The 60,948-nt window shown below is 38.9% G+C and overlaps 1 protein-coding gene, 1 long non-coding RNA gene and 1 pseudogene across 6 annotated transcripts in view; 1 reads left to right on the top strand and 2 right to left on the bottom strand.

Moving 5' to 3' along the window:
* Positions 1 to 2,204, bottom strand: part of LOC311097018 (macrophage mannose receptor 1-like) — a 3,952-nt pseudogene extending 1,748 nt beyond the window's left edge. The window contains exons 1-2 of the transcript in view: positions 1,943 to 2,204; positions 1,481 to 1,861 (exon numbers count right to left, since the gene is read on the bottom strand). The product of the transcript in view is annotated as a macrophage mannose receptor 1-like (transcript). The remainder of the gene's footprint in view (positions 1 to 1,480; positions 1,862 to 1,942) is intronic.
* A 15,652-nt stretch (positions 2,205 to 17,856) lies between these two features.
* LOC311097822 lies at positions 17,857 to 19,383 on the top strand. The gene is made up of 3 exons (XR_014609332.1): positions 17,857 to 18,218; positions 18,527 to 18,680; positions 19,237 to 19,383. It is a non-coding gene; the product is annotated as an uncharacterized lncRNA (long non-coding RNA).
* Positions 19,384 to 22,303: 2,920 nt separating this feature from the next.
* Positions 22,304 to 60,391, bottom strand: LOC311097817 (macrophage mannose receptor 1-like). 4 transcript variants are annotated; one of them, XM_084137694.1, is made up of 13 exons: positions 60,343 to 60,391; positions 60,219 to 60,245; positions 54,918 to 55,298; positions 53,577 to 53,933; positions 52,726 to 53,094; positions 52,261 to 52,629; positions 35,046 to 35,417; positions 34,608 to 34,952; positions 33,694 to 34,062; positions 32,977 to 33,386; positions 32,605 to 32,681; positions 31,721 to 32,362; positions 30,532 to 31,607 (listed from the first exon to the last, which is right to left on the bottom strand). In XM_084137694.1, exons 2-11 carry the CDS (start codon positions 60,241 to 60,243, stop codon positions 32,679 to 32,681), a joined length of 3,000 nt encoding a protein of 999 aa, XP_083993820.1. In that variant the 5' UTR covers positions 60,244 to 60,245; positions 60,343 to 60,391; the 3' UTR covers positions 30,532 to 31,607; positions 31,721 to 32,362; positions 32,605 to 32,678. The 4 variants fall into 4 exon arrangements, with proteins under 4 accessions (XP_083993817.1, XP_083993818.1, XP_083993820.1 ...); XM_084137693.1 differs by having other exon boundaries at positions 30,532 to 32,362; XM_084137691.1 differs by lacking the exons at positions 33,694 to 34,062; positions 34,608 to 34,952; positions 35,046 to 35,417; ... (4 more) ...; positions 60,219 to 60,245; positions 60,343 to 60,391 and having other exon boundaries at positions 22,304 to 32,362; positions 32,605 to 32,834; positions 32,991 to 33,172.
* Between the last annotated feature and the right edge of the window lie 557 nt (positions 60,392 to 60,948).

Here is a 60,948-nt window from a genome sequence, read left to right on the forward strand (position 1 = left end):
TTAGTTGGCCAGTTTGACTCTTGGCGTTTTAAGTCAGTTTGTGGTTTTTGTAACAGTGTTTGCTAAATCACATCATTTGTTGCAAAGGAAGCCAGAAACAAAGACAATCAGATGATCAAGTTTTAATCATTGTAAAGAAAAAATATTGACTAATCTCATAACTGATCAAAATGAGTTATTTGATGATTTTCACTGATAACATTTTGTTGGCACATACCAGACATTTGGAATTTTTAAATGCATTGTAGGATTTTTTTTTTTTTTTTTTATGCGTACAGAATCAGCATATTAATCTCAACAATGGTGACATGCTTCGTGCCCCAATGCATCCTGGGAGCCACCATGGTATACAACTCATGACTCCCAGCATGCATTGTGGCAAGAAGTATGTCACCATTGTTGAGATTCATATGCTGATTCTGTATGTCTGTGTATTAAAAAAATCCTACAGTATATTTAAAAAATTAAATTCAGAATGTCTGATCTGTGCAAAAAAATATTGTCAGTGAAAAGCCATAAACTGACTTAAAAAGCCAAGGGTCAAACTGTCCAACTAAAGCAAACACTGATCACCAGAATGGTGACCAAACACTTCACTAAAACATACACATTCTTGTGTTTCTCTTTCCTTTAGTGAATCTGCTTGTTATCATCAGGTGTCTTCAATGTTTGAAATAAAAAAAGAGTTCTCAATTCATCTTTGATGTCTGTCAGTTATCAGACTGTTTGTTCAGATATTTTTGTTTAAATTTTGCTTAATTCTTTGTGTGCTATTTGCATTTACTTGTTTTAAATGGTTGACTTTTAAGGAATTAATTTGATTAATTCTAACTCAATTCTTATTTTTTGAATTTAATAAATAATATTTATTGTAATTTGTTGCCACAATTTTATTGAGTAGATATAGTATATTCTTTTTTTTTACAGTTCTGAATTAAATATTACAGCTAAACTAATTATTTTCCTGCCGAGATGCATACCAAATAGAATAGATTTCAAAATAGATTATTTAAAATAAAATAAAAACATAAAGTTAAACTCAAGGTAATTTTGTATGAGCAACTTAAATATATATATATAATAATAATAATAATAATAAAAAACATACAAAGTCAAGTTTGTTGGTAACTGACAGGATGCTGTTTGGAATTAGAATAATAATAATAAAATCTCTGCTTGGATCCCCAACAGATGCTTTATCTCTATTTATTGTATTTGGTGATGTTTTGTAGTAAAATTTCTGTTTTAGGTCACCATTGAGGTGGTTTCCTTTATCTATTTTTTATTTTAAAATTAAAATGTTAAGGGTTTTCAGAGCTTTCAACATTAAGTTTCACAATATAATTTGAATCCACATATTTGTAGGCCTGGTACCTTTAGCCTAATTTAAACATGTTGATCTTTCATGTTGGAGACACTAGTGCTAAAGTCTTTCTCATTCCTACCAAATAAAGGCACCCATTAAAGCGAGTGAACTTACTGCTATAGCAGAAGAAAGGCCAGCTGGATACACAGACCTCATCTGTCCATCGGCCTGAATACTGGAATGATACTGCAGTGTAGTGCTGATATCCATATTCATATACATCATTATATGCATTATCTGGTTGTGCCTGTAACCCAGAAATTCGTGGCCTCCAGTTTTGATAACTGGTAATCTGATTGCTTGACCAAACCCTGTTTCTGTACAAGCCGATCCAGACTCCTCCACCTGCTGTCTCAAGGATCCTCTGGTTCTCAGTCTGATTTCTCACATTGGCGAGATCTGTGTAATGATCTCTGCAGTATCTACAAGCCTCTGACCAGTTTCTCCCATCAGTGATTCTGATGTATCTCTGTATAGCATTCTCTCTACCTAAGATATAAAATATGACAAATTAGCTCTCATTAAAAAAAAAAATCTAATTTAAATTAATATATAAAACAAACTAAATGCCCTTACCATCATAGCAAACAAAGGGCAGTGTGTTGTCACATGACAAATCATACCATTTCCCATCACTAACCATGTAAACACACAGCTGGTTCCCCCCACTGTTGTCTGGTTCATGATACCAGTTCCTGAAATCTCTCTGTCCTTCCTGATAGAAATCATTGTTTTCCAATGACCATCTCCAGCTGTTCACATCATCATACTGTCCAATCCAGGCTGAACCAGTGTAACTCCCATTAACTGTGTTAATCAGACTGTTCATTTCCTCCATGTTATCAATGGTGGCCAGATCAGTGTAATTCTGTCTGCAGTGTCTCTGAGCTTCAGTCCAGGTCTTAGACTCATTCACAAAGTGATACTCCCGGGATGATGCTAATGTTGTAAATACAGTAAACAAATATTTCTAAAATAAAGTTCAGTTTTTTATTTAGTATCCTAAATATTTGTGATAAATTCAATATGGTCCAAAATCTGAGAATGCTGGAAAAGATTCTTTCTCATTCAATACAGCTTTTATGGTTATAAATTATATGATCAGCATCAAAAATTGAGTGAAAAATGAATTGAAAAATTAACATGAATTCTAGTATTTGGTTTGTCTTTTTTTTTCTTGTGTCACAAATTTGCTTATTTGATCAGACTTTTGAACCCAACTAAACATATCTACTCTTTCTTGCAACTGATGTGACCACACTGAGGCAGGTTCCACGTGTGTTTGTTTTCATTGATCTTTTTTTTTTTTTCGTGTACGCTGGTATGCTTCACACGTGTTGGCTGTTGTGCTAATTATTCCCCTCTTTCTCTAGTTCCTCTTTCTCTGTCCAGCCTCTCATCACTGGGCATCACAGGAACTTCCCTCCACTGGTTTGAGTCCTATCTCACAGGTAGGTCCTTCAGGGTCGCATGGAGAGGCGAGGTATCCAGATCTCATCAACTGACCACAGGTGTTCCTCAGGGCTCTGTGCTGGGACCGCTCCTCTTCTCCATCTACACCACATCACTGGGACACATCATACAAGCACACGGCTTCTCCTACCACTGCTATGCTGATGACACACAGCTCTTCCTCTCATTTCAACCAGATGATCCCACAGTAGCTGCACGGATCTCAAGCTGTCTGGCGGACATCTCGACATGGATGAAGGAACATCACCTGCAGCTCAACCTGGCAAAAACTGAGCTTCTCGTCCTCCCTGCCAATCCGTCTCTACAGCACGACTTCACTATCCAGCTAGATTCATCATCAATCACCCCATCAAGGTCGGTCAGAAATCTGGGAGTAACGTTTGATGACCAGCTGACCTTCACAGATCACATTTCAAAGATAGCTCGATCATGCAGGTTTGCAATGCACAACATCAGGAAGATCAGGCCTTTCCTAACTGAGCATGCAACACAACTTCTCGTCCAGGCCCTGGTCATTTCTAGGCTTGACTACTGCAATGCTCTTCTGGCTGGACTTCCATCATGTACAACCAAACCTCTACAGATGATCCAGAACGCTGCAGCTCGTCTTGTCTTCAACGAGCCAAAGAGGGCCCACGTCACTCCTCTGTTCATCTCTCTGCACTGGCTACCTCTGACTGCTCGCATCAAGTTCAAGGCATTGACGCTCGCTTACAGATCTATCACAGGCTCAGCTCCCTCCTACTTTCACTCACTACTACGAGCCTACATCCCTACTAGAAGCCTACGATCGGTCAACGAGCGACGTCTCGTGGTTCCATCACAGAGAGCCACAAAATCACTGTCCAAAACATTCTCATTCACAGTTCCATGCTGGTGGAACGCTCTCCCCACCCTCATCCGGAATACAGAATCCCTGACAACCTTCAAAAGACAGCTGAAAACCCATCTCTTCCGTGAGCACTTAACCTCATAAAAAAAAAAAAATAAAAAAAAACTTTCCCTCTAAAACCTCACTTATTGGGCTTATGCTACTCTGAATAATGCCTGAACTTCGTATCTTGAGCACTTCTTGCGTTGCTTTTGTTTTTTGCCTCTTCATGATGACTCGCTTAATCTAGTCCTAACTTGTAAGTCGCTTTGGATAAAAGCGTCTGCTAAATGACTAAATGTAAATGTAAATGTAGTTCACTCTCTAGCCGTTTCTCAATATGCGTTCTTGTCTGTACTTGTGTTCTTGTGGACTTTTGAAACGTAATCAGTCGCTGCCCAAGTACTGTTCCAATTCAAAGTTCACATCTAGCCAAGTCCAGTTCAAATCCCCGGATGTGTTCTTGATCCGCCCCTTTTACCGAGGATGCATCGAGAGGTGACTTGTGCGAACTTGAGACAGCCAGGTATCCCAGAATGCATCTCACACCAACCAGCAAGCGTCAATAGCAGAGGAGAAACCCCGCGTAATTTAAAAATACTGCTGTAATTGTGTCACGAAATGTAGTTGTAAGAGTATTTCAGGCGAGAATGTAGTTGTTTAAAGATCAAATCTTTGGTTTATTTATAAAGATAGCGCCTATTTGAAAATTTGATCTGACGTTTTCGGAGTTGTGAGAACCAGGCAATCGGACGCTCGGCGCTCATGTACCCCGCCGAGAATAGCCTTTCCTCGGCTAGTGTTGCTAACGTTTGCCACTGGCTCAGATGTCTCTAGTCTAGTGGTTTAACATGAGATATAAATCGTCTTGTGTATATCTAACGGGCAGATTTATTTATTTATTTATTCATTTATTTTATTTGTCTCATTAATCTATAATTTGTTCCCTGGCAAAACGTTAAGCTGAGGGCAAAGTGAAGTTTCATAGCTTTATTTAGTCTATTTAACTTTAACGTTGTAGCCTAGAGTGCTGACTTTTGTTTGACTGAATCGTTTGCTTTATTATTGTATAGCTTCTTATACCTTTTAGGCTACTTATACTTTTATAATGGTTATTATTGATCATTAAAACTGACATTTAACAAAACAAGGTTATGTCATTTTATTTTATATATTTAAAACATATAAAATATTTTATTATAGCCTACATGTTGCCTACATTCTCTTCACATGTACATATATAATAAAATAAAATGACACAACCCTGTCTCTTTTTGCTAAATGTTATTTTTAATGATCAATATTATAATGTTTTTTTATTCATCAAGAGTCAGGGTTGTGTTTTATATTTTGTGTTGTTATAAATATGCAGTGAACAATCAATTGCGTTGCCTGAACCACATTTGTGTGGCCATTATGTTTAAGATTTTTTTAAATGAAAATGAAAAGAGGCAGAGTGGTGGTTTATAACATATTTTTTTTTATTTGTAGCCTAGATATACATAAAGAGATAACCAGAGTAGCCAGAGCGAGCTGAGTGACGCTATCAAGTACGCCGCTGTTCCATTTCAGAATTATCGGACTTGCGTCCTCCCGTCCTAGGGAGTTCGTTCTCCTGAGTCGAAATTGTCAAGTCTGAACTACCAAGGACTCAAGTCCTAACTTTGCGTACTTGGTATTGAGAAACGGCTTCTGTCTACTCTCAGGTTGCTGTGATTGGCGGGATCGGATGTCCATCATCAAGGCGGTGCTTGAGAGCCAATTTGATGTCGCCCTGCTGCAAGGACGGCGTTTTTCATTCATGGGTCTCTGCTAGCGAACTGAGTTGTGTAGGCTACTGTGTGTTCTGTTAATTTGTGATTCAGTAGGCTATTTGTTGTAGTTCAGTATCTGAGTGATTAGTCTTTTTGTTGTGTCTTGCTCACCATTGCTCGGAGTTAACGGCTGTAAAGCTGATTTTGGGAAAGCGAACAGGTTAGTATATCGCGATATACACTGTGCCCGTAGTAATGAAATGTTAGACACCCTAGGTAAGGAGTGTGCGCCACTCTTTGTAGTTTTGTTTTATTAGGTAGGTTTAGTTAGGCGCCGGATGCGCCGAAGATCTCAGTTTTATTTCTACATTTTGCTTTGGTTAGTTTAGGAGTAGAAATAAGGAGTGTTTGGTTATATTTCATTCTTTTCTTTGGCGCCACTTACTAAGTTCCTTTCCCTATTTTTTTTATTGTATGTTTATTTTTTCTTTCACTGCACTGTACATAGCGCATTTCTGTAACTGGATCTAGTGGCTTCGGCTTGTGGTAATAAATATCCAGTTGATTTTTCTCTTCAAGTTGGTCTGACATGTGTTTTTCTGCTCCATTCCATCCACCAGTAATATAATATCATAAATGTTACGGTACATCTCCTAGGCCTTTAAAGTTCGTAACAATAGATTTAATGGATTATTGATAGAAAAGATAATAAAGGGATACAGAATAATTCTGTCATGATTTACTGACCCTCATTATCATTCCATCACATTCATTCTCCTGTGGAAGACAAAAGAAGATGGTGCACTTACGTGTACTTACAGTGTTCTTACATAAGAAAGTAGTAACTACATGGGTTAAGATTAGGTTTAGGGGAAGGTTCAGGGTTAGTACCTAGTTATTACCCAGTTATAGTTATAGCAGTTATAAGTACATAGTGCGTACTTTTACAGGGGAACAGGACTGTAAAATAAAGTGCTATCTTTTTTTTTTTTTTTTTTCACACAACTGAAGTAATTGGGCACTAACACTTTTTAGTTACCAATATTCTTTAAATATCTTCATTTGTCTTCAGCGGAATAAAGAAATGTATACAGGTCTGGAATGATACGAGGGTGAGTAAATGATGCCAGATTATTCATTTTTAGGAGAACTATCCCTTTAAGATCTACTCACCACTGTAGCAAAAGAAAGGAAATACATAATTGCAGTTTTCGTCTGTCCATTTCCCTGAGTCACTAAATGAGACTACAGTGCAGGATCCTGCAGTATCTGGCTGTCCTGTCATCCAGTTACTGAATGAAGAGTTGCTCTGATCTGACCAAAGTCTGGTTCTGTACAGTCCAATCCAAACATAATAATAATAATAATTCCGTAATAAATACTGAATCTTCTGGTTTTCAGTCTCATTCCTGATACTGATGAGGTCTGTGTGATGTTCTCTGCAGTAACTCTGAGCTTCAGTCCAGTTTTTGTTCTGGTAAATGAAAACATAAGTAACACTGGCATTTTCTCTTCCTGGAAGATATTAATATCATATTAAGTTCAGAGAGAGGTTGGTTTGGTTGTTTTCAATTTTTGTTTACGGTCTTAGACATTCTATTGGAACAGCTTACCATCATAGCAGACAGTAGGATAAAATGCATTGGAGCAGCTTGTTGTATACCATATCCCCATGTACATATACATACACACACTTTGTCCTCCATAATTGTTTGGTCCTTGGTTATACCAGTTCCTGAAGTCTTTCCGTCCTTCCTTGAAGAAATCACTGCCTTCTAGAGTCCAGTGCCAACTGTTCAGATCATCATAGAGTCCAATCCAGGCCAAATCAATGGAATCGTCATTCACTGTGTCCAATAACTGGACCGACTGTTGTTCATTCTAAATGGAGGCCAGATCAGTGTATTTATCTCTACAGTATCTCTGAGCTTCTGGACAAGTCTTGGATTCATTCACAAAGACATACTGAGGGACACACTGCATGAGGGTAAAGAAACCTGTTGAAAACACAAAAGGGAATTTGAAATCACATGATACTATTTCAGTTATCTCCCTGTTTAGACAATGTCAGATTCATAATGGGTGACTGCAGAAAGTCAATTTCTACAATAGCATTGATAATTGACCTTTAATGAAGTAAACATTATACTGAAAGGTGTCCAAAATGTACCATACTTATCTATAAGATATACAGATATGCTGATAGTCACTGACTCTTATAATGTCCTGTACATTCAAAAGAACACATGAAAGGCCCAATACAGTGTATAAACAGATACAAAATTCAGAAGTAAATCTTTTTCTTTAACTTATCAAAGCATCCCGATATGAGGCCAAATCAGATCACACATTTGCCTTATATTATTTCATAATTATTATACATGACAGCATGATTGCCATAACATGAAATATAAATGTATTTCTATTTAATAATGTCTTTTAGTTCATATGTGTTATCTTTCATGCCACTTGTGTGCTAATGCACTGCTAAAGTTGATCAAATTAACTTTTAGATATACACATTTAAAGAAAATATTTAGTGTGCCTCACTCACCCGAATAAAGGTGTGTTGGATGAAAATACAATACAAACTGTAAAATTCTATAAACTGAAAACAATATAAGCTGAATGATATAAATCCCACATACTTCAAGTTTGCATTATCACAAAAATATTTGAATGAGCAAAGTTTCAGTCAATTCACATTCCCCAGCCTGAGGAATTACAAAAATTACATTACTGTCATAGTTGGGTGCAGGAACTAATCGCAAGCAGTTAATATGTTTATTTACAATGAACTCAAGAACTAAGAACATAAACAGAATGACCAATGTAAACGCGAGGAGAACTGACAATGAACAGAAGGAAACACAGAGCTTAAATACACTGAACAAACCAATGAACTAAATGAACATCATGTACAAACGATAATCAAACAATGAGTAACCTAGGAAACCGTGGAAAATGAACAAAAGAAACAGAAAACAGTGCAAAAAAACAACTCATAGTAAAACTTAATCACAGATAAAACAGGACATAACCCTGAAAATTACGTATAATTTCACTCACCTTTCAAAAAAAAAAAAAAAAACGATCCTCCTGTCCTTTTAAATGTCTTTGTCTGTATTTAATGAAGATGATTGATGCATGTACAAGGGTTGGGGAGTAACGGAATACATGTAACAGCGTTATGTAATCAGGATACAAAAATCCAGTAACTGTAATCCGTTACAGTTACGTCAAAAAACGTAGTAATCAGATTATAGTTACATTTTGAAAAAAGGGGGAATACTTTCAGGATTACAATGGTTTCATTTAAAAATAAATAAATAAGTATTGTGGCATAATAACACTATATTAAGTGCTGCTTGATTATACAGTAGTTCCTGGTTCTGTTGCCAGTAATGACGCTGGTGCATGTGCAAATAACAGCTTTCTACAATCTCCTCAGACGCAGATTGAATCACTGCTGCTATAGAAACGTTTAAATGTTGTGTTTTTATTTTTTAGGTAAAAATTAGTTAAAAAATAAAACAAAATAATCTGTAATACCATACATTAGCCACTAGATGTCTGTATAGCCCTTTACATAAATATATATTCAGACCTGTGTGTATATTTTGCAAATATTGTACACTGGACCAAATTCTTAATAAATAAAAGTTTTTTTTATTTTATTTTTTTTATAATATTTCTTCTTGCTTGACTTTATTTATATACGTGACCTTGAAGTAATCCAAAAGTAATCAGTTACATTACTTTAATATTATTGTACTTGGATTACGTTACTGAATACTTTTTTTATGAAGTAATTTGTAACTGTAACAGAATACATTTTTAAAGTAACCCTCCCAAGCCTGTAACTGCTCGAATGGTATTTTGATAAATTTCTTGGCAAAAAAATATCCAATATCTCTACTATATAGGTATGTGTACGATTATCAGTGAGAACAGTTCAAACTAATTACCCCTTCTATACCTCCTTCCACCAACTAGCAAATAACCAATCATGTTCAGGACTGTGACATAACTAAAGCTTATATGTTTTTTTTATTATTATTATTTTATGGATTTTGTATATGTCCAGATTCAACTTTGTGTTTCAATAGAAAATGTATCAAGGAAAGAAAATGGTGTTTATCAGGCCAAGTATATCTACACATTCTTATCCATCTTTTTTCCTGATCAACCAGCAAACTTTTAACTCGGAACCATACAGATAACTAACAGTGATTACTCATCAACAGCAGCATAAATGAAGCCAGTAAAATGTAATGCAATGATCACACTTTACTAATTGTTTACATGATTTTTCAAGCAGCAATGCATGCCAAGACCTTGCACAACATTGTTCAGCTTAAAATGGTTTGTTCAGACGACTCAATTTGGAAAGTTAGGTAAAAAAAGAAAGAAAAAAAAATCTGTATCCAAGTAAGGTCAACAAAACATTTTTGGTTAGAAAAATGTGTAGAATATTCTTGCTCACAAACTGACTGGCTCCTCCTACTAAAAAAAAATACTTATTCAAGCTACATTTTTAATAATTTATTAGAAGAACAAGATTTCCACTGAATATAACCTCGCCCCACAGCACAGTGGAGTCCAAATGTCTGGAAAGCAAAATCTAAATATTTAAACAAAGAAAATTATCACATGAAATGAGGAAAATGTAGGATTTTGCACTATTTTTAGATCACTAATCAAATAAGCACATTAGTGCCACAAGTAGGTAAAAAGGTCTGATTCTTTGTCCAAAAAGTGTTCCATACCTGAGAATAGTACCAGTGAAAGCATGGCTGTGGAGAAAAATTGTGCATGTTTAATTGAAAAAAATAATAATTTGTGCATTTGTTAAAAAAGCAATTAAGCACCAGTTTTGTCAAATATTTAGTTTACCGGTAGGATCTCAAGACTTCAAATCCTGTGTCTTGCTCACCAGTTTCTGTTTGGTTTTATTGCAGCTCTTTTTATACAGCAAAATGTGGGTGGGACTATTTTCTTTTATATCACAAAACCTGCTAGGTGGCCTGAATTAGCAATGTATGGTTTTGTTCAACAGAAATTTACAAAATATAGATATAGAACTTAACATCAATAAACAAAGATTAACTTATTAGAAATATACAGTGAGAGACATGCTGTAAACTGAAGAATATGAATGAATTTTTCTATTCAGCAGCTTTCCATTCAATTTCTACAATAGCTTTATACTTTATATATAAAAAAAAAAACATTTTTAATTCAACTTGATAAAATACACTCTAAAAAACTTTTACAGATTTTAAAGGTACTTTCACATAGTAAGTTCTATTTAGAACCTAAATAGAAGCTCAATGCAACACTCTCTCAACGGGTATGATGTCCTGCTTAAAATATCTATAAATGTTAACTTTTCAATTGTCACTGGTTTGCTCAATTACAGGTATATCTAAAGATGAGTTTAAATATCAGTCTGTGTGTCATGGATATTTAATAAAGAAATATGACAAGAAATATGATAATGGCTGGAATTTGGAGTATTCTAATAATGTTTGCACAGTTTAATGTTTCAGAATGTGTCCTGCGTTCTTGACTTAGTGGCAAAATGTATCTAACCTGCATGCTTTACTAAAACGGACCAGCAATTAAAGAGTTTTGGTCATGAAATCATTATGTGTTAAAAACATTAAAAAAAATAATAATAATTTAAAAGAGAAAGCAGCCATCTGTATCTGATGTACATAATGCAGAACCAGACAAACAATTTACTAGAGGGTTTAAACAAATCATGTGTGTTCACATTTTACTGGCTAAACTGAAAGTGAGGAGCATAGAACCAGAAAACCTTTGATTATCTCTGTTCATAATAAAAAACAGCTGCATGACTTTTCCCCTCTCAATCTGAATCTTAAAGACAAATCAAATGCTCATACAATACTTTTAATCTTAAAAAATATATCTAAATATGTTCATAACATTGTGAATTGAGTGAAAGTTTCCTCTCTCCATTTCAGTTATGGATGACTTACTTCTACATTGCCAAACAGCTATAGCCTACACTTTTATGAATCATTATGTGTAGCCTACACTCATATGTACAGTAAGGACAACCATTGTGAGGTGTTTATTGTCAGAGATGTCTGAAGTTAACTAACAAAATACATGTAAGGTGAAATATCTTAGCTGATGCTCTGAGATAATAAATGTGTCATGAATCTTACTAGTCACACAACATTATTTTTATTGTTTTATTTTATTATTTTCTTTTTTAAAGCATTTAAACGTGTTCACATACGTCATTTTTATTGAAATGTAGATAACAAAAAATCATGATGTTGAAGGAACGTTAAACCACTTCAAAACAAGTTTGGCTACCATCAGCTTGTGGTAGTTTCGATTGTCACAGATATCTGACAAATATGCATGGATCTGTTTCTTGTTTCCAATGTGTATGTGTGTGTCTCTCTATCACGTAATGCAGAACTTATTTCCTCAGCAATTAAGGCTAAGGGGTCCCTCCAGGCCCCTATAGCCTATGCTTTTATGAATCATTACACTCATATACAGTATGGACAACCATTTGAAATGTAGATAACATAATTTTCAAAAGTCATGACGTTAAAGAAATTTGAAGCTTGAATGTTTTTGAAAGTTGAGCTACTAATCGCATTTGACAGTTTCGATTCTCACAGATATCTGTCAAATCTGACTTGTCTCAAACAGAAGTAAAGGTAACAATGCAAATACTGCATTATGGAAGGTTTAAAAACACAAATGTACAGGTTGTATTTTTATTAAAGCTTTCTAATTATTTGATTCTTCCATCGTTCATTTGATTTGTGCAAATCATCCTTTTAGCAGCATGACTGCACCTCTTATTGGAACTTACGTATTTGTAGGAACATGAATATATTAACTTGGCCTGAATAAAATTAGACTACCGTCTACAAAAACATGTAAAGTATCACCACTCCTCCATCGCGGTGTCGGGCGGGACATGAACCCCCCTTGGGACCTAGGGAGCGGGACAGGTTTAGATGGGGAAGAAGTGGTGGAAAACACAGGGGAAGAGAGGGAGAGAGAGAGAGAAACTGCTGGTAGGGTTTTGCCGACCCCGGGGCACACCATCATCTGGGCCTACGACAGTTCGATGGCCTGGTTCAGTGACGTCGGGTGGTGGCACTGGACCCACTGCGCAGTCTTTCTCGGCAGCCGCGCCACGAACTCTTTGACGTCGCTTCCCCCGGCCATCAGCCATTTGCGGCAGGAGTCCCGGAGTTTTTGCGCTATTACGAAGGGTCCATTTAGGCTAAATGTTGTTTTCTGTAGAATAATGAACAGTGCCATTCTTAAAATGTACATTATCCTTATGTCTTATTATTATGTCTCTTAAATCTCTAGATGGCTACTGAGTTCACTCGAATCACCACCCTTCCACTGATTGAAACATTCATGTTAAAACTTGATGGCTACGCTAACACTGGCCAAAGTCTTCAGGGAAAAAGGAGGAGCTGCAGGGCGCAAGATCAGTGAATTGATGTCTGCCATTGACGAGGTTTGTGATGTGTTGATTGTGAATGATTTCCATAAATGATTTATGTTAAATTAATAGTTCATTTGGGCGAAAACCATATCAAGATTTTTTTTTTCAGGAAAATCATGATTTTATTGCAATTCTTTTTCATGTTGCTTTTACTATTTTGCAGGTGACTGAGCCATGCAGCCAAACTAATTTCCCTATTTTAAAAACAAAGCCTTACAAGGAAACAAAATACAAATTAAAAAAAGAATGGCAGACATTTAGGCCAAAGTGGCGAAGATTGCATTCAAAAAAGAAATTAAATGAACAAATATAAAAATAAAACGATGCATGGACTTTATTGTATAAATTATACATTGATTCTTATTAAAGTTCTCAGTCAAGAGCAGTGAGTGTTTTTCTCCTTGTGTTTTGTTTTTTTATTAACATTAAAGAGATAGTTCGCCCAAAATGAAAATTGTCATCATTTACTCTCAAGTTGTTTTAAACCCAAAATATTTTTTAAAACAAAAGTTATTTTTAAGAATGTGGGTATCCAAACAGTTGCTAGTCCCCAGTGACTTCCATAGTATAGTTTTTCCTACTCTGGAAGTCAAAGGGGACCAGCAACTGTTTGGATAGCCACATTCTTCAAAATAACTTATTTTTTGTTCAGCACAAGAAAGAAATTAATACAGTTTTGAAACAACTTTAGGGTGAGTAAATAATAACAGAATTTGCATATTTAGAACTATTCCTTGAAGGAAAACACGGCAGCATGTTTACTATAGGCTATACTGTCACTTAAAGACCGGCACGCATCTAATAACGCATATGACATGCACCCAATTCTCAAATGTTTGCTTTCACTTTAGACATAACCAACTGTGTTTATGTAAACCTATATAACCTGTATTTGACAGTGTTAGCGCAATAAGACTCGAAAGATGACTAGTCCAGTAACCAGACTCTGTTTGACAGGCTTTTAGTGCCTGTGAGCTTTGCGTGTACGCGCTCAGAAAACCACATGTTAGAACAGCGCATCAGCACACGAATGAAGTGTTTAACTGGCAAGGCAAATAATGAACTTTTGTGAACTGCAGTGAGTGTAACTCTACCTCTGCATTAACATGTGATGTGAATGTACGTCACGGTGTACAGAATGTTGGGTCAGAGGCGCCAGAACTGCAACTGATAGAATGCACTGATAGTTGCATGATGCAATGATATTTCTTTAAAAGCAGATCGTGGAGACAATTAAATCGTGATATTGCACACCCCTAATGCTATCCTTAGTTCAAACTGGTACTTGTATTAGTGCTGGTTGGACTCTATGGGTTAATAGGTGGTGCATGCACAACATAAGGCAGTTTGATTCTAAACTTTAAGTTGTATTTTTATTTAAACTAATATTAAAATAAAACATTAAATTACACACTTAAATTAGTTCAAGCAAAAATTAAGGACCCGTTCTGTGTGGTGTCAGAATAAAGTGTCTGTGTGGAAAGATAGTGTTTTTCCGCATGTGTCCAGTAAACCGAAGCGAGTGACCATATATGTGATCTAAAACACATATAAATAAAATATGCGCTCTTCTTTTTTTTACTCATTTTATTCATTTTAGATGTTCAGTCTTAGTATTTTCATTAAGTGTCACAAGCAAGTATTATTGTTCGTTATAACGACAACAGCTTGTGCGTCTCCGTTGAACTGTATAAAAAGTACTTGGAACACATAAGAGGCAGCAAGATCACAAGAAAAATTTGCCACATATACCATGTAAGATTCCCTTTAGGTGACTGTAATTTTTTTTAAAGGAACACACCGACTTTTTGGGACTTTAGCTTATTCACCGTATCCCCCAGAGTTAGATAAGTCCATACATACCATTTTCATCTCCGTGCGTGCTGTAACTCTGTCTGACGCACCCACCGCTAGCCTAGCTTAGCACAAAGACTGGAGGTAAATGGCTCCAGCTAGCATACTGCCTAGAGCCCTGCACGGGGCAAAACATCCAGCCCTAACCGAGACCTGGCCCGTGGTGTTCAAGCCCTAATCCGGCCCCAGCCCGAAAACGTCTGCAATTTTTCAGCCCGAACCCGACCCGAGACCAACATCAATATCACTTTGAGCTCTCTCTGATGCGCGCTGTCTCTGCTAGACGCACACAAAAGACGCACACACATACACACACGCTACTAGGTACAATTTTATTATAGGCCTCGCCTCAAACATTACTACCACCACCGACAATTATGCCCACAAATATTAATACAGACTGTCCATTACAGAGAAGCATAAGCATGCAGTAGAGAATATTATATAGCCAAATGTGATCCAGCAATAAAGATTTATGGCCTACCTTTTTTTGATGTCAGTAACTTTACTGAAGAACAACGTTTCAAAGAACTCTTCGCCAACTGGCTAACGTTAAATAATAATAAAAATATAATAAAGAAAAAAAAAATCTGTTGAACTGAGTAGGTTCATTCACTGTTTATTCGCGATCGTTGTGAAGAAAAAGAATAGCATCCACTGTTGAAGGCTTCAGGCTCGTAATCAAATCAAAACTCTTTCAAAATGCAGCTTTTCCTGAAGTATTGGGAACTTTTAGTAACTCATTACGCTCCAACTTCTCCCTGATGCTCTGCATGGTCAACTGTCACCTAATGCATTGCACGCCCGTTGCGTTACTCGCGTGATCGCATATTGCATATTTATAATATTATCAATATAACAATATTTCATACAGTAGCCTGCACTCTGCACGTATATTATGGCCACGATGAAAGGAGAAAAGCTAAATGAGCCCGAGTCCGACCAAAGCCCAATCTGTAAAAAATAAAAAATAAAATAAAAAATTGACCCAATTGCTCCCAATAAGTGACAAAATAACGCCAACATTTTCCTATTTACATGTTGTGATTTGTATAGTCACAGCGTGTACAAATAACATGGTCACATGAGACACAGACATCTTCTAACCGTATACATACTGGGAACTATATTCTCAGAAGGCGAATCACTGCTACTTGGGCGGAGTGATTTGCTCGCAGCGCCTGAGAAGCCCCATGGTGAGGATCAGAGTTCGCTCAGAATTGGAGTAAATCACTCCGCAGAAGTAGCAGTGCTTCGACTTCTGAGAATATAGTTCCCAGTATGTATACGGTTAGAAGATGTCTGTGTCTCATGTGACCTTGTTATTTGTACACGCTGTGACTATACAAATCACGACATGTAAATAGGAAAATGTTGGCGTTATTTTGTCACTTATTGGGAGCAATATGCTAGCTGGAGCCGTTTACCTCCAGTCTTTGTGCTAAGCTAGGCTAGCGGTGGGTGCGTCAGACAGAGTTACAGCACGCACGGAGATGTATGGACTTATCTAACTCTGGGGGATAAGGTGAATAAGCTAAAGTCCCAAAAAGTCGGCGTGTTCCTTTAAAGCTCTTCTATTCATTATGATATTAATATAGGAAGTGTTGTTGTCAAAGTAAGTTTCATGTTTTAAAACTGTTTAACTTTTGTTGTTTGTTTTAGGACAATGACTTGGAGAAAGCTAAGAGAGACATGGTTAATACTGTCACTGGTATTTTCATTGTCCGAGCTGAAGGTGAACGACCTGAACAACCACCATTGGATGTTGGGATCCTTGTTGAAGGAGTGAAAGTGCTTCAGCAGCTAGGAGATGTCACCAAGGCTTGTGCTCTCCTCTTGGCAGTAATATATAGCTTGAATCTGAGCTATCCATCTGATCTCAAGTATACCTTTGAGTTTCTTCAAAAGGTGTTAATGGAACTTGATGCAAGCAAACAAACTTGTGGAATAATTCATCGATGTTTAGTTCTCATTCCAGTACAATGCTGCTGTTTATATTGTTTTTGTTTTTATGTATAAAAAAACATGCCAGTCATAAATATTCCTTTCTATAAGGGTCAAGTTCTGTAGCACTTATAATTTTAATTTATTTTTTAAAAAAAAGACAAAAAATTACAAGCTTAAAGGAGCTGTATGTAAGAAATGTATTTCAATTAATCATAAAATGGCCCTGATATGTCACTAGACATTAAGAAATCATGTTCATTTCAAATACTTATATCACTGACAACAGTAGTCCAGCCAGGATATTGTCATTTAAAAAGTGATAGTTGCAGCCCTCAACTGATGTTGATGTTGTCATGCTGTGTTTTGGCCTGAAGTGCCACCCTCCACCTATCTACCAATCACGAAGTCAGTAGTGTTTCGGCATCCGGGTTGCCAGCTCTGCTCTAGTTTAAAGCTCCTTGTAGCAGCCTACGTTCCTGCTGGATCCTGCAGCCTATCTAGCAACCTCGAGTCAGGGGGGAGGGGATACACTGCTCTACAGTAATTTGAAAGTGATTGCAGTACCAGTTTTGGCCACAATCTTACATACGGCTCCTTTAAGACTTGGTTGAATTGCAAATAAAAAGCTATTTGTTTCTGAAAAATAGTAGTCTGATTATTTAACGGTTTTCTTGAACACTTGTATGGCAAAGTATTGTAATTACAAAGCAACTGAAATCATTAAATGTTTATTGCACACTAAATGTACGTAAATTTAACATAACATTAAGTATGTAATAGTGACTTTACCAGGATTTCTTTAATTCATACAACATAACATTATGTATATGTAATAGTGACTTTACTAGGATTTATTTAGTCCATGCAACATTTAAATTGTCAACACAAACAATTTAGTAAATCCAACTTACATTTTCTTGTTGTTATTACTGTTGTATTTAAGGAGTTTTTGTCAACTTTACACAGACTTTTTTAGTAAATACAACTTACATTTTGTTTGTTGCAATTACTTAAAGGTTTTTTTTATGTATTTGGAATGGAATTAAATAAGTAGGCTACTTTGGGGGCCTGTACCATGAAGGTAGCTGAACAAACTCGGGGTTACAGGATTAGTTTTGAGTTGACAAAACCAAACCGATGCAATCAGGCTTTATTGGTACCATGATGCAGCTCATCAACTTTCTTTGTCAACTCAGGCTTTGATCCTTAAGCTATGATTACTCCACGCGCGCGTGCACATAAAAGAGTGACGTCGACACTGAACAACCAATCGCGGGTAGAGCGAGAGCGATATATTTTTCCGCGGAGGAGCAAGAGATAATCATTCATAATTACGATTAATTTAAATATGTATTTCAAGCTCGAAACAATACGGTCTCTGCTGCCAAAGCAAGAGAAGACTGTTGGAGAAAGATTGCTGATGGTTAATGTGTAAGTTAAACAAATACGTTCTATATTTATGTAAAATTATGTATGTATATGTATGCCTATATGTGTAATATAGCCTATAGATTATTTTTATAATATATAAAAAAATGTGCATGTATGTACTAAGAAAGATTAATATTCATTGATTTTTAGATTTTTAGATGCAACCCCAACTCCAAATGTTCTTGGCAGCAGATAAAGACAAAATATAAAAATATAATTCAAAGTGGTTATTTCAAGGAGTTAATTCAAAGAGTATTTACCACAACCTTTTATTACTTTTGTGAACATTTTATCACACTTGTTTGCAGCAAACAGAAATAAAGAGTTAAATTCAGAAAACCAGAATACACTGGCGGAGGAGTTGGCTCTGAGTAGGCAATAAGGGACGGCCGATTATGGATGGGATTACAGGTGCTGTACAGTCTGACCCTGGTGCTGGCTCCTCTAAGCAAGTAACACTGGGTACGTCTGCAATACATTACTACTTTTTTTTTAAGTTTTAAATATGGCTGACTGTATGTTCTGCAGGGAAATACCGTGTCCCTGTTGAAGCTAGCACACACACACACACACACACACACACACACACACACACACACAGAGGTCAGTATGCAGCAGACAGAACACCAAACATAACCTGCTTTACAACAGTTATGCTTTACATTGGCCTATTTGTATTTATTAGGGTGGAGGAAATGATGAAGACACTCTGTCTGTGTGTTCTCAGACAGTTGCTGATGTGAATGCACTGGGCTTTTTATTATGGCAAACATTTGAATGTGTGGCATAAAAAAGGGACTGGCCCTTGCACATCTCTTTTGTAGGATTTTTCACAACCTGACCCAGAAACTGAGGCCTCTACCTCAATGAGCTTCAGAAGAAATGTGTAAGGATTTAAAACCCTTGACATAAATTACAGTCAGTCCTGTGTTTGCAGGAAGTCAAGGAACTTTTTGTGATTTTGATGAGCCTCCAGAAAACTTGTAATGATCATGTTTGTGGTGGAATTATGTTTCAGGTGGAAACAGACTCAGTCAGGGCCCTGTACAAAAGGAGTCTTGAACTAGACTGCACACTAAAGGAGACTTGAACTAGACTGCACACTAAAGGAGACTTGAACTAGACTGCACACTAAAGGAGCTGACTGTGAGCTGAGGAGGCTCCAAACAAACAGCTGGATAAAACTGATCTCAGTATGTATATAGTTCTACATCTGCACCAGCTGGGTGGTCAAGTGTGATCGGGTCAGTTTCATCGGGGAGAAGCTGGCTTTGTGGCGTTTCTCGCTCCTTTCTACTGGTGGCTATATTGTGCAGAATGGCACATACAGCCACTATCTGTGATGCCCGCTCTGGTGACTCTGAAGCGCCGAACACAGTTGAAATGTGCCTTTAGGAGGCCAAAGGTCATCTCTATCTTCACTCTGGTTTTACTGAGGGCCACACTGAAGCGGTGCTGTGGCCCTATCTGAGGGTCATGATAGGGGGTTATTGTGTAGGTTTTTCTATCTTAGTTTAAATGAACAGTGTTTTGTACTGTACCAAATTTAACTTGCTTTCCTCAAAGCGCTGACACAACACAGACTCATGGAAAATTTGTAAGACAAGCACTGGAGCCAGGCCATTTGGCATCCAAACTTGATCATATGTTCATGACCACAAGTCGTCTGCAGATGAAATGTTTAGTAGATCATTGTTATATCTGTTAAAGTTACTATTAATTTAAAGATTCATCTCACAGAAAATAATCATCTCACATATTCACATCATCTCTACCTGAACATTAAGGCAGTGATAGGACTTCCTATTAACACAATCTGCCTCATGTTCCCTAGAGCAGTGGAGATTGGAGCAATAGACTGCATACATGTTGCAATGACTTGGGAATCCTATCATAAGATTATCAGAAGAATAATAAAAAAAGATTCAAAATAATTCTTAACATGTATTATATTGTATATTATATTTGTGAAATTTGCTTTTTGAGAAAAAAAAAAAAAAATGTTCATGTGATGTCACCCTATAATATATCTTACCGGCAATTTTATAAAAGCCCTCTTTTATGGACATGGTCGATAAATGTCCGGGGAACATTATTAATTAAATTTTTCATGTACTCCTGCAGAGCGAGGACCACCTTGCAAATGGTTTGACAAACATATGTTTTCCCCTATAGCTTCTGTGCGTCACCCACCGTGCAAGAATGTACCACTCAGTGTTGTAGTCGAGACCAGCTCACTCGAGTCCGAGTCGAGACCGAGACCAGAGAGGGTCGAGTTTGAGTCGAGACCGAGACCAAAGAGAGTCGAGTCCGAGTCGAGACCGAGACCAGAGAGAGTCGAGTCCGAGTCGAGACCGAGACCAGAGAGGTTGGATAACCTAAGGTTGGGTCTAAAAACCAGACCTAAAGATATCTTCAAGAATATGTAAAATATTTGGTGGTGACAATAAAATTGGCACCATATATATATACCATGGAACCATGTACACTGTAATGGTAAAAAGGCCACATAGTAGGTGAAATAATCATGAAATAATTTTAAATGGGACTCGAGTGGACTCGGGAATAAGTCAGAGTCCTAATATGTTCGAGTACGAGTCAATTCCGAGTCAAAATGGACACGAGTCCATGACAAGACCGAGACCATTAAAATATGGTCTCGAGACCGAGACCGAGTCTCGAGTACACAACACTGGTACCACTTGCAAAAAAAAAAAAAAAATGCAACGCAATACAATTTGCGGTACAGTAAGTGCATGAATTCGACGTGTTAAATTCTTTATGTGCCGCTCAAGAAGTTCGCAAAGATAAGACATTGCTTCCGCGGAAAATCTGTATCTTTCATACAACTAACTATCAGTTAAGGCAAGGGGATTTTGTCTGGCTAAAAACTCTTTCTCTACGAAGTGCTCGTCAAACAATTTGCGCTGAGATGTCCACCGGATTTGGAAGAAAAGGTGAAGTCATTGCAACAGACACTTGGAATAAGTTACGTCACCTATATGTTTCTTTGCTCTCAGCTGATTGGTCAAACTTCGGTCTGAGATCTTGAATCCAGAACATAACCTGCCCCGGAGTAGGTTAGCCGTGCAGCGTAAGATACCATGGCAACGAACACCGAATAAAGCCGAGCTACTTTCATAGTACCTAAAACCCAGGGTTGGCGGAAACTAAGCTGAAACATAGCTGGCTAGCCACCTAATCCGGCTTCATGGTACAGGCCCTGGGTGTCTTGTTCATTATATTTTTTTTTTATATAAAAGCAACAGAACTTAAATTCCATCCAATTTATTAGCAACACTGGGCACGAGCGTGAATCCCGTGAATCCCGCGATATCCGTCTTTGATCTCGCAGGTGTCAGATCCACTACGAGAAGAGAGAACTGTCCGGCTTGCCTGCGCTTTTTTCACTCCTCCTCTCACTGCAGCCGCCTACTCTCGCCTACATTTCAGGCGAGGCAAGGCGCATCTCAAACAAGCCTATTTACTTCACATAATCTGCAAAAGTCATTCACAGCCACGTTCACTCCAGTATTTCGCTCGATGGTTTTGTTTTCGCATCATACATGTGTTTACAGTGGAAGTTAGATGCGGCTGAGCATGCGCATAACACACGCCATAACCAAACGTTATGTGATTGGCTTACGGGTAACCAATGATTTTAAACTTCAGACAATTTTTTAAATGAGATGTTCCTCACCTCCTGAACAAATACTGTATTTTAAATGTTGTTTGTCCTCTCTCTTTTCAGTATTTATTTATCAAAGGGGATTGACATCGGTTACTTGTTCATGCCGCTTAAAGTCAAATACTGTATGTAAAATGCTGTGAAACAGGGTAGTTTGCGAGTCACACCTGTTATTAAATACGGTTGTATTGTGAATGTAGTCAAAAGGCAGTGTCATTTCAAAAATATTTGTATCAAAGTTGGCATGTGCAATCAGTCACAAGACAAGTGCGAGCCAAAGGCATTTGATGTTGCTGATGTCAAACCTGTGGCGTAACTCTTGATGCTGATGCTTTGGTGTAGATTAAATGAGAGACTAATGACAGATAGGTGCCTAATATCACCTAATAGGTGCCAGACATGGGCAGTATTTCAATTAAATGTATTTTAAATACGTATTTAATTACTTTAGTGTATTTTGTAATTTGTATTTTGCAGGTGTGGAAAAAATAAAATGTAGTTTGTAACAAAATATTTTGAGGGAGTGTATTTAGAGTATTTCAAATACTTAAATACTTAAGAAAAATCACCATATGCTTATCACCATAGTAAATGATTTTGCCATATTTTCGGTCTGATGTTGGCAATGGCAATGTCCAGGTTAGATGCACGAAAATCACGTGACACCCTGTAGACCGGGCTCTCTCCAAGAAGTGAATGAGTTTTGAACCCCTACGGGTGACGTCACGGACACTACGTCCATATTTTTTTACAGTCTATGTTTTGAACACAGGAGAAGAAGTGGTGCTGCTCCTCTTAAAAACGGCATTAAAGGGATAGTTTGTATGAGTTTCCTTCTTCTGCTGAACACAAAAAAAGATATTTTGAAGAATGTCTGTAATCAAACAGTTGACAGTAGCCTAGCCATTGACTTCCATAGTATTTTTTTTCCTACTATGGAAGTCAATGGCTTCCGTCAACTGTCTGGTTACCAACATTCTTCAAAATATCTTCTTTTTACTTCAACAGAAGAAAGAAACTCATACAGGTTTAGGACAACATGCGGATAAGTAAATGATGACAGAATTTTCCTTTTTGGGTGAACTTACTATCCCTTTAAGGTAAAGTGTTTTGTGAAAAATATAGTCTACACACACACACACATATTGCACACTGAACAGCATTATAGAGAAAATAATTGTGCCTTATGAGATCAATGCACTGTGTTGTCATTCATAAAAGTACCTCATACCTATTATGAAACAGCGCGTCTTTCGTAACTCCACTGAAATCTCCATACTAAGCAAGCGTTCACAATATAACATCCATCTGCAGGTTTTACACGTTTTTAAACGTATTACATATGAGAAATATTGATATTCCGTCGGATTTTGTATAAAATAATCACCAATCCTAGCCTGGGTGCCAGCCCGAACCCCGCCCACAACATTTTTTGGTCGGGAAGTTCGGTCTGGACTCGATCCGTTGAGGAGTAATTATGCTCGGCTCCCAGAAGGCCGAGCCAATCAAATTGCCAGGACGGGCTTTAATCGATGATGGACAGATGATCTGCGGTTACGTAATCACCCACGTCACCAAAGGTTTTCAACAAAGATGACTGCAGCAGGAGAATTGAGATGTTTAGATTCCGCTATCACGTCTGTTATAAAAGAAATCGACAGCGCATTCATTTTAAAAGACGAACAGAGAACCGCAATCAAGGCATATGTCGATCGGAAATATGTGTTTGCCGTCCTTCCTACGGGATTCGGCAAAAGTTTAATTTATCAGCTGACTCCGATGGTCGCTAAGAAGATGGGACGCAATGAAAACTCTGTGGTCATTGTGGTTTCTCCTTTGGCCGCACTCATGGAGTGCTTTATTATTACTTTACTCATTACTTTACTACTTCTTCCTGCGTGTGTGCAGTTGAGCTCTGTTGACAACTATGCGTCGCTCAACATACATCACTTACTGCGTTGCTCTGATTGGTTGTAGGTCTATCCAATTGAGTGCAGAGTTGTTGTTTTTTCCTGGTTCGGTTAAGACACGCCTCATAATCAAAGCCCTATGGAGCAGTATCAGACTCACACTCTGCCTAGAATATGAGTATGACGAAGTCAGGCTACATCAATCCTATAGTTTTCCAATAATTGCGCACGCAGCGCGATTCTACTATGGAAAAGGCATACGCGATCAGGGCAGTTAGAGTCTTGTGTGTAAAACAAACCCACACATATTATGATTAAAATGGAATTTTGATTTTGTGACAAATTCTCTGTCTCTTTTTTTTTGCTACTTCGCCATTTTGAATTTACACATTTCTCATATTTGTGTTATTGCTACTATTTGTGTTATTGACCTTTCAGTAATACAAAAAAAAAAGACAAGATTATTGTGGGAGTATTTTTGTATTTTCAAAATACTAATTACTTGTATTTTATTTAAATACATTTTTCACATCAGTATTTTGTGTTTTATTTTGTTACATTTCATGAGCCAGTATTTGTAGTTTGTAACAAAATATTTTTTTATGTATTTGTGCCCACCTCTGATAGGTGCTCATTGTAGCTACCCCACTTGAATGATGGTCAAATTACTCCTTAAACTGATGTTTCCATTAGCGTTTTATTCGTGACACTCATGTAGACACCGTAAGAGCTACAGCAAAACAAAAACAATAAAACAAACAAACACTGTCACTCCAACACATTAACCAACATCACAATAAAACGATACAGTTACAAAAATGATAAACATTACACTTCGTTTACCTTATAACCCTCAAATGGGATGCACAAAACTTCATGGGGGGGAAGAAAACCGTCATGCATTAAGCTGCATCCTTCACGAAAGTGTGCGCACTGCACAAGGCGGAAACACAGCGTGCTTTATACACGTGTTGGTGCACGTTAAGGCCGTATCATAATAAAAGTCCTTCAAAATAACTAAACATATAAATCGGTACAGACCTTATATTCAAGCAAATTAGCAATCAGTTACACTCCCACCAAATCATGAGTTATAATAAACAAATGATTTCAAAATTACAATGACACTTCAAACAATAAAAAAAATAATAATAATAGTAATAATAACAAAAAAAAAAACTTTAACAAGTCTCCAACAGTAAAACCAATTTCTGAACAGGACGTTCAATTACAGAAAGCTTCCCTAGACGTTTTCCCTTCTTTCCAAGATCTTTGTCACCAAGATGAACCCTAACTCTCCTCACAAGTCCATCCGAATCTATGGTTGTTTCTACAATCCTACCTAACAACCATTTGTGTCTAGGTAGATCGTTGTCCTTGACAATCACTATGTCCCCTATTAACAAATTTCTCTTAGGGGTGTGCCAACGCTGTCTGACTGCAATATTTGAGAGATACTCTTTACGCCAGCGACTCCAGAATTGTTCAGCAAGATATTGGACATGGCGCCACCTTTTTCTGGCATAAAGATCTTCTTTAGTGAACTTGCCTGGAGGAGGTAAAGCAATAGTGGATTTCATGGTAAGAAAATGATTTGGCGTTATGGGTTCAAGGCTATTTGGATCGCTTAAATTGTTGACAGTGAGTGGGCGACTGTTTACGATTGACATAGCTTCGTAGAGGAACGCTCTTAAAGATGAATCATCAACCCTTTCAGAAGCAATTGAAAGTGTAGACTGGAGGACACTTCTGACAGTCCTAATCTGTCGCTCCCATACACCTCCTGTATGACTTGCACATGGTGCATTCATCACAAAGTCGCACTGATTCAAAGCCAAGAAGTTATTCAGCTTCTCAGTGTCAAGTTCTTGGAGTGCTTCAGCCAACTCATTCTTAGCCCCCACAAAGTTGCTCCCTTGATCAGATCTAATCTGCCGCACGGCTCCACGTATGGAAATAAAACAGCGCAAGCCATTAATGAAGGAATCTGTTGACATTGAATCAAGCATCTCAATATGAATGGCACGAGAAGACAGACAAGTAAAGATCAATCCATATCTTTTGTGCACCTTTCGTCCTAGTTTCACAGAAAATGGACCAAAACAATCCATACCACAGTAAGTGAATGGTGGAGAAGGATTCACTCTCTCTGAAGGCAAGTCAGCCATCTTTTGCTCTTCTGTTGGACGCCTGTGTTTTCTACAGGTAACACAATTACGCACATGAGATGCTACAACACGATTGATGCCTGGAATCCAAAACCCCCTTGAACGAATCTCATTGATGGTAAATCCTTTGCCTTGATGTTTAACTCTTTCATGGCAGTCAGCTATGATCAATTTTGTAATGTGATGGTCTTTGGGGATAATTGTAGGATGTTTGAGTAGACTACAAATAGAAGAATTGCGAAGTCTTCCTCCCACCTTAAGCACACCATCACTATCAAGAAATGGATCAAGGTTGCACAATTCATTGTGAGATGACAATTGGATACCTTTACTTAATGTTTTCAATTCAATTTCAAACACATGTTTTTGCAGAAGTTTGATTATGAGGCACTCAGCCTTTTCTCTTTCCTCAACTGTAGAAAGTCTGTTTGACTTATCCTTGCGAATCCATCGTTGAATACGTGCAATTGCTCGTATTACCTGAGACCAAGACGAGAACTTTGACAGGCGAATTACAATAGTTTCCTGTTCCACTGCTTTTGTGTTAAGCGTTTGAGAACATCTGACTTCAGAGTCACCTAGTTGTAATTCTGAAATCTCGTTGGCGGGAAGAACCATATCCTTATTCCATAAAAACCTCGGCCCTGTGAACCAGTCAGATGAAATCATTTCATCAACAGTGAGACCTCTTGAGACATGATCTGCAGGATTGTCCCTTGTTGGAACATACCGCCATTGCTGCGGAACTGTACTTAAATGAATCCTTTGTACTCTGTTAGCAACAAATGTATGAAATCGTCTGGCCTCATTATTGATATATCCCAGAACAACCTTGGAGTCAGTCCAGAAAAACTCTGTGATGTCAGGATACCGAAGTTCTTGCTTAAGGATTTTACTAACATTTACTGAAACGACTGCAGCAGTCAACTCCAACCTTGGAATAGTTGTAATCTTTAAAGGAGATACACGAGACTTCCCCATGGCTAGAGCAACATGGACATCTTTACTTTCATTCTTCAACCTCAGATATGAGCACTGTCCATAGCCACTAGTACTAGCATCTGAAAAATGATGCAGCTCTACTTCTGTTACCTTTCCAAACCCAGGAGGAGCATATGTGCAGGGAATATTCACTTTCTTCAAGTTGCCCAAATCTCTTCTCCAGCACTCCCAACTTGGCTGCAACTCATTTTTCAGTGTGTCATCCCAACCTGTACCATGTCTGCATACTTCCTGAAGTATTTTCTTTCCATGAAAAATGAATGGAGCTAAGAACCCTAATGGGTCATACAATGATGCAATCGTAGATAAGATTCCACGTCGAGTTGCTGGCTGTTCCTTGAGAGAAATATCAAACTTGAAACAATCACGTTCAATGTTCCACTGAATCCCCAATGTTCGCTCTGTCAAGGAATCAAATGAGAGATCAGGTTCCTTTACATTGATTGCTCGTTCTGAGGGAGGAATACTTTCCAGCACAGCATTATAATTGGACACAAATTTGTGAAGTCTAAGGCCACCAATGGCACAAAGGTCTCGGGCTTCTTGAGCAAGTTGAATTGCATCCTCTGTTGTTTGTACACTTGTAACACCATCATCTACATAGAAATCATTCATTACAAACTGAAATCCCAAAGGGTACTGATCTTTGTTACCTTCAGCCAAATGCTTCAATCCATAGTTCACACATCCTGGAGATGAAGACGCTCCAAAGAGATGAACTGTCATTCTGTACTCTCGAGGTTGTTCTTTTAAATCTCCATTTCTCCACCACAAGAAACGCAGAAAGTCTCTGTCTGCTTCAGGCACATGGAACTGATGAAACATTTTCTCAATATCACATATTAAAGCAACAGGGTGCTGGCGAAATCTGAGAAGAACACCGGTCAAATTGTTCATCAAGTCAGGTCCTTGTAAAAGATGATCATTTAAACTTATTCCATCATACCTCGCAGAACAATCAAAAACAACTCTCAGCTTGTCTGGTTTCTTCGGGTGATAAACACCGTGATGAGGAACATACCATTTTTCACCTTGACTCCCTCCATCTTTAACTTCCTCTGCCTCTCCTCTGTCAATGACCTCCTCCATAAATTTCACATAATGCTCTTTGTACCTTTGGTCCTTTAACAATTTTCTCTTTAGATGGTTAAGTCTCACAAGAGCAAGTTGTCTGTTGTCTGGCAAATTAGGTCTCTCTTTAAAGGGTAGAGGCATTTCATAGTGTCCAGAGCTATTTTTCTTTATACCATCACTTAATTTGTTCAAAAAGATGATGTCATCTTGAGAAAGAGTTTTTTCATCATCATTAGCATCTTTAAAATCAGATTCTAAAATGCGTATAGCATCTGCTGGAGTCAATGAAGGAATTTCCTTAACAGAAAGTCTATGACAAAGACTAGTGATACCTGAAGAGTCAAGCCTGGGTAATGAAGGTCCAACAATGCTCCAACCCAAATCAGTTTTGACAGCATAAGGTTCATCATTCTCTCCTAAAATCGCTTGTCTTGGTGCCAGCGCTCTAGCACAATTATAGCCAATCAAAAGACCAGCTTCACAGTCCTTTAAAGAGGGTATCTCCTCAGCAATTGCAGAAAGATGATTCCAAAGTTTGGCTGTTTCACACGTAGGTATATGTGCATGGTTGACTGGAATACAATCTTTAGTATAAACAGGGGGGAGTTCAATATAAGTAGCAGAACTATAACCCCTTACACGAAGTCCTGAAATCCTTTCACTCTTCACTATGGTGTCCTTTCCAGTCATAGTGGTCAGTTTTAACTTGACAGGAAATTTATCTGCCTGCAAGACATTGCTCACTTCTTGGTCGATAAAGGTTGTATCACTCTGTGAATCGAGCAAGGCATAAACAAGTTTTTCTGTACTCACATTGTTGCTTGATGATAACCATACTGGCACAACCATCGATGTATAAGATGATCCCTTTCCGGCCACACTCAGAGACAGAACGGCTGTCGACTCATCTTCTAACCTTGGAGCAGATGCAGTTAATGGAACTAGCCTTTCTCTTTTGGTGAAGTTATCATCATGAAGGCAAGTAGGATGTTTCCCTTTACATGAGTTACAGGAATGGCGATGACGACAGTCTCTTACACTATGGCCAGTTTTCAAACATCCATAACAAAGATTGTTTTCCTTCACATATGTCCGTCGTTCTGCTAGTGTCTTGGTCATCAATTTGGAACAATCATAGAGCTGATGTTGAGGATCTTGACAAAACACGCAGGGAGGTTTGACATTTTTCTTGATGATCTTTGGTCTGTTAAGTCCCAAATCAGTCTGAGTATTTAAGACATTAGCCTTATTTCCTTTGGACTCTCTGAAAGTTTGTTTGTTAACAGATGTTAAGCTGAGAGCGTAAGATGATGTGACTGGATTACAACCAATCTCTGCTTCTAACGAAACAAATGCTGCAAAGGTCTTAAAGTCAGGAAAATCCTTATTGTCTCTCAAGGTTTGTGTAACTTGTCGATTCCAACGCGAAGCAGCCCATTCAGGTAGTTTTTGAACTAACTTTTGGTTTTCGTCACAGTCATTTAAGATTTGTAAACTTGCAACATGAGGTATGGCATCTTGACAGGCGTTAAGAAAATCCGAAAATTCTCTAAGTCCAATAGCATCCTTTGATTGAATTTTTGGCCAATTTGCAAGCTTCTGGCGAAAAGCACGTTGAATAACAAATGATTGACCATACCTTTGATCTAATTTGCTCCAGGCATCCTTATAAGCTTCGTCGTCACTCCTGTAGAAGGTACCATCCAAGATTTTGCGTGCCGATCCACCCACATACCTTTTTAGATAATAAAGTTTGTCAGCAGCAGATATACTCTTTCGATCAATCAATGACATAAAGGAAGCCTTCCACTCAACATACTGAATGGGATCACCATTAAACACAAAGGGCTCTGGAGCTGGCAATCTGTTCAAATTTATGCTGTCTTGTAGGGCTTGAACAAGAAAAGGCAGTTCATTTTGAGATGGAGATATGTCATTAGCAGGTTGGCTAGAAAAGCTTGGAGGCAGGCAATGTTGTTCTCTGATAACCCGGTTTATTGAAGGATTATCAACTTCCTGCACTGCTATCCGATTATAGACCTCGAACCTTGCCTGTGCTACTTTTAAATCCTTTTCCGCCTGTAACTGCTCTAGTTCACGTTTTTGAGCATCTAGGTCTCTTTCTTGTCTCTCTTGCAACTCGTGAATTTTCTCCTTCCGTTTATTTTCCTCCATCAGCATTTTGTACTCCACTTCCTTTGCCGCCAATTCTGCAGCTGCTTCGGCATGTTTTGATGCTACACATGAAGATGCAGAACGATGACTTGACCGAGCACTAGACTTATGGCTAATTCGAGAAACAGTAGAGCCATAGATAGAACGAGCATGGCTAGATTCAAGCAAATCCTTCAAGCGATGTTTTACTTGTTCTACATCAAATTCATCAATGCCTGATATTCTTTCATAAGCAACTTTTATTATTTCTGTTGTCACAGCCTCACAAGCATCAATACGACGTCTCAGTTCAGTAGATGGCGTGACATAATTTCTAACTTCAACATAGATATGCATAACTTTCTCCTTTTCCTCTTCCAAGGTGTCAATTAGAGTTGCTAGCTGGCTCTCAGTAATATCAGACTTGAGTTGATTTCTAGCCTTACGTGCAGACATTTTCCATTGTTCGTACATGGAAATAAGCTTTCTTTCTCTCTTCTGAATTTCATCTTTTTGAAATGCAAGCATTTTTTCTGTAGGATTTCGTGGACGAACAGAACGTCGAGGACCTTGAGATTCTGCTAAATCTTCTTGAAGTTTACTTTTAAGTTCACTCAAAGTTTGTTCTTTAGTCTCAATTGTCTCTATTATATGTTGTCTCTTTAAACTCTCTGTTGATGTTTGATATATTTATGATTAAGGGTTTCAATATCATGTTGGAGACTATTAATCAGCCCTTCACATTCAACAATATCAACACAATTATTTGACTCAGTCATTTTAAAATTACCAGATTAACACACACAATAATATAAGATGTCCAGCACAGTTAAAAAGTCATTTAAATTACAAAACAGTAATCATGTAGCCTCAAACATTAATATCAAGCGTTTTAAATAACCCTTTTTAAAGACAGATATTTCCTTTAAAACTCGTATAAATATCCCTTCTTCAAACACAACAAAGGATTTGGTCTTTCAAAAGGCTTTAAACATTTCAACCCTTGTATTAAACTTGAAGAAAATGTCTATAGTTGGTTAAATGTTTCACCTTAATATCCTTTTACTGCTGTAGAAGTGCGTGGAGGGATAAATGTCACCTGAAGAAGAACACAGTCTTTCGCAATCCGTAGTATATCGTTTAATCCTTGATTTCAGCCGTAGTTATCCATAAACGAACCACATTTGACCATCGGAAATCGACCTGCTGCCCGTGAACATCCACTTCTTAAAGACCCGTCGGCATGGACACCAGTCATTAACGCAGCAGAGTCGAACGACGAATGGCCAAGCTCTTACTGTAGCTACCCCACTTGAATGATGGTCAAATTACTCCTTAAACTGATGTTTCCATTAGCGTTTTATTCGTGACACTCATGTAGACACCGTAAGAGCTACAGCAAAACAAAAACAATAAAACAAACAAACACTGTCACTCCAACACATTAACCAACATCACAATAAAACGATACAGTTACAAAAATGATAAACATTACACTTCGTTTACCTTATAACCCTCAAATGGGATGCACAAAACTTCATGGGGGGGAAGAAAACCGTCATGCATTAAGCTGCATCCTTCACGAAAGTGTGCGCACTGCACAAGGCGGAAACACAGCGTGCTTTATACACGTGTTGGTGCACGTTAAGGCCGTATCATAATAAAAGTCCTTCAAAATAACTAAACACATAAATCGGTACAGACCTTATATTCAAGCAAATTAGCAATCAGTTACACTCATCATCTTACAAAAATCATTTTCAGATCAAAATATCACATTCATGTCAACAATAGTATAATGAGTACACTGTACTGTACTGTGTTATAATTGTACATCTCTGACATTGAAAATCAAGCTACATTCATTGTTAGTATTTTTATAAAAAAACCCTTCACTGATTTAATAGGTCCATTAAACAACACATGCCAATGACATAACATTTTGGAAAAACAAAATCTGGATCATTCATTTGTAAAAATCTTTATAGACTATATAATTTCATGCTTGATTAAGTATTGAACACACAACTGTATTTGTTGGAAAATGCAAAGCACTGTCCTCCTACGTCAGGGATTGATCTTACGATAGTCTCTCAAATGCATGGTCACATTGTTGGGAAGTCCAAGTCTGATCAGCTCCTCTTGTAACTGAAAATATATGACAAACCTATCATGTGCTGATATGTCATTCAGTCATATATCATTTAATTATCATTAATTTATTAAGACTTTAAAATATGTATTGCACTGTTGCCTTTTTATAAGTTTATATAGGAAGTTATATGTAGTATCAATTAACTGAATAATATATATAATACAATGTTTATGTATAAAAAAAAGATACATTTTTATTGTTGTAAATTAATGATTGTGACTGTTGAGTTACTTACCTGCATAATCACCAGCTCTTCAATCTGAGACTCTGACAAATTTTCTAGACTTGTAACTTCTACTCGCATTCCCATCACTGATCAATAATTATAATAAAAACAAAAACAGGTCAGGAGTCATAATTCATACAATTATGTATTACAGTTTAACAATATACATTATGTTTTAAGATTAAAGTTAACAGAAGAAAGAAATGGATCACATATCTACACAAACATACCATACTCATCTAAAAAGGTGTGTTGATATGATGGTCATCAGGTTCATCAAAAAGCAAACGGAAGACTGGCATTAGCAACACTTTAGCATGTTACACTTTTGATACAGAAGTTCTATTCTTTTTATTTTACAGAATCCACATTTACATCCACATTTTCATGCTTACCACTGTAACAGAAGAAAGGCAAACTGGCAAAGCATCTTTCATCCGTCCACTGACCAAAGTATTTTAAAGACACAGCTGTGCAGTGTTGAACTCCCTGCTGTCCTGGGATATTTGCACCATTATCTGGTTGTGCAACATCACCTGGAGTATATGGCAGCCAATATGTGAAGGATGAGTTGCTCTGATCTGACCACAGTCTGTTTCTGTCCAGACCAATCCATACAGCATTACCATAATAATAACCATAATAACGTGTAATGCTTAGTATCTGTTGACGCTCTGTCTCATTTCTCACACTGGCCAGGTCAGTGTATTTCTCTCTGCAGTAGCTCTGAGCCCCAGCCCAGGTCCTTCCCTCAGATACAAAAACATAATTCTGAGAAGCGTTTTCTCTACCTAAGAAAAAAATATACATTTAAAAACCAAGTCCGATCATTTGTTACTTAGTCAACCATATATTAAATGCATACATTTACATATAAAATCCATTTACATTTAGAATTTTTATATTAGTATAGAGTATACTTGTGTTTTGATCCAAGCCAACTAAGCTAAGACTGTTCTAGAGATCTTACCACAATAGTGACAGTAACATTTGTTGAGACTTTGACTTACTGATTAATGTTTCACTGAAAGGAAACTAAATATGTATATATATATATATATATATATATATAAAAAATGTTTAATTGGAATGTCTTACCATCATAGCAGACAAATCTGTACAAATATTCACATGATGCATCATACCAGTTTCCATCATTATCCATGTAAACACACAGTTCATTGCCAAGAATGTTGTTTGGTTCATGGAACCAGTTCCTGAAATCTCTCTCTCCTTCCTGATAGAAATCATTGTTTTCCAATGACCATCTCCAGCTGTTCACGTCATCATACAGTCCAATCCAGGCTGAACCATTGTAACTCCCATTAACTGTGTAAATCAGACTGTTCATTTCCTCCATGTTATCAATGGTGGCCAGATCAGTGTAATTCTCTCTGCAGTGTCTCTGAGCTTCAGTCCAGGTCTTAGACTCATTTACAAAGTGATACTGGTGGGATGACGCTAATGCTGGCAAGGTGGGGAAAAAAGGGTAAGAATAAAAGTTAAAAAGTTACATTAAGTGCATCATTAAGGTTACTTGTAAGGACATTTTGGTAACAATAAAGTGCCACTAGTTATGTCATGTTTTGCATTAACTAACATTTGTTAAAATCAATGTATTAATTGTTAACATTAGTCACATACAGAACTATATGTAACTAACATTAACATAGATGTGTTCATAGCTCAGGTTCATTAAATTTTTTTTTAATAATAATATGTTTTTTTAATAAATGTTGAAATTGACATTAACTAAGATTAATAAATGCTTTAGAAGTATTTTTCATAGTTAGTTCATATTTACTAATGTAGTTAACTAATGATAACAAATGTAATCTTTTTGTAAAGTGTTACACATATTTTCAAAAAATATGATGAAAAAATAAATCTGGCAATGTTGAATAACATTTCTAAATAATTTCTAAATCAATTCAAGTCTGTCTGCCAGAGAGTGGTGTACACTTAAAAGTCAACCTTGTGCGTTTCTTAACGGAGGTGCACGTAATACTCACCACTGTAGCAAATGAAAGGTAATGCAGTATTGCAGTTTTCATCTGTCCAGTTCCCAGAGTCACTAAATGACACTGTAGTGCAGTATTCACTGTTTCCAGCATTATCTGGCTGTCCTGTCCTCCAGTTACTGAATGAAGAGTTGCTCTGATCTGACCAAGATCTGGTTCTGGACAGTCCAATCCAAAAAGAGGAATAATACTGAAATAAAGACTGAACCCTGTAGTTTTCAATCTCGTTCCTGATACTGACGAGGTCTGTGTGATGTTCTCTGCAGTAACTCTGAGCTTCAGTCCAGGTTTTAGACTGGGAAACCAACACATAACTTGCACTAGCATTCGCTGTTCCTGTGGTGAAGAAATTTTAAAAAGGGGTTATATCATGGTATCATAAATATTTTGATATAATTACTTGTTTAACAGTCCAACGGCAGTTCTCACCATCATAGCAAACAAATGGAAGTGTATAGTAGCAAGAGGCTTCATTCCAAGCTCCTTGGTAATATGACATGTAAATACACAGACTCTGTCCACCTGAGTTCACTGGTTGCTGGACATACCAGCTTTTAAATCCTCTTAATGTTGCATTATCCAGAGACCATTTCCAACTGTTCAGATCATCATAGAGTCCAATCCAAGCTGAGCCATAGTAAGTGCCACGTACTGTATTAAAGAGCCTTTTCATTTCCTCCATGTTATCAATGGTGGCCAGATCAGTGTAATTCTCTCTGCAGTGTCTCTGAGCTTCAGTCCAGGTCTTAGACTCAGACACAAAGTGATACTGGCGGGTACATGAAGATTGTGTGCAGGTTCCTGTGAAAGACAGATGTGACAGCTTGAGCACTCTTCCTCTTCTCAACATGGACTGAGTGTTCCCAGGGGCGGGGTTTATGTAAATTTTAGGGTTAGTGACATCACTGGAGGAATGTTGTGTAGTTCCTACCAGCTGTTTGTTGTAGTCCTTAAAAAACGATTTCTTTAAAAGGAAATATCTTCCTTTGCTTTGAACTTGAGTGTTGTAACTTTACAGATGTTGTTTATGCTCAAACAGCAACATTACACACTAACTAAAGTTAGAAAAGTGAAATCATAATCATAATAAAGTACTTGTCCTAAATGTTACACTCTCAGATATAAGAAAAAAAATCCCTACTATCTCTTGCTTTGGCTACCGTATACAGACCTCCAGGGCCCTATGCTGATTTCCTAAAAGAGTTTGCGGATTTTCTCTCAGACCTATTGGTCAACGTCGATAAAGCTTTGATTGACAGAGATTTTAACATTCACGTAGATAATTCAAATTATGCGTTAGGGGCTTACATATTTACTAAACTCCTTTGGGGTCAAGCAAAATGTCACTAGACCAGTGGTTCCCAAACCTGTCCTGAAGGACCCCCAACACTGCACGTTTTCTTTGTCTCCCTAATCAAACACACCTGATTCAACACATCAGCTCATTATCACTTGGGTTAATGAGCTGATGAGTTGAATCAGGTGTGTTTGATTAGGGAGACAAAGAAAACGTGCAGTGTTGGGGGTCCTTCAGGACAGGTTTGGGAACCACTGCACTAGACCCACCCATCGTTTTAATCATACACTAGATTTAATTATATCGCATGAAACCAATCCAATATAGATATCCAACCACAAAGTGCTGATATCATCATAGAGTAACGTGCACTACCTTGTAACGTGCATACTAAGTATGCAATAAGTTTGCCATGTCGCACCGCGTTATCGGCCAGGTAGAACAATTCTCCCAAATACTATTGATAGATTCACAAATAACCTGCCTGATCTGTCTCAGCTTCTCAGTGTACCCAAACACACAAATGAACTGGAGGAAATTATTAGCAGTATTTGCACCATTTTCGATAGTACATTAGAAACTGTTGCACCGATCAGATTAAAAAAGGTTAGAGAGAAAAGTACTGCACCATGTTACAACAGTATTACTCAAGCTATCAAGAGAGAAACTCATAATCTAGAGTGTAAATGGAAACAAACTCACCTAGAGGTTTTTAGAATCGCGTGGAAAGACAGCACTTGTTATATAAAAAAGGCTTTCAAAGCAGCCAGGGCATCTCTGCAAACTAATAGAAAATAACCAAAACAATCCAAGATTTTTATTTAGTACAGCGGCGATATTAACAAATGAACAGACATCACCTGGACAAATTATGCCATTACAGTTTAGTAGTAATGACTTTATGAATTTCTTCAATGAGAAAATCGAATGCATCAGAAATACAATTGTAAATGTACTACCTTTGACAGCATCTTATGATTCAGCCTCAATTATCGCCCCTCAAGAACAATTGCAGTGCTTTACAACTATAGGACAGGAAGGGCTAAATAAACTCATCTTTGCATCTAAACCAACAACATGTTTATTAGATCCAATACCCACTAAATTACTGAAAGAGTTGTTACCAGTAGCAGAAGAGCCTCTTCTCAATATTATTAACTCATCTTTATCTCTAGGTTATGTTCCAAGTTTATTCAAGCTGGCAGTTATTAAGCCTCTCATAAAGAAATCACAATTAAATCCAAATGAATTAGCAAATTACAGACCCATTTCAAATCTTCCATTTATGTCTTAAATACTAGAAAAAGTTCTCAATTAGGCTCTTTTCTACAAAATAATAATATGTATGAAAAATTTCAGTCTATATTTAGGCCCCATCATAGCACAGAAACTGTGCTCGATAAAATTACAAATGACTTACTTCTAGATTCTGACCAAGGCTATATCTCTAGTTTTACTTGATCTTAGTGCTGCGTTTGACACTATAGATCATTAAATACTATTAGATCGATTACAAAATTACACTGATATTCAGGGACAGGCATTAAAGTGTTTTAGATTGTATCTATCAGACCATTACCATTTTGTCTATAAATGAGGAAAAATCTGAGACTATGCCAGTAAATTATGGAGTGCTGAAAGGATCTGTGTTAGGCCCTCTGCTATTTTCAATATATATGCTGCCACTTGGTAATATTATAAGAAAACATGGAATTCATTTCCACTGTTATGCCGATGATACTCAGTTATATATTTATTCACGACCAGATGAATTCTCTAAATTATCTAAGTTGACAGAGTGTGTTAATGATATAAAATATTGGATGACCTGTAATTTTCTTCTATTAAATTCAGCTAAGACTGAGGTATTACTTATTGGACCAAAAACCTGTTCACAGAATCTCTCAGAATAGAACTTGCATTTGGAAGGATGTACTGTAACTTCATCCTCTACAGTTAAAGACCTGGGCGTTATATTAGACAGCAACTTATCTTTTGAAAATCATACTTCATAAGTTACAAAAACAGCCTTTTTCCACCTCAGAAACATCGCTAAACTCCGGAACATGCTATCTGTTTCTGATGCAGAAAGGTTCATGCATTCATGACCATACTTGGTTACTTACGTAACCTCGGTTCCCTTAGAGATAAGGGAACGAGTACTGCGTTGCAAACGCTGTGGGAAAACTCCTTTTCTTGAGAATATTGAAGCCTTTATTTTAAAATGCATTGCAGCTGCACAGCGAGAGCATCATAGCTCGTCTGAGCGAGGCTGATTGGCTGCGCTGCGGCAACTGCACAAACCTATGGCGAGTTAGCAGAGGCGTGCGGTCCAATGGGAGCGCTTGGCGCCCTGCCAACCTCGAGTGCACCAATTTGGACGCGGCTGGAGACAGGCACCTCCAGGTTATAAAATCTTGCAAATGTGGACGGAGCGGACCAGCCGACCGCCGCACAAATGTCTTCGATAGGGACTCCACTGGACCATGCCCAAGTGGAAGCCATGCCTCTTGTGGAGTGAGCTCTTACACCTATGGTGCACGGGAAGCCCAGTGAGGTGTATACCAGAGAGATAGCATCTACTATCCATCTAGATAATGTGAGTTTCGTGACCGGCAGCTCCTTGGTGCGGCCTTCGAAACAGACAAAGAGCTGTTCAGACTGCCTGAAAGAGGCCGAACGCTCCAAATATATTCTCAGAGCTCTGATGGGGCAGAGCTCTGCAGCTCTCTGCAGAGCGTGAGAGCATCACTATCTTCTCCCGAAACTGGGAGAGCTGATAGAGAGATAACCTGGGCTCTGAACGGCATTGAGAGCACCTTCGGTACATATCTGTGTCTTGGTTTAAGGAAGACTTTGGAGTCATTAGGCCCGAACTCAAGACAGGAAGCGCTCGTGGAGAGCGCTTGTAAGTCCCCAACTCTTTTTACTGACGCCAGTGCTAACTGCAGAGCGGTTTTAAGAGAGAGGGGTCTTAGATCAGCCGACTGAAGTGGCTCGAAGGGAGGTCCCTTAAGAGCTCGTAGAACCAGAGAAAGGTCCCAGGCCGGCACTGAAGGTGGCCGAGGCGGGTTGAGCCTTCTGGCTCCTTTAAGGAAGCGAACGATGAGGTCGCTTTTACCTAAAGAAGAGCCAGCCACTTGCACATGAAAGGCTGCGATAGCTGCCACATACACTTTGAGCGTGGAGGGGGAGCGTCCCGTGTCCAGCAGCTCTTGGAGAAAAGAGAGTACCGTTGGTACTTCGCAAATATGTGGGTCGAGGTTCCGAGCTAAACACCAGCTGGAGAACACTGACCATTTAAGGTGGTAGAGGCGCCTAGTAGACGGAGCTCTAGCCTCCATAATGGTATTCAGGACACCTTCTGGGAGGTCCTGGGGTACCCGTTGAGGGGCCATGCATGGAGTGCCAGATAGTCCTGTTTGCCTGCGTGAGGAGGTCGCTCCTCAGCGGAATTGGCCACGGAGCTATCGCAGACAGCTGCATCAGCTCTGGGAACCAAATCTGGGTTTGCCAGAGGGGGGCTACAAGGAGGACAGCGCAATTGGTCTTCCTGATCCGTTCGATGGCCTGGGGGAGCATTGAGACCGGAGGAAACGCACACGTGGGCCAGCGCATCCCTGCTCTTTGAAAAGAAGATTGGGCAGTGACAGTTGTCTTCTGAGGCGAAGAGGTCTACTTCTGCCTTCCCGAAGACCTCCCATAACAGGAGAACCGTCTGGGGGTGGAGCGGAACATTGCCCCGAGAAAGCATGTCTGCTCCTATGTTCATCGTGCCCGGCACGTGAGCTGCCCTAAGTGAGCGCAGGTTGGCTTGAGCCCATAGCAGTAGCTGTGTGGCTATGGCGAACAGGTTGCGAGACCTGAGGCCGCATGTTGTCCGTGCGGACCAAGACACGGTGTCCCGCCAGATATGGGAGGAAGGTTTTTAGGGCTAGAAAAACTGCTATCATCTCGAGGCAGTTGATGTGTAGGCGTTTCTCCAAGCTCGACCAGAGGCCGGAGGCAGGCCTCATACAGGGCTCCCCAACCGGAGTTGGAAGCATCTGTTGAAATGACCCTCCTCTCTGAAACCATACCCATGCTCACACCCTGCTGGTACCAGCTGGTGTTTTTTCAGGGGTCCAGGTCTTTGATACAGCGCTGGTCCACCCTGATGTTCACAAGGCCCGAGCGCCATGCATGGGCTGGTACTTGAGGTGTTAGCCACAACTGAAGAGGTCGCATACGCAGTAGGCCTAGTTGGAATACTGATAATGCCAAAGCCATAAGGCCCAAAGTCCTCTGAAATGTTCGGAGGGGTACACTGTAGCCCTCTTTGAACGATGCGGTGAGCCGCTGAATTGATAGAGCTCGGTCGAGTGTGGGCCATGCTCTCATATGTGCAGAGTCAAGAACTGTTCCCAGGAACGTGATTCGTTAGCTGGGGGACAGCATACTCTTGTAAAAGTTTTTACCCTGAGGCGGTCTAGATGGCCGAGGAGCCAGGCTTTATGAGTATGGGACTCCGCCTCTGACTGAGTCAGTATGAGCCAGTCGTCGAGGTAGTTCAGAATGTGCATTCCCCGGGACTCATGCTCACGCCCTGCTGGTACCAGCTGGCGTCCTTCCAGGGGGCCAGGGCTTTGATACAGCGCTGGTTTACCCTGATCTGTAGGTGGCCCAAATGCCACGCATGAGCCGGAACCTGTGGCTTCAGCCACAGCTGAAGGGGGGCGCATACACAGTAGGCCACACATGCTCTCATATGTATGGAGTCGAGAACTGTTCCCAGGAGAGTGATCCGTTGGCTGGGGGACACCATAATCTTGGCAAGGTTCACTCTGAGCCCAAGGCGTTCTAGATGGCAGAGGAGCCAGTCGTTTATGGCAATTCAGAATGCGCATTCCCCGCTGTCTCGGGGGGGGGGGAGCCACATCCATGTTTTAGGGACTCGGCCGTCCGGCCGGCTTGTGAGACTGTTGAAACAGTGTTTGAGTGTAGGGGTGCATACATCACAGTAGGCACACGTGCTACGTTTATTAAACTTCCAGCGTGAGCTAGGGGAAAGTTTAAGACTGTGGAAACAGTCGTTGTGTGTAGGGGTGCATACATCACAGTAGGTACACGCGCTACATTATTAATCTTCCTGTGTGAGCTGGGGAAAAAATTAAGACTGTGGAAACAGTGTTTGTGTGTAGGGGTGCATACATCACAGTAGGCACACGCGCTACATTTATTAAACTTCCAGCCTGAGTCAGGGGAAGATTGAAACTGTGGGAACAGTGCCTGTGTGTAGGGGTGCACACTTTTTAGTGGGCATGTAACCTACAGAATAGAGCTCCCTTTTGTGCTCTATTTGCATCACCGTAAAACCGGCGTCTGTTTGCAGGCGTGCGTGTTATGAATAACAGGCCCATTGACTGCAACATCAACATTTCCAGCCACCTGAGAAGAGGGGACTGGGGAATGTAGCATATATTGCTGGGATTGGGGGGCGGGATCAATTTGAGGCCGACCAACCGCGTTTTCGGACGTTGACAAAGAGAGTGAGTCACGCGGGGCGGGGCCGGCGCAAGCTCGTTCGATTCAGCGCAGCCGAGATTCGAACTCAGGTCTCCATGGCAAAAATTTCAAATTCCACCACTGATCCACAGAAGGGGTGTAATTTAGGCCGGGAGCCAGGTCCACTCCTGTTTTTTGCTACCTTTTTTTCACTATTATTTCCTATTATCTCACAAGTTGATAATGATCTGATCAACCCCAACTCGGCCCCCAACAATGGCCATATAACCCTAAAATTGTGCATGGTGTATCCTGACACATAGGGGAAACTAGCAGAAAAACATTCTGGGGATTGCTGCCTTTTTGCTGTCAAATATCACCCTCAACATACCCCAAAAGACAAAAAAATGTCTGTCTGCCTGACAAATTGTCATCAAAAGTGATCATTTTCAAGCATTTTATTATATATATATCACTGATTCAAATGTACATGAAAAACTTCCCAAGTTTATGAGCTTCAATTTAAGTCCAAGATGACCTTTCTATCTAGAGGATTATAGCTGGTATAACCAAAGTTCTCCACTGTACCTCAAATCGGAGAAAACAGAACTTTCAAGCATTACCATTCCATATGGGTTCCATAAGTCCACAAAGTCCTCGCAACACAAAGAATAAAGATGACTCTAGTGTTCAGTCTGTTATCAAAAAGCCAACCTTCAATAGAGTAAACGTTAGTAACCTTCTTTACAGGTAAACAATCTTTACAGCCAAATGGCGAAACTAAAATACAGCTCAAACATAAAATAGAAAACAGTTATTTGGTTCTTAGATCTTTTTGCTGCTTATCCATGCTGTACTTCGACTATTGGTCATGTTAGTGTATTGTATTAGTGTAGAATATCAACTCTCAATCATCATTTTCCTCCTCTTCCTCATCTTCATCTATATTCGTATGGATTTCATCAGTCAAATCATCTTCATCTGTTTCATGCTCTCCATGATGGTGACCTCAAACGAAAACATTTTCAATAAGACATCAACATCTAAACCTCTGTTAATTCTCAATAAAAACTTCTGTAGACGTGTGACAGAAAATAAAGTCAGTCTGGTTATTATTTATATTCTACACTAATACAATACACTAACATAACCAGTCGTCGAAGTACAGCATGGATTAAGCAGCTAAAAGATCTAAGAACCAAATAAATGTTTTCTATTTTACATTTGAGCTGTATTTTAGTTCCCTTATCGGTCGGTCACTTTCTATGTCCGTCATGACCGACTGATAGGAATTTCGCTAGAGAGGCCAATCTACTTCAAGTGAAACTAAAACGAGCCAATACACATTGGCATGCAATCATTTGCATTAGTTGTTCAGCCCTGCAGGGTGGGTATACAATGAGCAGAAGGTGCGATTGCATTTCAGGTTTTTGCTTCGGAGCCAACACTTCGATGTGTTTTACATATCTTCAAGGAGATTGTGAAACTGAGCGAGCTTCTTCTTCTTCTTCGGACCTCTCCACACTGGTGCGGGTGACAACACAGCAGCGCGAGCGGTCTTTTTTCTATCTCTTTCTTTTCTTTTTCTTTTTGTTTTGACTTAAGCAAACAAAAGCTGTTCTCAAAGCTGATTTGAGAGCACTCAAATGCCATTTTCACGGCTGGTAAGACCAGCGAGGAGAGAGAGCACACAGACAGTTGCACATTCCTGTCTGTGTTCGCAGTGACCGCTCCCCTGCGTGCTTCAGCACTACTGAGAGCAGTCCCTAAAAGAGCTTACACTGACAGAACTCGTCTTTATAAAGATGACATTCTATCTGTGTGTTTCTGTGAATGCGGTCGTTACCTGGGATCGCGGGATGGCACCTTTTACTGCCAGAAACCGTTCCGATGGCTCCTCCTCCCTCACCACTCTTGATGGTGGCGCGTATCACGCCAGTGGAGCGGGCCATTGCTATGCAGCTGTGCCCTAACTCCACTTGGCGCGGAGAACCGTGTCTCCCTTCCCGGGCCTGTAAGTACTCGTCGGACCTAACCGGCAAGGCATACGTGTGGGGAAGCCGCTCCACTACAGTGACAGCAGCCAATGCCCATGTCTTGCGAGCGGAGATCGCAGTCCTACTGGCGAAGAATGCGATAGAGCCGGTGGTGGGTTCAAAATGCTCACGCAGAAACGCATTTTCAAATGCATCCGTCCCCAAGATTGGTTTGCAGCGATCGACCTGAAGGACGTGTACTTTCATGTCTTGATTCTTCCTCGACACAGGCCATTTCTGCGCTTTGCGTTCGAGGGTCGAGCATATCAGTACAAGGTCCTGCCCTTCGGGCTATCCCTGTCTCTTCACGAAAGTCACGGAGAGGGCCCTTGTTTCCATGATAGAACACGGCGTGCGCATCCTCAACTATTTCGACGACTGGCTCATATTAGCACACTATCGAGATCAGTTATGCGAACACAGGGACCTCACGCTCAGGCACCTCAGCCAGTTGGGTCTTCTGGTCAACTGGGAGAAGAGCAAACTCGCCCCCATGCAGAGGATCTCTTTTCTCGGTATGGAGTTGGATTCGGTCGCACAGACAGAGGCCTCACAGAGCAACGCGCTCAGTTGGTGCTTAACTGCTTGAACACCTTCAAAGGCAGGACGGCGGTCCCACTGAAATTCTTTCAGAGGCTCCTGGGGCATATGGCAGTGGCAGCAGCAGCAGCGGTAACTCAGCTCGGGCTGCTCCATATGAGACCACTTCAGCACTGGCTTCATGGCCGAGTCCCGAGATGGGCGTAGCATCACGGCACTCACCGGGTGACAATCACACCGGCGTGCCGCCAGACCTTCTGCCCGTGGTCAGACCCCTCGTTCCTGTGGGCAGGAGTCCCCTTGGAACAGGTGTCCAGGCATGCTGTGGTGCATGCGCAGAGCAGAGACGTGCTGGTCCGTACGGACAACACTGCAACCATCTCATACATCAACCAACAAGGTGGTCTACGCTCCCGTTGCATGTCGCAACTCGCCCGCCATCTCCTCTGGAGTCAGAAGCATCTGAGGTCACTTCGAGCCATGTATGTCCCCGGTGTGCTTAACCGCGTGGCCGACGAGCTATCACGAGCTGTGCTCCCGGGAGAATGGCAGCTCCACCCCCAGGCAGCTGCAGTACCTTAATATTCACAATTACATCATTCCGCCAAAAGCTTTTCCCAAAAAGGGTGTTTTTTGGCCCCTAAGGCCAAACGGGGCTGAGGTGGGGGTGGTCATTATCAACTTGTGATGGCCCAAGGTATAAGATAATAGGAAATAATAGTGAAAAAAAGGTAGCAAAAAACATCCTGAGGAGTGGACCTGGCTCCCGGCCTAAAACACTCTATTTCCGCCTTTCGCCGATGAGTGACGCAGATTTGAAAACTCACTCAGTGTCCGTTCTAGGTCATGCAGAAAGACCCAGCTCGTCGACAGTGCGAGAAATGACGCGGAGAAGCTCGGCGTGAATGTTTGCTCAGGTGTCGATTCGTTCAGATCCTGGTTTTGTGTGTGAGTGTGTGCGTGAGCGTGCCTGTGTGTCTGTCTTTCTGTCTCTCTCTGTATGTCCTGGTAAACCCTTGTGGGTGTAAAATGCCCCACAATGATGGCAATATCCGTAATCCTTGTCCTTATGGGGACAAGGATTTTTTTGATCCACATGAGGAAAACAGCGTAAAAATTATCTAAGTGATGTTTTTTGAAAATGTAAAAATGCAAAAAGTTTTCTGTGATGGGTAGGGTTCGTGTAGACTATTTTTACACAGTTTGTACAGTATAAAAAATGTGTGTGTGTGTGTGTACACTTTGTGATGGGCACTTACAGTGAAAGGTCATGACAACAGGCTATTTTATATGTGCTTGCTATTTAAAAAGATGTATAAATCTGACAAATCATGTTTCTATTTAAGTCTAGTGTTTTGCACAAGTTTCTGTAAGGGTTGTGATAAGGGGTGGGGCTTGGTCTATGTTACGTACGTGTACGTATTTAGAGTGTTGTTATAGGGAGATGTGGGTAGTTTGGTGTGTGTGTGTGTGTGTGTGTGTGTGTGTGTGTTTCAGATACTCTTTGGATCAACCTACAGCCTATCAGTTTTTCCTGAAGGATGATGACGTCTCGGTTCACCCATCCAATCACATTCCACCACCTTCCTCAAATACCCGTATCTTTTCCACGTCCCCAGCTTTTGGCTCACTTTGACATTTGCATTTGTTTGGCTCGCTGTTGTTTTCTGTGTGTCTATCGTTTGCATTAATCAACTGTCCTACGTGGTGCGCAATGTATGTCGCGCGACTTACTAACCTGCTCCCTCCTTCCCAGCCTCACATGCACCGTGATGACTGAACAAGGATGAACAGTAAAACAAACAAAAACACTTCACAACCACTATGACAATTGATTAATGCAATTAGACACACTAGTTTAGGAGAGTGCCACACCCTGTAAGTTTTTGTTATATGGTAGATAGTGTAGTTTTGTTAGGGCGTCTTGACGCCGAAGACTTTTCTTTTCTACATTTTTCGTTTGGTAGTTAGTTTAGTTGCATTGATCTTCTAGGTAGTTTGTTCTGTTTTATTTATTTATTTCATTTGGCATCTCTCGAGCTCGCCCTCCCACCTTGGTTTGTTTTTGTTTAGTATTGTTAATTGTCATTTTTCTCATTGTTTTTAAATATTGTAAATATTATTTTCTCTTTATTCTTCCACTTTTGGGTTCTATAAAATAAATACTTTTGAGTGGAGTTTTTGAGTTGATCTTTTTCCTTTCATTGCCCGGTCCTTCATATTAAGTTATACGCACATCTTTATTTAAATGTTATACTCCCTTACCCCTATCTAAAATCAAAAAGGGACGTAACAGTCTAGGTCATATCAAATATGAATTATGAACTATTTTACTGTGTGAAAACATACACAATAAAGAAAAATACACTGTCCAAAAAAGCAGACCATGCGTTTTCCTCAAAGGGATTTAGTAACTGGAAGAATATGCTCTTGTTAGCTTTGAACGCCACCAGAATTGCAAATCGCACCATCATGCAGTCACAGTTAGTGCTCAAGCAAACCCAGTAGATTCACAACTCTCAAGTGCCTGGGCAAAGCAACAAGATAATGCTAGGCACTGCCTGAAAAATATTGTAAGTTCAGTACAGTACCTAGCTAGGCAGGGTCTGGCACTGCGAGGCCATGAGACCCAAGATGGGAATCTATTTCAGCTTTTGAAATTTAAAGCCAAAGATGATGCTAGTCTCTCTAGTTGGCTATCCCGTTGTCATGACTATACCTCTCCTCCAGTGCAAAATGCGATTTTGCAATTGTTAGGAAATTGTATTGTCAGAAGTATTGCAGTCTCTATCCAGTCTCTACCAGTTTTGCAGTACTCACTCATTATAGATGGCACTCAAGATGTCTCAGGAGTAGAGCAAGAATCTATCTGTTTTAGATATGTGGACCATGACCTGATACCACAAGAGGTTTTTGTTGGTTAATATGAAGTTCCAGGGACAACTGGAGTGGAAATTGCTAGGGTGGCTGCGGATGTCCTCTTGAGGCTAAATATTCCTATGAGTTGTCTAAGGGGTCAGACATATGATGGTGCAGCCAATATGTCAGGAAGACATTCAGGAGCACAAGCAGAACTTAAAAGACAGCAGCCATTGGCTTTGCATGTGCATTGTGGGTCACACTGTCTTAACTTGATCACACAGTCTGCTTGCCTAGCCAGTCCCATGATAAGTGATGCCTTGCAGTGGGTCCATGAGCTAGGGACATTAAGCCACCAGTCTGGGAAATTTAAGGCCTTATTTTCAGCAGTAGCAGCAGGTTCAGAAAAACAGTCGTTATCACTCAGACCACTGTGCCCAACCAGGTGGACAGTCCGAGGAAAAGCTATCAGAGCAGTGCTGTCTCAGTATGAGAGTGTTTTATCTAGCTTGGAGGAGATGGCATCAAATGGATCTAACACAGGTGTGAGGGCAAATGGACTTCGAGAGAGATTTGAAAAGGGGAAAACTGTGTTTGGACTTTTTTTGGCGTTAGAAGTGATTGATGAGTTAGAGTGTCTGAACAAATCCCTGCAAAAACGGACAGAAACAATTGCAGGAATGAGAAGGTCAATAGACTGTGTCAGATCTACTCTAAAAGGCAAAAGAAATGAGGACAGCTTTCAGGTGTTTTTTCAGAAAGCAGTGGCAATGGTTGACTCCCTTGGGATTGAGTCTATTCAGATTCCTCACCAAAGACAGCCACCAAAACGTTACACTGGTGGGGCGAGCCAGCACACTCCCAAGTCAGCTGAGGAGCATTATAGAACAGAGTTCTATAAAATGATAGATTGTGTTGATGCTCAGCTTCAGGACAGGTTCTTCAACCAACCAGATCTAGATATATTGCAGAAGCTAGAGGAAATTCTACTGACTGGAAAAGTAAATGACATTGTTGATCACTATCCAGAACTGAATTGGGATAATCTAAAAGTCCAATTAGCTATGTTTCGGACTAAAAATACTTTCAAATCAAGTATTGAAGTGGCTAATATCATGAGAGGAATGGCTATTGAAGTGAGAGGCTTGTTTGATCAAGTTGACACCCTTGTCAGGCTGCTTTTAGTCATCCCAGTCTCATCAGCTGAGGCTGAAAGAAGTTTCAGTGCTCTTAGGAGACTGACAACATGACTCAGATCAACAATGGCACAAGTGAGACTTAACAGTATTGCTGTGTGCCATGTCCACCAGGACAAACTGGACAAAGTTGATGTCAAAAAAATACGCCAACGGTTCATTTCTGTTAATGACAGACGTAGACATGTTTGGCTACTTCAAATAGTAAGGAACAAGACAGTAGACACAAAGTTAAGTGAAGTTAAATCTCTGTCAAACTGCCTCCTTGTCATTATTTGTTACCTGTAACATTACAGAATTAATTATTGCATTACACTATAAGCGGAGTAAAGTTAATAAGTCTGTCAAACTGCCTCCTTGTCATTATTTGTTATACCTGTAACATTACAGAATTCATTAATTAACATATTCAATGTTCAATTAACATAGGTCAATGTAGACTAAAAACCTTAATACATTATCCTATTCATTTCCTGAATCCTCAGCTTCCGGGGATGTCCCCACCAATCTCAAAATCAAACCTACGCCTCTGCGGAGTGTCGCAGGAAAGGCAGCCGCCTTTAGTGAGCGCGGCCTCGGCGTGTCTCAGGGCCGAGACAGACAGCGCACTGGGTGTGCCTGTAAGACACGGGGGAGCACATTTGCAACAACGCGCTCTGCTCTTTTAGAAATGGAAGCGTTTATAAAGGATATTCGCCAGATGCCACAGGGAAACGTTCAGCTGGGCGAGGTCTGCCAAGGCGCTGAAGCTGTTTCGCTGAAGGGCTGTTCGACGGCGAGAGAGGCTTCTGAATCCGGAGAAGTCAGCGACGAGGTAAGTCTCAGAGCTGAAGGAGATTAAATCTGTCTTATGGCGAGTTTTCTCTGAATTTATACTCTCCAGCCACGTCCAAATTGGCGCGCTCGAGGTTGGCAGGGCGCCAAGCACTCCCATTGGACCGCACGCCTCTGCTAACTCGCCATAGGTTTGTGCAGTTGCCGCAGCACAGCCAATCAGCCTCGCTCAGACGAGCTATGATGCTCTCGCTGTGCAGTTGCAATGCGTTTTAAAATAAAGGCTTCAATATTCTCGAGAAAAGGAGTTTTCCCACAGCGTTTACACTGCAGTACGAGAGAACGTTCTCGTAAGGGAACTCTAGACTATTACTGTAATGCATTACTTGCTGGTTGTCGTGCATCCTCAATAAACAAGCTACAATTAGTCAAAAATTCAGGTGCTAGAGTTCTTACTGTAACTGTTGTGTTCTGTTTAGTTTGTTTTCATTGGACTTGTCTGACTGTCACCATGTCACGTGTCATCTTTACCATCATTATTAGTTCAGTTGTATCACCTGTGTCTAGTTAATTATCATCTGTTCCACCTGTGTTTCTGTCATTAGTGGTCATCAGTGTAGTATTTAAGTTCCTTCAGTTCAGTCAGTCTTTGTCTGTTACCTGTTGTACTTAGTGTGTGTGAGTATCCTGCCTGTTTGTACCTGTTGGAATTTATATCAAGTAAAAGTTTGTATTGGAGCCTTTTGCCTCTGTCTTCTTCTGCCTGCACCACACCCTGACACTTAATAGATCAAGAAAATATGATCATATAACACCATTTTTATTATCTCTACACTGGTTACCTATTAAGTTCCATATCAATTACATAGTATTGCTACTGTACTGACCTATAAGAACCTAAATGGTTTAGCTCCTGTGTATTTAACTGATCTTCTATCGCCGTACAATCCATCACGCTCTTCACAAAACTCTGGACTTCTGGTAGTACCTAGAATATCTAAGTCCACTAAAGGAGGGAGAGCGTTTTTACATCTGGCTCCTAAACTCTGGAATAGCCTTCTTGATAATGTTCGGGGCTCAGACTCACTCTCCCAGTTTAAATATAGGTTAAAGACGCATCTCTTTAGCCTAGCATTCATATAATGCAGCTCCTAACCTTATACAGTTATATCAGATCAAATGCACATGATTATTCTTGCTTAATGTTATGAACAGCAGCTACGCTAATTATTTTCTATTTGCTTCTCTGTTTTATCTTGGGATGCCCCTCCTGAGGTAACTAGAGAGTACACCAGCTTCAGTTTGGATCCAGCCTATAATGAAGACTTCAGATGCCCAACACCTATAAAGAGACAGTGCCAACTCCTGCGAAGACTTCAGATGACGCAAACTCTAAATCAACATGCACCAATGCTACATTTTTCTAAATGTCATAATCATTTGTTAACAAACAAGTATTCATTACTTCAATGAGCTCATTGTTTCTACATTAAATTATCACATTGTTTAAATTTACACATTTTTTCACTAAATGTGATTTTGTATATGTAGCCTACATTTCTGAATACATAACTTAGACAGTTTCCTCTGATAATAGATCACTCTAAATTGTTATATGGACTCATGCACTTTCTGTAAAGCTGCTTTGAAATGATGTGTATTATGAAAAGCGCTAAAAGTAAATGTGAATTGAATTGAATTGAATTGAATAAGGTCAGCCGCAAAAATGACTGGGCCCACGCCTTTTCAGCGAAAATGTTTGGCTGCGTGTCTTTAGTAAATCCTGACAGCAGTTTTTAATGACAAAACAGGGTTTGCGCTGACGCAAGCTGTAAGTAAATTTGGCCCTTAATCTCTCAAGAGTATTAAACAACTCCATAAACAGCATTACCACCTTCACTTATTACTAACTGGATTGACATTATTTCTGTCAGACGTCTACAAAAAATCGTACTGAGAATTAACAGAGGTTTAGATGTTGATGTTTTATTGAAAATGTTTGGTCACCATTCTGGTGATTAGTGTTTGCTTTAGTTGGGCAGTTTGACTCTTGGGGCCCTATTTTAACGATCTAAGCGCATGGTCTAAAGCCGGGTGCACACTGTGCAATTTATAATAGTCCTTTACGATTGTTGCTTGTCATATTGTACGAATATGATCATCTGTGTAAGCCATGTCACACTGTAAGATCTCAGTTATCATAAATGCAAGACTGTACGGCAGTCAAGACACGTTTAAAACGGACGCACGAAAGAAAACTTGTCCGAAGTTTTACATCATCAATCAATGACACGTTCGGTGACAGTGAGCTGCATTACACGCGGGATTAAAATGGTGGCTACAAAGAAATCTCTAACGTTAATTTTGGTCATGGCTTGTTGTCTTGAAAAATTAAGACTATTTGGTGGTCGTCTTAGGAGAAGTCACTTGTCAAATCTTTATGTAGGCTACACAGTAATAATCTTTTACATTGTAATCCTTTTATTTTTTCTATTTAAAGATGTTTGTGTGCTGCTGCGCGTCCCTGTGTGTGTAATAAGCAGAGTGTGTGCGCATTGTACACCCGCCTATAGGCGCATATTACTAACGCGCTCTTTAAATAACAAAATTATTGTGAAAACAAAAATATTCCGCCATTGACTTTAGACCAGGTTTCAGTTGATTGTATTAAAAAATAAAAAGTTCTTAATTCATCTTTGACAACTGTCAGTTATTCAGATATTTTTGTTTTAACTCAAATTTTTTTTTTTGTGCTATTTGAAGTTACTTGTTTTACATGGTTGACTTTTAAGGAATTCATTTGATTAATTCTAACTCAGTTCTTATTATGTAGAATTTAATCAATAATGTTGCTTGTAATCTGTTGCCAGAATTTTATTGAGTAGATATAGTGTATTATTTTTTACAGTGCTGAATTAAATATTACACCTAAACTTACAGCTAAACAAATTATTTTCAACTAACAAATAGAATAGATTTCAAAATAGATTATTTAAAAAAACATAAAAACAAACAAAGTTAAACTTAAAATTTTAAAAAAGCAAGAACATACATTTGGGGGTGATGATAATAGAACTGACAGGATGCTTAGTTTTATCATTGATACTGATGAGTCCATGTGGAAGTAATTTGTGGCAGAATAATGCACAGAATTTTGTTTGAAATGGATGTACGACCTAGGAGGATTTTGAAGAAGAAGAATCAAATAAAAAAGTTCTGTTTTAGGTCACCATTGAGGTGGTTCCATTTATCCATTTTTATTTAAATATTAAAATGTTAAGGGTTTTCAGTCATTAGTTTTCAACAATAAGTTTCACAAAATAATTTGAATCCACATATTTATAGGCCTCGTGCCTTTTGCCTAATTAAACATGTTGATGTTTCATGTTGGAGACAGGTGCTAAAAGACTTTCTCATTACTGCCAAATAATAGCATCCATCAAAGCGAGTGAACTTACTGCTGTAGCAGAAGAAAGGCCTGCTGGATACACAGACCTCATCTGTCCATCGGCCCAAATACTGGAATGATACTGCTGTGCAGTGCTGATATCCATTTTCGTAATCTTGATTATTTCCATTATCTGGTTGTGCCTGTAACCCAGGAATTTGTGGTCTCCAGTTTTGATAACTGGTATTCTGATTGTTTGACCAAACCCTGTTTCTGTACAGTCCGATCCAGACTCCATATCCACCTGCTGTCTCAAGGATCCTCTGGTTCTCAGTCTGATTTCTCACATTGGCGAGATCTGTGTAATGATCTCTGCAGTATCTACGAGCCTCTGACCAGGTTTTACTGTCATAAATCCTGATGTAACTCTGTGTGGCACCTGAGATATTTAATATGACAAATATATACACATTAGCTCTCATGGAACTTTTTTATTTATTTAAATTAATATCTAAAACAAAAGAAATGCCCTTACCATCGTAGCAAACAAATGGCAGTGTGTTGTCACATGACAAATCATACCATTCCCCATCACTAACCATGTAAACACACAGCTGGTTCCCCCCACTGTTGTCTGGTTCATGATACCAGTTCCTGAAATCTCTCTCTCCTTCCTGATAAAAATCATTATCCTCCAATGACCATCTCCAGCTGTTCACATCATCATACTGTCCAATCCAGGCTGAACCAGTGTAACTCCCATTAATTGTGTTAATCAGACTGTTCATTTCCTCCATGTTATCAATGGTGGCCAGATCAGTGTAATTCTGTCTGCAGTGTCTCTGAGCTTCAGTCCAGGTCTTAGACTCATTCACAAAGTGATACTCCCGGGATGATGCTAATGCTGTAAATAAAGTAAACGTATCTAAAATAAAGTTTTTTTAATGTATCGAAGTATCCTAAATATTTGTGATAAATTCAATATGATCCAAAATCTGAGAATGCTAGAAAAGATTTACTTTTTCCTCATTCAATACAGCCTTTACAGTTATAAATTATACGATCATTAAAAATTGTGTGAAAAATTAACTGAAAAATTAACATGAATTTTAGAATATCTATCATTTAGTTTGTCTTCCTTTTTCTTATGTCACAAATTTTCTTATTTGATCAGTGACCTTTGAACCCAACTAAACATGTCTACTCTTTCTTGCAATCGATGTGACCACACTGAGGCAGTATGTGATAGATTTCATCAATTATTCTCCAAGATAGAAAAGACGATAAAGGGATAGTGGACTATCACTGGAATGACACAAGGGTGAGTAAATTATCACAGATTATTCTGTATTATATTTAGGTGAACTATCCCTTTAAGATACTCACCACTGTAGCAAAAGAAAGGAAATGCATAATTGCAGTTTTCATCTGTCCAGCTCCCAGAGTCACTAAATGACACTGCAGTGCAGGATCCTGCAGTATCTGGCTGTCCTGACGTCCAGTTACTGAATGAAGAGTTGCTCTGATCTGACCAAGATCTGGTTCTGTACAGTCCAATCCAAACATAATAATAATAATAATGATAATTATTATTATTCTGGGATAAAAACTGGATCTTCTGGTTTTCAGTCTCATTCCTGATACTGACGAGGTCTGTGTGATGTTCTCTACAATAACTCTGAGCTTCAGTCCAGGTTTTGGACTGGTAAATGTAAACATACGTATCACTGGCGTTTTCTCTTCCTGAAAGATATGAATATCATAATAAGTTTAGAGAGAGGTTGGTTTGGTTGTTTTCAATTTTTGTTTACTGTCTTTAGCCCTATTCGGACGGGACTAGTTTCACAGGGGGATGTTAGAGAAATTTCTGTTTCACAGACGTACTTTGAGATTTTAATCCTGTCCGAATCTGCCATGTCTGTCTTTTTCTCACACGACCTCTGTAAAAATTCCAGAGCAAATTACCTACTGTTTTTCGTCAAACTCGGCGGTCCTCAGAGAAATCTAATCTCGTCCGAATGCGACTGTCTGTGATTGCCGAAAATGTTTTTTTCCAAAACGCTTTTTCTTGTGTGTTTTGGTCAACGTGAACTACCGTACAATCTCTCGCTATCGCGCCGGTATTCAAGTTTCTGCTTTTTGCCTATTTTTTACAGTCTATGCTTTTTGCGCACCGATAATGGATGTAGATGTGTTCGGTACACTGCGAAGAAATAAAAAAATGAAATCAACAAGAAGAGCCAAATCACGTAAACTGTTAAGACTGGCTACTGTAATATAAGTTTCAGGTAAGATTACTTTAATTTCTGCACTTAGGCCTAATTACATAACATGTAAATTATATAAGTTAAAACTTTTTATTCCAGTGGGTTTATTATAAGAACCCAGTTCTATAAAATCATGATGATAAATGTATGTTTAGTTTTTTTATACTACAATTTTGTATAAAATGTTTACAAAACACTAAATACGTTAGGACGTTTTACTTTATATTTCAAAGTGCTTAATTTTGAATTAAGCATTCTGAACACGTGATCTTCTGCAATGCCCACATGTAAAACACAGACACTCCTACCTCGGTAATAAACACGGAGATGTTAGTCCCGTCCGAATCCGTAGGCTATATGAAATCACAGACGTAGGTTGATAAGAATTGTAACTCAAACGTCGTTTGGAAAACTAGCCCCATCCGAATAGGGCTTTTGACATTCTATTGGAACAGCTTACCATCATAGCAGACAAAAGGATAATAACTGGTGCAACCTGTTGTATACCATATCCCCATGTACATAACCACACACACACTTTGTCCTCCATAATTGCTTGGTCCTGGGTTATACCAGTTCCTGAAGTCTTTCCCTCCTTCCATGAAGAAATCACTGTCCTCTAGAGTCCAGTTCCAACTGTTCAGATCATCATAGAGTCCAATCCAGGCCAAATCAATGGAATCGTCATTCACTGTGTCCAATAACTGGATTGTCTGTTGTTCATTTTCAATCGAGGCCAGATCAGTGTATTTGTCTCTACAGTATCTCTGAGCTTCTGCCCAAGTCTTGGATTCATTCACAAAGACATACTGAGGGACACACTGCATGAGGGTAAAGAAACCTGTTGAAAACACAAAAGGGAAGTTGACATCACATGATACTTTTTTATCTCCCTGTTTAGACATCGCAGATTCATAATGGTGACTGCAGAAAGTCATTTTTCTACAATAGCATTGATAATTGACCTTAAGTGAAGTAAACATTATACTGATAGGTGTCCAAAATGTACCATAATTATCTATAAGATATAGATACAGTGGTGGCCAAAATTATTAGAACACCTGACAGTTCTGAAAATATAGATTTTTTTTTGCCTCCAAACAATGATTTCATTTCATAATGGTCATGAAACATGCAGATGGTTTCTTCACATCAAATATCAGAGGAAGTGAGTTGTACTGTTTTTATCCACTTTTAACTTTAAAATTTGGTGTGTCCTTTTGAGCAGGACCTATCTCTGACATAGTGTCTATATATTTCCTGAGAACTTCAACACTAATGTTATCCCATGCCTTCTGCAACTGAAGCCAAAGGCTTTCCTTTGAATGTACAATAGATCTGTCCAGTTTATTTTCCAACTTTCCCCAAATTTGCTCAATGGGGTTGAGGTCTGGACTTTTGATGGGGCCAGTCCATCATTTTCAACGTTCCAGCAGATTCCTTCCGTCGCAGGTAGTTCCGGCAATAGTTGGAAGAATGTTTAGGGTCAGGGTTAGGTTAGGGTTAGAATGTTTAGGGTCATTGTCCTAAACATTGGAAAATAACAACTGAAACCTTTTAAATATGTTATGCTCTAATAATTTTGGCCACCACTGTATGCTGGTAGTTATGCCAATGTGTAGGCTATGACTCTCAAAATGTGTACTTTCAGAAAAACACATAAAAGGCCCAATTCAGTGTATAGACAAATACAAAACGTATCAAAGTATCCAGATATGAGGTCAAATCCCCACTCCTCCCCACTTTAAAAAAAATGCTTTCCTTGGCCATAACAGGAGTTTTGTCTATAAATCTCCGATCATGCAGTTGCCTTATCTTATTTCATATAATAAATGACAGCTATAACATGAAATATACATTTATTTCTATTTAATAATGTATGTTTTAGTTCATTGTCAGGGTTGATTGAAGTGAAAGGAGCAAGAACCCAATTGCAAGAATGAAGGGCTTTTATTAATAAAAAAATAAAACAAAATGCAAACAAAAACTACACTGTAGGGGAAAAAACAGACTGACGGCAGAACAGGACTGTCTGGACACAGGAATGAATGGACACAGGACTAGAATAATACAAGAACAGAACAAGACACACGACTAGAATAATACAAGAACAGGACAAGACACACGACTCAATACAAGAACAGGACAAGACACACGACTAGAACAATACAATGACAAACCAGAGCAGAACTGCAAACACAAGGAGAATAAATGGACAGCAAACAAGGCATGTAATGAGGGAGGACAGGTGGGGCAAATTAATCAATAATCAGATAACAAGATGGGCGGGGTTAGACAATCAACAAGAGAGCACATGTCACAAGGAAACATACATGTCAAGCCATGTGCTCACACCAAACATTACTAAAACACAAGCACATGGCCAGTAAAACAAATCACAAGCCATGTGCTCACACAAAACGAGACATGAACATGCAGTTAATGAGAACACTCATAAGCCATGTGTTCACACAAAACATGACATGAAAGCACGCAGCCAATGAATGACTGTGCGCTCACAACAGAATACAAACACGTGTAGCATGAATGTCCGAATCCAAACACAGAACCGAAGCCAAACCAGACTGAAGTGCCGGGATCCAAATACCATGCCTCACACATGAAACAAGGCACACAGACAAGAGACAAGACAGACAAAGACAAAACAGGAGTGTCAGGGCTCTGTCACAAAACCAAGAAATAAATACAGAAGTGACAGAACCCTGACATTCGTGTTATCTTTCATGCCGTGTAGCCTATGTGCTAATACACTGCTAAAGTTAATCAAATGAACTTTTAGAGAAAATATATAGTGCCTCGCTCACCCAAATCAAGGTGTGTTGGATGAAAATACAATAAAAACTGTAAAATATTATAAACTGAATAATATAAATCCTGCAAGTTTGCATTATCACAAAAATATTTGAATGAGCAAAATTTCAGTCAATCCACATTCCTTAGCCTGAGCGTTGACTAAGTGGACCTAATTATGACAGAACTGGTTTACCGGGAGTCATAAACAGACGCACAATCGCATAGCGAAGCTCCTCGACAGAGTTGTGATGTTGGTTTATTAATTGACAAGACAACTGTCCTCAGGTTCTTCTCCCAAAAGAAGTGGTGGCCGGTTAAGGAAATCAGCCCTTTGCACAGAGAAATGATTGGGGGCTGGAGTGTAATCGGTTATGGTAATCCATACGGTGACCATAGAAATCTCCATAGTCAACGGAAATATATATATATATATATATATATATATATATATATATATATATATTTATATATTATCTCCTCCTGTTCTTTTAAAAGGCTGTGTCTGTATTTAATGAAGATGATTGATGCATGTCCAACTTGCCGGCGACACACAGGCTGCGTGGCGTGTCCGTTTTTATTTCGGCTCCCATGTGAGTATGGGGTCTCTGCGGAACAAAAGTGGGCGTTTCTAAATTTGTGGGTGTTTTCAAACTAGTAGGTGTTTATAAATCATGCAATGAAAATGATGCCCTTCACCTGACCCCACCCCTAAACCCTACCCTCTCTGTGACGTGGGCAAATCAGGTAACACGGTGGAAAATGCCCCTCTGTTTATGGCCTCACCCACTGATCTGGTAACTCCTATTACTGTCCTGCAGAGACCTACACTTGTCCCATGTTAACAGGTTAGAGCTTGCACACTGCCTGCGTGACACATGCTAGAAATAGAGCCGACGCCTATTTTTCACGAAACACGCAAGCATGTTGGAAGCGTTTCCAGGCAAAATAGAATAGCAAAAGATGTTTATATTTCATTTTGACACGAATACATATTAATAAATAACATTTTGATGTTTGAAAGTCTCTAGGTTTTGACATAAATGCAGATATAAATGTAATTAAAAAAAAAAATTTGATTTTCAAATATTGCACCTGTCAATACGAACGAAATATTCTGTAGCCTATTTTGTGTCAATGCAGCCGACGTCGTCTTTGCTGCTATATTTATGTTTAACATGAAGTATAGGCCTTCCACAACTCTCTCCCCATATGTCAAATTATCACCAGTGAGGCTTATTATGTCACCTAGCAGCAGCAGCGCCGCGTCAGACACGTTTCTGGTGTGCAAAGCATAGAAAACGCCATGCAGACAGTTTTTTTTTTTTCATGGATTTTTGATATGTCCAGATTTAACTTTGTTTCAATAGGAAATGTATCAAGGAAAGAAAATGGTGTTTATCATGCCAAGAATATCATTCTTATCCACATTTTTTCCTGAACAACCAACAAAATTTAAACTCCGAACCATACAGATAACTAGCAGTGATAACTACTTAAAGGGATAGTTCGCCCAAAAATGATATTTAAGCCATGATTTACTCACCCTCAAGCCGTTCGAGATGCATATTTCAATCTTTTTTCAGACGAACATATTTTCAGTTATTTTAGAAAATGTCTTAGATCTTTCAGTGGTTATAATGTGAAGCAATGGGGTCCAGCAGATTCAAGACAGAAAATGTGCATGCATCCTTCACAAAAATAATCCATCCGGCTCCAGGGGGATAAACGAAGGCCTTCTGAGGGTAATCCGTGCAGTTTTGTCGTAAAAATATACATATTTAAAACTTTATAAACGAAAATAACTGGCTTCCGGTGGCGGTCGGCGCGCGTTCATGGAGATGAATGACGTCGTGACGTAGAGCGAACGTAGAGTTTTGTTTTGCTCTGCTCTCTGGCTGCGCTGTCACGCTCGTTCTACGTCACGACGCTTCCTGCGCTACGTGTTACGTCATATGCCAGCAACCATCTCCATGAACGCGCACCGACCGCCACCGGAAGCCAGTTATTTTCGTTTATAAAGTTTTAAATATGTATATTTTTACGACAAAACTGCACGGATTACCCTCAGAAGGCCTTCGTTTATCCCCCTGGAGCCGGATGGATTATTTTTGTAAAGGATGCATGCACATTTTGCGACTTGAATCAGCTGGACCCCATTGCTTCACATTATAACCACTGAAAGATCTAAGACATTTTCTAAAATAACTGTAAATGTGTTCGTCTGAAAAAAGATTGACATATGCATCTCGAACGGCTTGAGGGTGAGTAAATCATGGCTTAAATATCATTTTTGGGCGAACTATCCCTTTAAGCAACAGCAGCATAAATGAAGCCAGTAAAATGTAAAGCAATGTTCACACTTTACTAATTGTTTCCATAATTTTTAATGCAGCAATGCATGCCAAGAACTTGCATATTTGGAAAGTTAGGTCAGATGTTTTAGATTAAAAAAAAACATGTCCAAAAAAAAAAAACAGTATCCAAGTAAGGTCAACAAAGCTATTTCGGTTAGCAACGTGTACAATACTCTTGTTCACAAATTAACTGGTTCCAAAAAAATCAGTATTCAAGGTACATTTTTTACTAATTTGTTAGAATTAGAGTTTTTTTTCTCCACTGAATATAACCTCGCCCCACATAACACAGTGGTGTCAAATTGTCTGGAAAGCAAAATCTAAATATTTAAACAAAGAAAATTATCACATGAAATGAGGAAAATACAAGATTCTGCACTATTTTTAGATCACTAATCAAATAAACACATTTATGACATGAGTAGGCCTATGTAAAAAGGTCTTATTCTTGCTACTATTGAAGAAAATAAAAATCATGATGAATGTAATAATTTAGCAAAAATGCAAAAACAAAAGTTTTTTGCTGTGGTTGACTCCCACATATATTTTTAAATAATGAGAATATCCAAGATGAGGATAAAAGTGTTCCATACCTGAGAATAGTACCAGTGAAAACATGGCTGTGGAGAAACATTATGCATGTTTAATTGAAAAAATAATTTGTACATTTGTTTAAAAAAGTAAATAAGTGCCATTTTTGTCAAATATTTAGTTTACCGGTAGGATCTTAAGACTTCAAGTCGCGTGTCTTGCTCACCGTTTCTGTTTGGTTTTATTGCAGCTCTATTTATATAGAGCAAAATGCTAAATGTGGGTGGGACTATTTTCTTTTATATCACGAAACCTGCTAGGTGACCTAAATTATATACCAGTATTGTTTTGTTCAACAGAAATTTACAAAATATAGATATAGACTATTAGAAGTATACAGTGAGAGACATGCTGTAAACTGAAGAATATGAATGATTTTTTTTCTATTCAGCAGGTTTCCATTCAATTTCTAGACTAGCATATACTTTATATATATTTTTTTAATTCAACTTGATAAAATACATTCTAAAAAGATGACTTTTTAAAGGTACTTTACATATAGTAAGTTCTATTTAGAAACTTATCATCCTAAAGAACCATTTTATGGTAAAATGGTTCTTTGTGCACCTTCTTATTTATTTATTTCATTTATTTATTAATTTGTAACTGTCAAAAAATCATTTCAAAGCCACCTAGTTATTGATTTTATAGAGCTCAACCATGCAACACTCTCTCAACAGGTACTTGATGTCCTTCTTAAAATGTCTATAAATGTTAACTTTTCAATTGTAA

Source organism: Abramis brama (assembly GCF_963993115.1).
Source record: "Abramis brama genome assembly, chromosome: 15".
In the NCBI taxonomy this organism is placed as follows: domain Eukaryota; kingdom Metazoa; phylum Chordata; class Actinopteri; order Cypriniformes; family Leuciscidae; genus Abramis; species Abramis brama.

Coding starts and splice junctions, on each gene's coding strand:
- LOC311097817 (XM_084137691.1), bottom strand. CDS start 30,742: ATGCTTGCATTTCAAAAAGATGAAATTCAGAAGAGAGAAAGAAAGCTT.